At 27.8% G+C, this 72,089-nt stretch overlaps 1 protein-coding gene across 1 annotated transcript; it reads left to right on the top strand.

Moving 5' to 3' along the window:
• The first annotated feature begins 21,330 nt into the window (after positions 1 to 21,330).
• On the top strand, positions 21,331 to 47,495 carry LOC145834053 (uncharacterized). Its single transcript, XM_082941380.1, has 23 exons — positions 21,331 to 21,574; positions 21,985 to 22,085; positions 25,973 to 26,036; positions 27,327 to 27,541; positions 28,340 to 28,589; positions 32,424 to 32,603; positions 34,990 to 35,275; positions 36,434 to 36,625; positions 38,643 to 38,792; positions 39,122 to 39,286; positions 40,279 to 40,461; positions 40,682 to 40,762; positions 41,020 to 41,422; positions 42,166 to 42,341; positions 43,589 to 43,691; positions 43,999 to 44,291; positions 44,468 to 44,689; positions 44,957 to 45,179; positions 45,369 to 46,051; positions 46,203 to 46,289; positions 46,413 to 46,464; positions 46,879 to 46,932; positions 47,143 to 47,495. The coding sequence occupies exons 1-23, from the start codon at positions 21,414 to 21,416 to the stop codon at positions 47,253 to 47,255; spliced, it is 4,437 nt and encodes a 1,478-aa protein (XP_082797506.1). The 5' UTR covers positions 21,331 to 21,413; the 3' UTR covers positions 47,256 to 47,495.
• The last annotated feature ends 24,594 nt before the right edge of the window (positions 47,496 to 72,089 follow it).

Below are 72,089 nucleotides of genomic sequence, written 5' to 3'. Positions count from 1 at the left end.
ATTAAAGTACTATATTTAAAAATGCTTATTTTTATTGATAGAGGTTGGTACCACATTGCTGTTAAATCAAGCTACACACAAAATAAATACATTATAATTAAATCAATGTATTTAAACATGAGTAAACTATATTTTTCCTAAAACACTATAATGGCATAAAATTAGTGCATTTTAACAAAATTAAAAATAAAGTTCATCTACTAAAACACTGAAGAAATGAAACAACTTAAAAGTTAAACTAAAAAGTACAAAGTAGTTGTATCAAGTCAGTCAATTGAGCTACAAACACAACATTCAAGTATTATGTATGACAGCATTTTATATTGCATCATACAAATACTTCATTCGGTCTGACTCACTTAAGTTGTCATGCTTTCAATGAGGTTTTTCAGTTACTATCATTTCAACTGTTGAAGATTATTCTTACTTACAGCTGTAAAATTAACGGATATTAACTTTCAAAATTAATTAATTTGCTATTACTTTAGAAGTATTAATGAGTTTTAAACTTTTTTTAATGTTGTTCTGATTAGTTTAAAAAGATTTAAACTAAAAATCAAAACTAATGTTTTACTAACTTAATATCGAAATTATATATTGTGTGTTAAAACATTTGATGTTTTAAATATTAGCATATGTAAAACATCTTCAAAACAAATCGATAATATAAAAAGTCAACATAACACAAAATATTCATTTTCTTTCTCAATATACAATTGATAATATTAATTCTTAAGTCAAAAGTTATGTAATCTGCTAAATACGATCAAAATACATTCAAGGAATTTGAAATTTTCAAATACTGCTGTAAAAGACTTTGTAAAATACAACTTGAAAGTTTTGGCTTCTCAAATATTTTGTTATTAAAACAGACATGACAATGTTTTCAGGTACTTTAGTCTGTTATGTAAATTAATCACACACTGTCTAACCCTGGAGCTAAAATCAAGCAGTAAAACTTCTTAATAGGAAGTCGAACTAGCCATCAACATAAGTTGCTATAAGTACAGACTTTAAAACGATAACAAATAGAATTTGAAACTAAAAGCTTTGCTTGACGAATTTTAACTAAACCTGTTTAGTTAATCTTTAAAGTATTAAAACTAAATAATTGGAAAGCAGCAATAATAAATAATGATAAAAAGAGTTGCTTACTTTTTTGTAAAAGGGTATATGTAATTTCTTATTAGAAAAAAAATACATATTTATATTTTAGTTGTTTGCTTAAATGGTTTATAAGGAGTTTTATAATATTTTTTGTAAGACAAAAATAAAAAAACACGCCCAATAATTTTTTTAACTTCATAGTCCGTTAAACTTTTCAATTTTTTTTTGTTATGTAAATCCGTAATAAATAAAAAACTAATATGTACTTATTTTTTTAAGTATTGATAAATAAGTTTAATATTTGTATCAAGTTTGAACTTTTAATTTCAAACGTTGCTTTACTATGCATAGGTGAAAATATTAAAAACAGATACACATAAAATATTTAACCATTTCTACTAATATGTATTACTCTCATTTTTTTAATAAGTTTTCACTGTAATACACACGTCTTTTTTCAAATTTAAATTTTTGCCACCTGTGTCTAGCATCTGTGCTATTTACAGAAAAGTTGCTCACTCTAACATATGTGTAATTTATCTACTTCATTGACCTTTTCATTCCATATAAATGTACAAAATTGTGTTTTTTTTTTAATTACATTGTATTTAGAACAATCACTTTTCAAGTTTTATGATAATTATCAATATTTTTAAATCTCTTTTATTTTAAGTTTCAAGTGTTTAACATTCTAATTACGTGCATTTTAAGTACTAGAATAGGAACGTTTGTTGCAAAAAAAAATCACATTTAGCAAAAAAAGTTTACACAGTTTATCATAGACTTTGAAACTCTTTTTCTATCCTATAATGTTGTGTTTTTTTTAACTAAAAAAATTTAACATCAGTAAAAGTTTTAATTAAATTTTTTTTTTAAACGTATTGTTACTCAAGCTATTAAAGTTAACTTTATTTATGTAACATTAGTAGACGCTTTATGATTTAAGTACATTTTATACTATTTTGTATAGCTTAGTTTTATACCTTCTATTTTGTATTTTTATACTCAACTTTTGAATATCGCAACAAATATAAATAGTATGTATGTAAAAAATGTTTGTTAAATATAATTTATTTTTAATATTTTGGGGATTGTGGTTTTTAACAGCTTAGAAAAAAGCAAACAAAATATGTACAATAAAATACCCTGTTAAAATCATCTTTAAAAAAAATACAATTCTCTATTTGTTGTATCAGCTACTGGTGACAACCACAAACAGACAACAGAACAAACAATTCTTCACTTATCCGCAAACAACTCACCATCCGTCAATCAGCATCCGAATTAATCCGATTCAACCAATGGCTCCCACAAAACCGTTGTCATGGCAACCGATTACCTGCGAAATGATTATTGGCTCGTTGCTACGCACAAGTTGGTAAGAAAATATAGAAAATCTCATTTCCGCTATCGAGACTCGTTAGTGACGTCATAATTGACGGTAATTATGCGGATTGATGAGAAAACGTTTTTTGTTGGTTTTTGAGCGTGCCGGAGTCTGGATAATGGGCTGGCTGTTAAAGTTAATGATTCTTTTAACGAGCAAAATATACTAGATTGGTTTGAAACTTTTAAAAGGTCCAATAAATGGTTTAAAGTGTTGCTAATTGTATATATGCAAGCTTTAAGCTATTAAACGGTCTTTGAATTTTATTACCACTGTATAGTTTAAGTGATTTTTTTTTCTAAGCGTAGAAACTCAAGAACAATAATAAAACTATATTTTTCAGAAATTAGTAAAATATAGTTGTCTCAAAAAGTTTGAAACATGAAGTTCTCTTAAATTGTGAAAATGTTACATTTCAAAATTGATTAAAACTTGCATACTTTAAGTTACTTTTTCATATGTAAATACTCGAGTCTGTTGAAACTTGAAACTTATGTAATAACGTGAAATTAAACTTTTTCAAATTAATTTAAACGTGAAATTATATTATAACGTGAAAACTGCAATTTTTAGAAATTACTTGCATTCTTGAAATTATTTTATTGGCACTACACAAGATTGAGCCTCAAAACACATAAAAAGTTCGTTTTTCACGCAACAAAGTTTTGATGGATGTTTGTTTATTTAAACTTTGTTAAAATTCTTTCAAATATTAGCGTACCCCGTGTGATACCCACCAAAGTGATCCAATTACCTCAAAGAAAGACGGGAGTCGAGTTACTCATGTTTGTTGGGCAAAAACAGAAAACAATCGGCTTCAAATCAATCAATCAGCAACAAGAAGCTCCATTACGTCCGTTCAAATAAACACATAAAAATCCGATTTGAAACAGAGATAAAAACGAGAAACGGTAAAAAAAGCGCCGAGTTTGAACATTTAAAGTGCGATGAAATCAGTCAAGCGTGTCGGCTACCTCTTTTTCAAGTTCGGATGACTTCGTGCAGACCTTCGGCACATTGAAGCGAGAGAGGAAAAGGAAAAAAATTAAAAAGTTAAAGTGTGGGCATATAATATTCAGTACACAAGAGTTGTATAAAAAGTGACAAATTTCTAAGAAAATTTGAATGTAAACTGACCTATTTTAATATGTGGTAAATATCTAAACTTCTAAACTTAATATTAGACAGGCTATACGCCAAAAGAATACTTTGAACTGAAAACAGTTTAAGATAATACTTTGCACTTTAATTTTGTATGTTATTAAATTTTTTAATATCCCATTTCATAAAAATTATAATATTTACTGTATTACTGAAATAAATCTTTATACTTTATTATTTTTCTTTAAATAGTTTAAGCAAAGTTTAAATAAACTCACTTTGTACAACTTTTGTTAAAACTAAATGTCGAAAAAAAAATAAAAATATATTTTAAAGTGATGGCGAGGTATATTTTAAGATTAGTTTGATTTACACATTTGCTGAGTCGGCAAACTATTTTAAGTTATTTTAGTTTGTTTATATTTATAACCTTATCCCTAACCCACTTTACCAATACATTTTAGAAATTAATCAAAAGAGACTACCAGTAAAGTTCAAATTTTTTATAGTTTAAAAAATGCAAAAAAATCTTTACGTAAAAAGTTTACTTTTTACTAAAATCAACTGTAAAAGATTAATTACTGATGGTTTTACATATGCTAAAAATATCACTTTTAAGTATTTAGTAAGACATTATTTTAATTCTTGATTATTCAAGATTAACATAACTTGTTTACTTTATATCATATATATTTTCTTGTTAAAAGTTTAGACAAACTCAGTTTGGTATTTTGAACTAAACTAAATTAACTTTTTGTTTTACATAAAATACTATTAACATATTTTTGATATTGGATAAACCTTAAGTTAATATCATATTAAAAGCTTTTGGTTATAGTTCCTTTTTGCTTTCCCACAATCTTCATTAAAAATGTATTTAAAATACGTTTTTCCTCAAAAGCAAACTCTTGCAAATGAACTCAATTATAAACTTTTTGGGTTATTCAAAGAAAACAATCTAAATTTTCTATCTTTAAAGTTTGCTATTTACAATCTTTTATTTTCTGTTTAAAATAGTTGTTAGAAACTTAATAACAAAACTATAAAGTGAATATTTACAAATCAAGAAAATTAAAAAATCATATATTAATTTACAAAGATAATTTTCTTACCAACTCAAAACGTTTTGAAATGTAAATGCATGTAAATACAAACTATATCTAGTTTGTAAACAGTTTGAATAACTTTTGGTAAAAAAGCTGACAATTAATTTGTTGTTGTTGTTGTTGATATTCAGTATCGCTACTTGAAGTTATTTATTTTAAAGCAGTAATTTTGACTCATTAGTGTCGAATATCATAGTACTAGACAGATTTTCTGCTGCATCTACTTCATATAAAGCTTAATAATTAGTTTGTCATTAGACTTACTAAAATAAATGATGTTTACCAAAGGTGTTAAATGTACTTGTTTTGATGTTTTAGTATTCTAACGGATTTTGATAAAACACTTACGGCTTTATACATATTACGACACCATTTATGAAACCCATAAAAACTAAAAATCTAAAAGCTTACTTTTAAAACTTAGTTTTTTTTCTTACTTTTTTTACCAAAATAAACATATAAGCTCGTAATTTTCACTACAATATAAGTATTTAAACGTTCTTTATTTATATAATGTACAAAAAGTTACTGAATAACCCTTAAACAAATAGCAAATGCTTTCATCAAAGTTATTTATCAAAATCTCTCAATTAAATCTAGTTTTAGAATATTTTCCAAAACTGAATGCTCAAGCTTTTAACTTAAGAATATTATAAAAACAATTCAGTTAAAACCTGTTAAAATATAACTTAATAAACTAGTTTATTAATTACTAATCTAAAACAGAGTTCTTACTAAATATCAGTAAAGTTATTCTAAATGGCAACACCATAGGATAATAATCACTTATTATTCTTAAAAACAAAGGCAGTTAATCTTTTTATATGATTAAAAAGGTGGATTGTTGAGCATAGGAAAACTTTTTAAGATTTTTTTTTCTTTACGTAATATTTAAACAATCCAAATCGTTGTACATTAAGTGTAAATTAACTTAAATAGCTTACAACAGTTTATTGTTTAATCATAATCTTTAATAAATGTTTAAAAAATCCTAATGTTTAGTTAATCTGGTAGTTTTCGTATATATAAATTATTAAAACCACTTTCTTGTTTGGCTTTGAAAATCTGCAGTTTTATACAAATGCATTTATCTGATAAATTCAATGAGTCATGACAAAGTCTTACAATCAACGGTTATTCACAAAAAATTTAACGTATTAGAATATAGATTTAAATATACTAAGAATCTTATCTATCATACTAATTTATGTACTAACACGAATAATAAACCGGAAGCTAAGCAGACAAAGGTTAAAAAGTTAATTAGTAAACAAATTAAACCTAATACTTAATAATTGATCGGATTAATCAGCTAACCACTAAAAGAAAGTTATTAAGCAATTAATATCAGACTGCCTTGCGAAAAAACAGGTTTTAAATTATTAGAAAATTTTTTATCTGTTAACCGCATATACAACAGAAATTTAAGTTCTTCTACAAAAACCATTGGGCTATATTTAATAGCTATCATTTTTTAATACGTTTTTGGATTTTATGCTTGACTTATTTTGAAATGGTTGAAATTTTAAGTACAGTTAAAACAAAAAAAAATTAAAAAAATTTTCTACCTTTAATTAAACGTTTCTAGAATTAAAAACATGAACAGTGTATTCTACACTTAATTAAAATATAGCTAGTAAAATATTTATTTATTAACATATGATCTTTTTGATCTTAAAATTGATTAAAAATTTTCTTTTAGCCAAGTTAAAAAGGTATTTTACATTGAGTATGCTGTGCTACAAATCTTTTGAAAAATTAAATTTATTAATCTGTTTATTTTTATTCAATCTAAAAAAAATATACAGTACTAAACTAATTATTTAGTTTAAGTTTATATGATACTAAACGAACATTTTCTTATATACTTACTTTTTTAAACTAAACTTTTAAAGAAAATGCAAATTATTAGTGAACCAAAAAAAAAATTGTTTGGACTTAAAGTCTTACTTACATACAATTTCTTTTTTTTAATTGATATTTAAATCTAAGATTAAAAACTTTATGTAGACTTGTCTGGGAACAAAATTAAGAACACTAGATAATTTAATTTAAGCAAGCTTATGTTCAATTAATGAAAACTATTTATCTGTTAACAGTATTTAACTGTAGTTTTATTCACCTTTTTTATTGTTAAAAAAGCAATACAACATTTTTAATTTAATAAATTACTTCAAATGTTGAATACTTTTTTATTCTTTTATTTTGCAGCTAACTTTTAGCATTGTTTTTTATTTTTAGTTTTTTGAGGGCATTTTAAAATTGCTAAAAATAATTTAAGGTTGGAACAAAGAAAAATTGTTTGAATATGTTATTAATAGGTTTTTAATTATAAAAAAAAATTTAATTGTTTTATAAGCAATAAAACATTCAAAAAAACTCATTTATGTATACAACAAATACGTAAAACTTGTTAACAAAATCTATTAAAACATGTTTTAATTCTACTTTAAGTATATTCGACATCTTAAACAATTTTACACTTACAAATGATTTTTATGTTTGTACTAAATATACCCAAATAAAAATTCTACGAATGTTTTAGTTCGATTAAATATCCTAATTTTTGGTGTATAATATAGAAAACGTATTAAAAGCAAAGTTTTTAGAAAAAAGAACTATTACTTAATTTTTAATTTACAAAGTTGTTTTATCACACATCACTATTTTCATAATCGTTTTTGAAAATCTAAAATAAGAAATTTTTAAAGTCTATTTTAAATTCTTACAAAATATGAATATGGTGGTTGAAATACAGTACTAATTGATATATATAGTGTAAATTGACAATTAAGTATTTTTTGATATAGAACTCTAAAAACAAACCTAAGGTTAAAAGTTTAATAAAAATGAAAAAAATCTAAAACAGATTTTTTATTAAAATACTACTGTATTTTATTTCATTTTTGAAAACTATTTTTAACTTAAGTTAAAATTAACTTAAATTCTAAAAGAATAAAAGTATTAAATAACATCTATTTTAGTCTAAGAGTTTAGATAAACTCATTCTAGTTAAACAAAACATAATAACTGTAAAAAATGTAAAACTACCTTATTATGATACTTAAAAATCGCATACATCTTCCACAAAAGTTAAGCTTAAGAATTTAAATAAACCTCCAAAGTTTTATCAATTACTTAGTGCTTAATACAAAACAGTTTTTTTTAACTTTAAAAAATTTAGTAGCTTAACTCAACTTAGCACACAAAAATTAATTTACTATTAAAAAAAATGTTTATAATTATTGCTTTACTATTCGTATTACCATTTATTCAAATATTTAAACTATAAAATTAATAAAATAATTTGTCAATAACATACTTTATATGATGATAAAGTGGAATTTTAATTACTTTTTAAAGTTTGTTTGATATTTCAAAATACTTTTAACTTTACCTTACTTGTGCCCGCTTCAGCTAAAATTTATTAACACTAATTTTAATACGCATTTAAAGAAATTTTAATCAGGATAAAAACTTTGGTTTAGTTGTACTTATTTAGTGTGATAGAACACACAAAAAAAAAGGCAGTACTAAAAATCACCAAAAGAATATATTTTACTTAAAAGTTGGTACTATACTACTAAAATATGTTACTAATCAAGTTTTTAAGAATAGTTTGAGTAAAGTAGCATATTTTAAAAGTAAAGTTATAAATTTCTAAAAATACTGACATCATAAATACTAGTTTGTTATTGTTTATGCTTGATATCGCTACTCGAAATTATTCTTTACAAAGCAGTAATTTTGAATCATTAGTGTCGAATATCATGTTATTATACTGATATGCTGCTGCATTTACTTCAGCTAAATCTTAATAAGTAGCTTAATAAAAAACTTGATAGAGTAAAAGCTTTTATAGTTAGACACATAGAATGCAATTTAAATTATAGTAAATAAAAATATTTAAAGAAAAAAAAGTGTTAAATATAGGTAAATTAGTTTGTATTTATTCACAGGGTATTTTTTACCTGCTTAGTCTTTAGTTTTTTTGGCCTAATAGTTATTCAAACACTTATACCTAAGAACCAGTCATTAAAAACACCAACTAAGCATTATTTTAGATGTGCTTAAAATTAAATATTTATAATGCTTGATATTGATATTTCGTCAAAATAACTTTTGGTAATACGTCATAATTTTTTAATTAGAAAATAATTTCTAAAACTATTTTTATGTATAAAAAGTCTAAATCACTAAGAAAAATCAATTAAGTTAAAAAAAACTGAACCGACAAACTGAAATAAAACATTTTAGATATAAATTATAATAATTATCATTTGTTTAATTTAATTAACATCGTTTACAATGTAGAGTTTTTTATATAACGACTCAATGAAAATCTCTTTATTTGTTATTATTTATTGATCAGTTTAAGTAATATAAAAACATTCGTAAGACCGGATATGAATAAATTACTTATGTTTTGAAAGTTTTACTAAAAATATTAAGAAATTTAAAAGTTACTATTGATTGATTTCAAACTATAAACATAATTAAGTTTAAAAGTAAATAGCTATTAATCAAAGCAACTTTATTGCAAAAAACTGCTGTAGTTTAACTGTTTATAATGCACTAAGTTTATATATCGAAAAAGTGTATGAAGCTCCTAATTTGAAAAAAACTATATCGAACAGAATTTCTTTGTTTTAGGTAAAGTTAACTGTAAAACGACCCTAGCTGATTTTAATCATATATCTGTATATATCTGTATGTACACTAAATCTATGAAATTTTTTATTATGCATCTAAAAATTTGGGCTAGTTTTACATAATTAAATTTTTCGATAATTACAAATATGCTTAAAGTATTTTATACATTTAAAACATTTATTTAAATATTGTTTTGCTAAAAATGTATATATTCACCTAGATAAATTGTAATTAGTGTAAAAATGTTAAACCATTCTGACAAGTTTCAATTAAAAGGAAATTCATAAGTATATCCTATTGCTTATTTTTGATGAAAAAGTTGTTAAGACTTACCATCAGTCTTTAGTTTTACTTTTTTTTTAACTAAGAGAATTTTTACATTAAAAAAAATAAAGTAGTTCAACATTTTTGTAGCACTAATAAATACTAACGACTGAAAAAAAGAGTCAAACTGTTTTAAAATATTGTTTTTTTTCTGGTATTTACTTTGTTCGTTTTTAAAATTTTAATTTACTTATATTTATACTGAAGGCAAGTGTTTATTATATTGAATTTCTGCTTAAAAGCTTACTAATTTGTAGTGATGTACCGGACTCACTATCCGGGTCCGGGTCCGGCCGGATATTGCCATTTTTGTCTGATATCCGGATCCGGCCGGACTCTAATTTGAAAAAAAAGTCCGGATCCGGTTCCGGCCGGATTCTAATTTAAAAAAATAGTCCGGGCCCGGTTCCGGCCGGATTCTATTTTAAAAAAAAAGTCCGGATTCGGGTCCGGCCGGATCCTAATAGAGATCCGGCCGGACCCGAATCTAGTTAGTAAAAAAGAGCATATTGAAAAATATTTTTTTAAAAACAAACCCTGTGTTAATTAATAAGAGTCATTTTCGTCACTTAAAATTAAACACCCACCCCGATTGGCTCATTTCGTGCACGTGACTAATTTACACTTGTTTACATTTAAACTATGAAATAAACATTTAAGAAATGCAACTCTTTACAAATGTTGTAAAATTGAAAACTTTGGAATGAATACTTGCATTATTTGTTGTTTAAAGTTGAGTTCAGAGAATATTTAGAGTTAATACGGTTGAATGTACGAGCCAATGAGAATCATATGACGAAATGTTTCAAACTAAATACTGATGCAACAAAACATCAGAACATGACAGGTAGTTTATATGTAAGCAGTTAGTTAGTTAGTTTGGTGAGCAGCTTGAAGCAACAAAATATCTTGAACTTTTTGTGAATGCTTATTGTAAGTAGTGTTTTGTTTTAAAAGTGAATATTTCAACTGGTGTTTAATTGTTTAAACATTAAGCCAGGTTTATAGTTTAATAGTTTATGAAAAATTTTACAGTTTCTTGTTTACTAAAAGTTTTATTTAATTTTTAGTATATTGTTTTAAGTCTTTTGAAATAGATTTAAATAGTTTCCAGTTTATAAAGTGTTACCAAAGTAATTAACAATTTTGAATATGCTAGTATTTCTTGTTGTGTTTTATGTAAAAGATTCATCACTCAAAACTGTCGTGTCTGATTGTAGAAAGTAGTCTCAGATTGAATTTACTATTTGTTAGATATTAATTATATACGGTAGGATTTAATTATGATGGGTACTACTAAAAAGTTAAGTGTACCACAATCAGTCCACAACTTTACTACCAAATTGTCAACCTTTGCTAGCTGTTATCTGATTATTAAATTAAAGTAATTTTAAAAACTTCATTCTGACTCAGGCTTGTTTATACTCACTCTAGCTAGTTTTATTGACTTAAACAGTGGCAACCCTGCTAGTTTGAAAATTTTTGGGAATTTTAGAAAATCTTGGACTGCCTGCCTCAAGCTAGTTTAGTTTTTTGTAAAAACTCAAGCTAGTTTTTTTTTAGATTTTGAATGAGTTTGAGCTGATCCAGTTTTCAATATTTTGTAATTTTCTAGTGTATTTTGTTCATGAACTTGGTTTCAGATTTTTAATTGTAAATAACACCTAAATTTGTAAACCTTGTAGCTAGCTGTTCTACTTATTATTAGATTAAAGTTATTTTTTTAGTTTTTAAAAACCTCATTGTGACTTAGGCTAGTTTATACTAATGATGTACCGTACTCACTATCCGGGTCCGGGTCCGGCCGGATATTTCCATTTTTGTCTGATATCCGGATCCGGCCGGACTCTAATTTAAAAAAAAAGTCCGGATCCGGTTCCGGCCGGATTCTAATTTGAAAAAAAATTCCGGTTCCGGCCGGATTCTAATTTGAAAAAAAAGTCCGGATCCGGTTCCGGCCGGATTCTGATTTGAAAAAAAAGTCCGGATCCGGGTCCGGTACATCACTACATTTGTTAATCCTTGCTAAGTTGACCTCAGCTGTTAGACTTTGCAGACAAATATTCTCAGCTACTTCACAAAAAATTGATATGAGTATTTGATAAACAACGATAAAATTAAAAAGTTTAATATTATGTATCATTTAAAATCTGTTTAAGTTAAAACTCAAATTTTTATCTGTAAAAAAATGATTTGTACAGGTTCTCTGAAATTTAAAGTTAGCATCTTTAATTGTTTCATTTAACGTTAGCTATGTTTGTTTTTGTTTGATTGAATTTAATTACTGCTTAAGAAAAAAGAAGTATAATTTCGATTTTCAATGTAAATAGTCTTAAAAATTTTTTAAGTATTAAAATTTGGGTAACAGTTTTAAAGAAGTAAGAACTTATTATGTTTTTAAATACGAAAAAATGTAGTATAATACAGTAAAGACGTCATTTAAATTAGTAAAGTTTTTAGGAATATTTTTGACATTTTCGCGTCGAAATATAAGCCAATTAGTTTAAATGTTTAGCAAAGTTCTGAATTTCTTATTTAGCCATTTAAAACACCAGTTTAATTGTAACACATAACATAATATTTATTTTTATATGTATTATGAAACCTATATACATATGTCTATAACTAAGTAAACTGGTAAAACTGTACTTTAAAAAAAATAACTAATACGTTATATAAAGTAAACAAGTCACCACAAATGAGTTAAACTTAATGCAATATTTTCTTACAAGTTCATTAGAGGTAAAATAAACTTTTTGATATTTGTTTTGCACGAGTATTATACAGATTTCATGCAAATTAGGTGGTTATTCCGTTCGTTTGTGAGATACTTAATTTTGTTTGTTGGGAATTTTAAGTATTTTTTCCGCATGAAAAGTTTTTAGGTGTCACAAGGACGTTATTATCGTGACAAAAACGTCGATTACTTTTAAATATAATTTCTAAGATAAGGACAAGTTTTTACACAGGCTTAAGCATTCTTTTATACCGCTCTGAATTGAAGGAAACGTAAAGAAATGTAAATTTTTAGCTATTTGTTAAACTTGTCATTTTCTTTTAAGGGAAAAGTAGCAACTTTTTACTAAAGACAAGCTGATAAAATTGTATAAACAAAGTTTTACACAGTTAAATAGCTTATAAACCTCATAAAGTTAAAAAACATCACATATTTAAAACTTAAAAACTGTTATTTGAGAAAAATCTTTAAAAATTCCTCATAAATCACCAGTAAAATAAATTGAGCACAAATTTGTAGAATGCAATTCATCACCCATTTAGCATTAACGAGAATGTTAATAAGTCTATTAATAAAATTATCTGTAAGTTGTACTATAAATTACTTTAAAACAGCCTTGTGACAAGTATCAAAATAATTAACTATTCAATTATTTATGGTTCACTACCAGTTTAAAACTTAAAATAAAACAGTTCTGTAAACAGATTTAATTAAACTTAAAAGTGATGAGATTTCAGGCTAATAGTAACAGTATAAAAATTTAAGAAAATTTATTTTAGGAGGAAGTTAAAAACATTAGATTTACTTGCCCTCTCAATAAGCCTCATTAAGCAGACATAAAGTTTACAAGTTGAAATTTATGAATGAAAAACGTTGACTGATCTTTCAGGAATTTTCAAACACCTGGACTTTTTCTCAAATTAAGAAAATATTCAGGTCTTAATTAATGATTAAACGTCTAACGAATTTTACAAGACAGGTATTTTTATCAGACTAGCTGCTTAAATATTTATAATTGAAGTTTAAATTATATATTGAGAACTTTCAAAATTACAAATAGTTTAAATTACTGAGTGATAAAAAAATAGTTAAATTTCAAACAGTTAAGCAAAACAATAGTAAAATAATGTACACCCTAAAAAGTAATCAGCTTTATATAAATTATAATATTTTTTTTCTAAAACACTATATGCAAGAATAAAAAGTAAAGTGTATACACATATATATATTAAACTATTATGTTTAAATCATTAAACTAACAAGATCAGCATATTTTCAAACTCAATTAGCTGTACAAAACTTTCATTAATACTACGTCATGTACTCAGGAAATTTTCAAACTCTAAAATTCTTTTAAACATTGTTAATAAATTTTAGCTTTACTTAGGAGTATATGAGGTAATATAGTACATAAACGAAACGGTCGTATAAACCTTTATATTTTTATATAAACAAAAAAGAAATAAATAAATATATAAACATATTCAGTAACTACAAATTAACTTTAAATGACAATTTTTGCATAGAATATGTATAATTTCATGCCAAATCAGCAAGTGCCAAACAAAGGTGAAAATTCATTATTTTATTGGTTCTTATATAATTTCATGCAAATAAACAAAAAGTACCACGCAGTAAAATATGACTCATTACTGCAAAATCTTCTTATCATATAAACAACCCTACGGAATGAAAATTTTATCATCAGATGTTTTAGTTTCAGTATCAAGTAGATAAAAGCCCACGTTGGTTTTTTTATGTTTTAATAGAAAATGTTATTTATATTTAAAATAGATACAATCTTTTTTCAAAACAACAAAATACAACTTTTGTTTTAACATAAAAAGAATTATTTTATATTTGTTGTTTGTATAGTTTTATATTAATTTAAATTTAAACAAGACAACAACAGTTAGTTTTCTTTAAGAACTAATAAATTGTTGCTGCACAATTTTATTTCTAAAAAAGTTATTTTAACTTTGGTTCTCTAGCTTAATATACCATTTTGAAAAGCTATCTTTCATAAAAGCTTAGTTTACTTTTCAATTAATATGTTTCCCAAACCATTTTATAATTTTTTCAGACAACCAACAAGGATTTTATAAATAATTGCGACAATCAATATATAATTTATCTTCAAAAAAGACGTCACAAATTTGAAATGTAAAACTTGAGGATTTTAAAACAACTTATATAAATTCATTCAGCAATAATATTTAATTTTTAAAAAGTTGAAAAGTAAACAAGTTTACATATAAAAGTTTATCTTCTTAAACATTACTAAAATATGTTTATTTTACTTCGAAGATACGTTTTAGTCTTTTATTCGAAAACAGCTTTGCTAATTACCATCCAGTAGTACCATCCAGTTGAAAGAAACAACCAATAAATTAAGGGCTAAAAATTATATCAAATTAAATCAATGCCAAAGAAAATTATATGGGAGCCGTTTTTTGTTACCAAGCTGTAAAAAGTCCATTAAGACCTCGGGACTGGTAGACCGTAAAAAGACGTAAACATCAAAAACGCATTTATAAATAAAAAAAAGAGAAACTGTTCCAGAGAGAATAAGAAAACGAGAGAACAGCTTCCGAATGTGAGAGAGGCGCGTAATTCTGCTGTCCGTCAACATGAAACTGTTCTCATGGAAATAAATGTTTGTTATTTTACTGATACTGATAGCTGTGTGTGCTCAAATATGTTGTGTCGACAAATCTTTGGCTACTTATAATGTTACAACTAAATTACTTTTTGGTTTTTCCCAATTCTGCTTGTTTTCACTACCAACCGTTGAATCGGTAAGCAAAATAGTCCGAACAAATCACATCAGCATGCAAATTAATAAAGCCGTGTTAGTGAAGTCTCGCCAATAAAGTTGAGAAAAGTTTTAGTGTCGAAATGCTCCGCTTAACTTGTAAGCCGAACTGTAGGGTCATCGATCAGATTAGGTGACCTTTTTGTAAATTAGCTGAAAAACTGAAAAGTGTGAATAAATTGAATGAGAAAAAGCTAATTTTTTATGAATTGTTGTTTTTACTTCTTTCTACCTATTACTTTATATTTGAATGTAAAAAACTGGAAGTTAATTAAAGTATGTTGGCTTTTTCATCGTTAATAGTAATTTTAATTACTTCTTAAAATTTTTTAAATTTTGTAGCTTGTTTATTAAACAGAGAACAAATAGTCAAGTTTATTAAAGCCAACGAAAGCTTAATACGAAACGTAAAGAATCCAGTTAATTCTCAAAGGTTTTAAAACTAAAACAAAATCTCAGAGTATAACTAGGTACTGTAAAAGTTCAACATAATACTGTACAGTTTTACAAGACAGTTAGAAACGGATCAAATTTCAAACTTATTGTTATAATCACAACTTTTAAACTGCTTCACTGTTTGTAATAACAACAATTTGTTACCAGTTATTAGTTATGCCTTCCATTCTGGTAACTTGTTGTAAATTTTAAACCTCAGCAAAAATACAAGATAAACTGACAAGCATAATTAATAAAAAAGCATGAACTTAAGTGTTGTTGATTTATCAGTTTGTGATACATCATTGTAAAGTTTACTAACTGTCAGATATGGTTAAACTGACAAGTATGGTTTTAACGTAATATAAAACTTAACCAAGTTATAATGTATACGGTTCATACAAGTATGTAAAGTTTTGAAAATATAAAATCAAATTGTTTTTGAAAACATATCCTTTAAAAAAGATCCTTTTAGTAAATGGTAATAGATAATAACTTTTTTTATGTTAAAACTTTTCATTTTTAGTTTTTGACAAACAAATAAATTTGTTGTTTTAGGTAATCTTAATATCAAACTAAATCTGCATAAAATATCATGAAACTTTTGAAGTTTGGATTATTCAAACAGTTTTATTGTATTTTGTTGATTTATGTTTTGGCTGTCACTTGAAGCCGAACATAAAAGTTGCAACAGATGTAAGCAATTAATTGTAACTGATATAAAATTCTGATAATTTGTTTATGTCAGCAACATTCTTAAGCATCTACTGCGTGTAATAATGTAGTACTTTTTAGATTATTATAATTTTATTAATGACATTTAAGTAATTAAAAAAAAAGATATTGTTAATAATAAAAGATAAACTGTTCCAACTTTATTTACACGTATAAATTAATATTTTATTTTAAATTAAATAATCAACTAGCTGCAACAATAAAACAGTAAATTTAAATATTTTTTTTTATTAAATCTATATTTTAGAATTTGTGACTTAAGATTTATATATATGAATTTAAAGTGTATAAATATAAAGATAGTAGAACCAACCAATATTTTTGTTTTCAATCAAAGTACTTTATTTAAAAGTGCTTATTTTCATTTATAAAGGGTAATACCATATTGCTGTTAAAACAAGCTACACATAAAACAAGTATATTATATTTTAATCATTGTATTAAAACATTGTTTAACTATATTTGTCCTAAAACCCTTTAACGGCATAAACTTTGTGCATTATAACGAAATAGAAAATAATAACTCAACTACTAAAACTCAGAAAAATTGAAACAACTTAAAAGTTAAACTAAAAAGTACAAAGTAATTGTATCAAGTCAGTCAATTGAGCTACAAACACAACATTCAAGTATTGTGTATGACAGCATTTTATATTGCATCATAAAACACTTCATTCGGTTTGACTCACAAAAGTTGTCATGCTTTCAATGATTTTTTTCAGTTACTATCAGTTCAACTGTTGAAAGTTATTCTAAGTTACAGTTGTAAAACTAACAAATAACTAACTTTCAAAATAAAAATATTTGCTATTACTTTAGAAGTGTAAAAAGAACTTTATTTTTTTTTTTTCAAGTTTTTTTAATTAGCTGAAAAAGAATAAAACTAATAACTAAAACTAACGTTTTACTACCCTATTAGCGAGCTTATATATAGAGTGTTTAAAAGTTTGATTTTTTTTAAACTAGAATATGTAAAACATCTTAAAAACAATAAGAAATTATAAAAAGTCAACGAATAACAAAATATTCATGTTCTTTCTTAATACACAATTGATAACATTAATTCAAAAGTCAAAAGTTATGTAAACTGCTAAATACAATCAAAAATACATTCAACGAATTTGAAATGTTCAAATACTGCTGTAAAAGACTTTGTAAAACTAAACTTGAACGTTTTGGCTTCTTAAATATTTTTGTTATTACAACAGACATGACAATGTTTTCAGGTACTTTAGTCTGTTATGTAAAATAATCACACACTGTCTAACCCTCGAGCTAAAATCAAGCAGTAAAGCTTAATAGGAAGTCGAACTACCTATCAACATAAGTTGCTATAAGTAAAAAACAGACTTTAAAACGATAATGAATAGAATTCGAAACTGAAAAACTTAATTAAACCTGATTGGTTAATCTTTAAAGTATTAAAACTAAATAATGGAAAGCAACAATAATAAATAATGATAAAAGTAGTCGCTTACTTTTTTGTAAAATATGTATGTAACTTCTTTTTTAGAATTAAAATACATTGTTATTTTTTAGTTGTTTGCGTAACTGGTTTATAACGAGTTTTATAATATTTTTTGTCAAACAAAAATTAAAAATGTGCTTAATAACTTTTTAAACTTCATAGTCCGTTAACCTTTTCAAACTTTTGTAAAGTATATACGTAATAAATAAAATAGTAATATGTACTTATTTTTAAAGTATTGATAAATAAGTTAAACATTTATATCAAGGTTGACTTTTTGATTTCAAACGTTGCTATACTATAGATAGATGAAAATATCAAAAACAGATACACATGAAACATTTAAAAACTTCTACTAATATAAATTACTCACATTTTTTTATTAAGATTTCACTGTAATACACCGTCTTTTTTCAAATTTAAATTTTTGCCACCTGTGTTTAGCATCTGTGCTATTTACAGTAAAGTTGCTCACTCTAACAAACGTGTGACTTTTCTATTTCATTGACCTTTACATTCCATATAAAAGTGCAAAATTGTGTTAGTATTTAATTACATTGTATTTAGAACAATCACTTTTCAAGTTTTATGATGTTTATCAATATTTTAAAATCTTTTTTACTTTAAGTTTCAAGTGTTTAACATTCTAATTACGTGCATTTTAAGTACTAGAATAGGAACGTTTGTTGCAAAAAAAATATCAATTTTAGCAGAAAAAAGTTTACACAGTTTATCATAGACTTTGAAATTCTATTTTTAATCCTATAATGTTGTATTTTTTAACCTAAAAAACTTAAATATCTGAAAAAGTTTTTATTGAAAAGTTTATTAAACTTTTTGTTACTCAAGCTAATAATTTTAAAATTATTTTATTATTATTAGATTCTATATAATTTAAGTATTTTTATATTATATTGTATAATTTTTAGTTTTAAACTTTCTGTTTTGTATTTATATATTAAACTTTTGAATATTGCAACAAGTATTAATAGTATGTATGTAGAAAATGATACAATTATTACAAAAGTTAAATTGTTAAAAAGTTTATTACTTAACAATTGTCTTACGCTAGTGCGATGATCACAAGTAAAAGTAAACAAAACAAAATGTAGAAAATGATTGTTGAATATAACTTATTTTCAATATTTTTACGATTGTGGTTTTTAACACCTTAGAAAAAAGTAAACAAAATATGTACATTAAAATACCCTGTTAAAAATCATCCTTGAAAAAAAAAAACAGTTTGCTGTTTTGTTGTATCAGTTACAAGTGACAACCGCAAACAGGCAACAGAACAAACAATTCTTCAGTTATCCGCCAACAACTAACCATCCGCAATCAGCATCCGAACTAATCCGATTCAACCACTGGCTCCCACAAAACCGTTGTCATGGCAACCGATTACCTGCGATGCGATTATTGGCTCGTTGCTACGCACAAGTTGGTAAAAAAATATCGAAAATCTCATTTCCGCTATTGAGTCTCGTTAGTGACGTCATAATTGACGGTAATTATGCGGATTGATGAGAAAATATTTTTTGTTGGTTTTGGAGCGTGCAGGAATCTGCATAATGGGCTGGCTGTTAAAGTTAATAATTCTTTTAACGAGCATAATATACTAAATTGGTTTGAAACTTTTAAAAGGCTAATAAATGCTTTAAAGTGTTGCTAAATGTATATATATACAAGCTTTAAGCTATTAAACGGTCTTTAAACTTTATTACCATTGTATATTTTAAGTGATTTTTTTCTAAGCGTAGAAACTCGAAAACAATAATAAAACTATATTATTTGAAATATGTAGAATTGACTAAAACAGACTGAAAGGTGAAGTTCTTTTAAATTGTGAAAGTGTTATATTTCAAAATTGATTGAAACTTGTTTACTTTAAGTTACTTTTCATACTTAAATACTTGAGTCTGTTGAAACTTTGAAACTTATGTAATAACGTGAAATTAAACTTATTCAAAATAATTTAAAGGTGAAATTATATTATAACGTGAAAACTACAATTTTTAGAAATTACTTGCATTCTTGAAATTATTTTTTCGGCACTAAACAAAGATTGAGCCTCAAAACACATAAAAAGTTTGTTTTTCACGCACCAAAGTTTTGATGGATGTTTGTTTATTTAAACTTTGTTAAAATTCTTTCAAATATTAGCGTACCCCGTGTGATACCCACCAAAGTGATCCAATTACCTCAAAGAAAGACGGGAGTCGAGGTACTTCTGTTTGTTGGGAAAAACAGAAAACAATCGGCTTCAAATCAATCAATCAGCAACAAGAAGCTTCATTGCACCCGTTCAAAGAAACACAAAATTATTTCGATTTGAAACAGAAAACAAAAAAGAGAAGCGATGAAAAAAGCACCGAGTTTGAACGTTTAAAGTGCGATGAAACCATTCAATCGTGTCGACTTGTTGCGGCTTCCTCTTCTTTCACGCTCGGATGACTTCATCAAGCCCGAGGCAGATCGGAGCGAGAGAGGAGAAGAAATGAAATTGAAAAGTTAAAATGTGAGCATATCATATCAGTAGACAAGAGCTGTTTAAAAAGTTGAAACTTTTACAACTTGTTAGTCTTAATTTTAATTTAATTTATTTTTTGTTTGATCAGTCGGAATGTGGTTTGTTTGATTTTTACTTTACTAGAATGATTTGTTTGGATTAGGAAAGTTTTAAATGTTCAAGAGCACTCATGTTTGCTCAACAGTTGCTCAAGTCCCCTTTTAATGTAAATAATGTCAACTTGATATTGTTTGAAGGCCTGTTGAGCTGTTTGCTAATTGTTACGTCATAATAACCGAGGCACGTGTCGCTAAATAAATTGTTGTGTTAATCTACATTCAAGCAGCTTAAGTTATTCAAACTTAATTATTAATAATTTAGACAGGTTGGCTTTAAAGTAATTGTCTTTTAAAAGTTATGACTTTTTCAAGTAAAGTAGTTAATGAAAAGTAAAATTAAATGGAGTTAATAAAAAAGTTTGTTTGTTTGTAAAATAATCAAGCTACGATTCATTATTACACATCAACTGTACAACATTTTGAAATGTTGCAGGCCTCATCAAAAGCTGATAAGCAAGTTAGCAATATTTAACTGCTGAGTCTGCAACATAAACAAGATAAGTATTATTCCTTTTTAAAGTATATCTGCTGTTTTTAAATGAGTATACATTGACAAAATATTCTTTTCTTTTTAGAAACTCATCACGTATTTTAAGTTTTGTAAATAATAAAATAAAAGTATGCCAAAGCTTTTCAATGTAAACAAAGCTTTTAAAAAATAAAACTTACATGGTTACATAATTAACTAAACATATACTAGTAACATATGTATTTGGTAATAAATAAACACAGTTGTTAACAAACATTGTAACTTGTAATAAATGTTAACAACTGCAAGCAAACCGCATCAACAGCAGTTAATCTTGCTAATTGTTCAACAGATTATCACAAATTAATTATATTAACATCAGCATTAAGTTAGCATGCTTCAATAAGTCGTCCCTGCTTGTAAAAAAATATATTACAAAACGACCAAAATGGACCCGAACCACAAGACGATGGACGTCTCGCCCAAGCACGTTACCATGGCAACCATGGGTCAGGACGCCCAGGAAAATAAGGTGTCCTCGACCACCGATTACCAGGGGGCCCAGTCCCAGTTACTAAGCAACAGCGCAAGAATGCAAGACAGAAGCAAGTTAGTTGTTGAAAAATAAAACTACAATTATATAACTTTAAACTTCTAACATGGAACCTTGTAAAACTTTTTTTTATAAGTGTGCTTTTTATTTGAAAACGTATATGACGAAGTATTAAATAATTTTTAATGTAATGAACAAGTTATATAAAAGTTTTCAAAAAATGTTTTTCAAGATAACTTTATTTTAAAACACGTTTCTCAATTCAAAAGCCACTTTGAGTATAACTACTTCCAAGAGAAATAAGTTGGAAAATTTTTACCTTCTAATATTTTTACAGCGTTTTTTAAACACTGAAGTCAAACCTAATTTAAATATAACTATTCCCAAAATAACTAAGTTGAAAAAATTAAAAACTTTTAATTTTTACGGCGATATTTATCAAAACTCATTATAATATTATTTCTAGTTGGAAAATGCAGCCAGGTGGAAGAAAGAGGGCACCTGCCAACAATCAACTGTTACGTCATAATACCACCACTGACGCGTCATCAAAAAATCTGCGACCAGGTAAATAAAACTTTTCAAAACATTTAATATAATAACAGAAAACTACTGAAAGGCGTTAGGATAGTAGCCTTCAGCGAACAGTTCTTACAAGTGTCAGATTTTCTTTTCATTTGTTGAAACTTCTATTAAAAGTTGGTAGCTCAATTCAACTCGATACTCTTCACCACAAAACGCATCTCAAAGCTCGTTGTTACGTCACAATCTCGATCTTTCAACGCGTCTTTGTCACGCACGAACGAGCAGAAAAGTAAAAATGAGCCACTTTGGTCGGTTGTTATGACAACGGGCCGTGTCATGCCAAGAAGAGATACTGTCAAGATTTTCATTCAGAATTGAGGTTAATTTTAACAGAGGTTTTATGAGATATAACAACCCTTTTATTAAAGTCAGCAGTTATTAAGTGTTTGATAAGCTTCGTTCTGTGAAACAGTGTTAGTTTTAAAATTATAATTATTTTATATTTTTAATAATGAGTTTCATCAGTCAAAATAAAAAAAGTAAGTCTATTTTTAGTTGAAATATGTTTAAACTTACCTTTTTTGTTTTACAAAATTTATGAAATACGTTTACTGAAATACTGAAAATACTTTTAAGTTATTTGAAACTAAGCAAAAGAAATGCTATCATTTTAGGTCTATATATAGTTCAAAAATCAGTAAGTTTATCTTTTTCGCCGGTTCAAACTAAATACCCTTCATTAAACTTAAATTTAACTTCAAACTTTTGAAGTATACTTTACAAAGTTTGAACTAAGGTTATTTTCTACATTTCCAAACAGTTATGTAGACATTAAATGTTATAAAAATTTCTCTGCCAAGCTATCTTTATGAATTTTTCAAATTAAGCTTTATGTTTTTATCTCATTTTACCATCAAAACATCAACAAACGCAGATTTCGATCTACGAGCTGAAACTTTTTCAGGACAGTTGTTTGTAAACAAAGCATAAAGACAACAAAAAACAACGTAGTAAACACAAAATAGCAAACCCTTTCGCTTCACGGCACACAGAGCATATTAAAAGTTGCTTGGCAACTCTGAAAATCCCTGTTGCTATGAAATTATCTGTTGCCAGGCAACGTTGCTAGGTAGCAGCCAAATGACGAATCGCGCAGTGATTATGACAAATTGGCTTCAACCTTCGTGAGCTGAGCCGTAAATTTTCGTGAAATTTTCTAATCAGGCGCCTCTAAGTCGCATCGTCAGCCACTTTTCAGTGAGAAACTCGATTTGCTTCGGCTTCGATTTCACGACGAATAACTTGATCGCTGTTTGAGATGTCGGTCGCGATAAAAATCTCAAGTTTCTTTTGTTTCTGAAACTTCGGATTGCTACGATCGAAAGCTCAAAATATCGTTAAACTGTTTGCACTTGATACAACTTTCGAACCATCTGATGCTAATTGCTGAGGTTGACTTCCGCCTGTTTATTTGCACACAAGCGAGATAAATCTCCTTCAGAAAAAAAATAATTCGAAACCGTAACTAATCTGGATCTTTTCATCTCAGAAACGAGCAGATTAAGTTTGCCGTCGGCTCGCTTTAATGAGGAAGTCAAGTTCTAAACTTTTACATAAAAATGCTTAGCAACTCAGATCGTCGCAACGACCCATCAGTTATCTCTGATACCTTCTGAGCTGCCCTCTAATCTGATTTGATAACATCTGAGCGTCGTCGTTGTCATGGCAACCGTCGGCGACTGGCACTCGTTAGCAACCCGCCTAATCGTTACCAACCAAGGTCATCATGATCTCCGTTTGAAATCTCTCGCGATTGTTTCACTAATGGGTAGATTGTTAGCAGAAATATTCTGAAAAATAAAAACTGAATCTTATACACTTGAACAACAAGTTTAAGTATAATTTATGTTAAAAGGATTATCTGGCCAAAAAAGTGTTACATTGAAGCTCTTAAGTCGAAAGGTCTTGTCTTCACCGGATTAAAAGATAACAAAACCCCGTCAACGAGACCACAAGTATCAAGTCCGGATTAGCTTTTTTAAAATGAGGACAAGTTGACTCGGAAGGGCTTAAGCCTGCGGTAAGAAGCTCTTAAAACTTTGCTACAAAACTTTTTGCAGTATTTCGATTGCGCGGCGAGTTATGAGGCGAGCAAGTAGATGCGTGTGACCCGTGGCGTGACCCCCGGGTTAAACCGAGCATCTGTCATTTTGATTTATATTAAATTTGTTTATTTTATTTGTTGTATGTTTATTGCGCGCCACATACGGATTTAAACGCACGCTTGAAGTTTTTAAATTGAATTTACGTCGATAATGTAAATGTTGCTCGAATATTTGTTTTAAAGTTTTTTATCTGTCTTTATAAACTAGGTAGTTTGTTATGAGTAGTGTTTTTTAATCTAAACTGTCAAAACAAACATTGTAGAAATTGTAGCGTGCTTAACAAGGATAATTATTAAGCTTGTCAGCATTATACGTTTTTCAATGATCAGTCGATTTATACTTAATCCTAGCATAATAAACAGTCTAGTAAGATAAGCATTTTTATAAGTTCAGTAAACACAAAAATATTTAAGAAAATTTATTTAAAAATTTACTAACTCCAGTACAAATACTGCATTTAAAATATGTTAAACATGAACAGACAACACAATTTAATTATACTGTAACTAATAAGAGACAGATTTAATACTATTGTATAATATAATTCAGATAAGCATTTGGATAAGTTCAGTAAACTCATAAAACTAAAAGTCTATATTAAATTCAGTTACTGTTTAAAAATAATACTTTAAACTTTTATTAAACTTTAAAAACATAGAAAACTCAGTTTAATTTTATCTTAGCTTATAACAGACAATTTATAATATTAAATTTTCTCCTTAAAGGAAAGCAAACTTTATTTTCTTAAAAAGATAACGTAATTAAAAGTTACAAACAGTTTTATTCAAAAACTTTTCTTTGAAATAAAAAAAAAAACCTTATAAGCCACCCGTTTTGAATGAGTTGAAGCTAGTACCAGGTGTTGACAAAAAGGTATTTACAACAACTCGACCTCAGAGAGCAATTACAAAAAGAATTTATGGAGCGGAATTTCTGTCAAATGACTGTGAATGAGTAGTGTTGTTGTCGTTGAAATGTTTTGTTATAATATAAAACAAGTTTTTATGATATTGAATTGGTATTTTTGCGAGCCAACGGTCTGTGCTAAGTACAATACAGTGATCTTTTAAAGCTATAAAGTTGTGCAACTAAGAGAAAACGTAAACAGATTACAAAATTTAATAGTTTCTTTTTATTTAGTAACATAGTCAATTTATTAAACATTGAGTTAAATATCAATGCATTAAGGTAACGTACTTAAAGAATTCTTAAAATTCTTTAAACAGTAATAAAAATCTTTAATTTTTGCTCTCAAACAAAAACGATACTTTTTCACAAACAAGCGTCAAAACAAGCAATGAAGTGAAATAAACCGCAAAGTTCCCACAACCAAAAGAAATTTCTCGTAAATATTTCCCTTCAAAACTTCTCTATTTCAATTCGGATGAATCATTTCTCTGCAGGCGTCAATTTCATCGACTGTCACACGAAAAAAAAATAAGAAAAAAAAGCAAAATAAAAATCTAACCAACAACACCTTTTGTTTCGACGCGACCTTTTCATTATTTTGATGCTGTCGTGGCAACGCTTTGATGCGGGCCCCGTTGCTTTCGCATTAGCGACCCCATCAAATAGCCATCACGATTACACGCGAGTAAATTTGTCGTATGAAGAGTGTCTTGTTTCAACTTTGAAGTTGAAACATCAATAGGCGTAATTGGGTAGCCAAGCGGTTTTTTGTTTTGAAAGTGTTACTGTTTACAAACAATTACCATTTGTCTTTCTTCATGTTTTGTTTTTAAATTTTTGTTTTTATTATAACAGGAGGCCTTTCGCAACAAATGACTTCGAATATGCAGGACTGTCAAGAAGACAATTCTATGGACGTGTTAGTACTTGTTTAAAACTGTATTTTATAACATTTTATTACTACTTTGTTTTCGAATACAAATTTTATAGTGACATCAAAGAAAAAATATTAAATTGTTAATTTGCTACTAATACTTGATAAAACATATACAATTTTTAATTAACCTTATTGTGAAATTCACTATAAAAATACACAAAATTAAAACTTTAAAGTGTAAAAATTGCTCGACATGTATTTAAGTCGCACTCACGATAATTGCCAAGTCTAATTTATTCAAACTTTACAAGACTATTTTTGACAATTTTAAGAGATGTCACATAGAGCTTAAGTGGCTGAATGCGGCACTCTTGTCTTTAAATTACCCTAAATCGACGTAATCGCGTTTTGCGGGCATCAAAAACCTTTTGTAAAATCTACTATTAACTTTGAACTAAGTACAAATCGTCGTAATTCATTGTAAAGTTACAATTTAAACGGGTGCTAACTTGATATGACCCTGTCTTAATGTCGTACCTTTGTGTTGTCGCAAACTATTCGATTGAAGCAGTAATTTAAATTCCGTTGGTCGCGTAATAAGCGGGTAATTCGTGGATTGTGGATTGCGTTTGTTCTTTTTGAAAAAAAGTTTTGTGGTTTACAATGAGTTCGTGCAAGTTCGGAGCACTCTAGTAGATTTTGTTGAAAATTTTTAACGTAAACATTTATTTTGCGGCAGAAGCGAGATTTACTTGTTTATCAGAAAATAATTCTCGTGGGAGAAATTTAACGAGTGCTTTGTTGCAATGTTTAATGTTTTCGAAAATCATAAATAAACCTTAATTGTTTTTTATAAAATAAAGCTATAAGTATGATTTCAAACTAGTAGTTACAAAGGTAAAACTATAATTGTTTTTAAATTGCCTTTTTTTAATACTGTGTAAATGATAAGTTTATAGTTAATTAAGTAATACTTAAGAAGTTTATATGATATCAATTATACTTGCGGTATGTATAATGTATGTTGCTCACCTGAGAATACAAAATAATACTATAAAAAACTTTATGTTGTTAAACCACTTAAGATTGATTAAACTACAAGTTTTCTGGCAAGTACTTAAATACTTTGAATCATTTTTTCAAACTTCACAAACGCTTAGAATTTTTTGCTTTTAAGTTAAATAAAGCATACTCTTATTAAATTTTGTATTTAAATGAACTTAATTGTTAAACTATTTGAGAAAGTGTTAATAAGAAAGTGAAAATATTAAATACTTGAATATTAACAACATTATCTTTGAGTTAATAAACCAAACAAATTTTTTCCAACAGTGACCCACCAGCGACGTCATTCAGACAGCAACCCTCAACCCAGCAACCAAACCCCTTCGCAACAAAACTCCATGGCAACCAGCAACAGGGAAACCCCCCAAATCCTGTGTTCCCCGTCAACCCTTTCAGCGTGTCCCCAGTCGACATGTACAATGGGGCTGCCACTGCTGCGCTACTTCAACAAACACGCAAGCTCAGCCCAATTCTACAAAACGGTCAGTTTAGATTATTTCAGTCGTCATGTCTAACTTCAGGCTATCAAAAAGTCGCCCTCTTTGACAACAACTTTTTAAATGTAATTTTCCTTTAGAAAGATGTCGCCTCTTTTTTAATTACTAACTTACTTTTTTGCTTTTTTTATAGTTATTGCCCCGAATAGCCTAAGTCGTTCCTAAAGGGTAGGTATAGATCATCTTTGTATAAGAAAAAGTCCCTAACTAAAAATTTTGCGGTGCAGTGACATTCTGTGTTTTCCAAAGTGCAAAGTGGTTTGTGACGCGGTAAACAAAAAAACAAACAATTTGCTTACTTAGACAACTATATTGGTTCGACAGGCAAAATAGAATTGCTGTTTATTCTTTGGTTGTAAACAAAATCTTAAAAACAGAAAGTTTTATATAGTTAATATTTAGATTCTAAATGTTTGTATCTACCTTTGTAAAACCAGTTTTATGTAAAAAATGTTTCTAAAGTTAGACTTAACAGTCATCTTGTACAGAAAAAAATACGGTCTTACAGTAAAAAAATGCTTAAGCTTTGTTTGTAAACAAAACCCAAAGGAAAACGTTTTTAATTAATTTTTTAGGGTTTTCTTGTTTTTATCTAACTTCGTAATGTTTGATTTATTTTCAAGATTGTTGTAAAATTATATCTTTAATTCGTAGTATAAGATCATAAAACCAACATTGTAATGTTAAGAATCTATACAGAAAATTCTGACACCTTTAATTATGCATCTAAAAAGAAACAATCTCTTTTCAAACAGCAAACTTTAAATAACACTTTTTGCACAGATTTGGAGCGCCTGGGTCAGTACTATTACCAGGGAGGTGCGAACCCGCTTGGGGTGAATCCCCTCGCCAACCCTGCAGCGGCACTAGCGGCCAACCAGGCAGCGATCGCACAGGCCAACTTCGCAGCGGCAACCTACCAAATGATGCAGCAACAGCAGGGGAGCAGGGCGGGATCCAACCCCATGTTCAACCAGGGGGGAGGGGACCCTTTCAGCCCCCTGGTCACTCAGGAAGACCTCAACAACGCACAGTCAGTGTTTTGTATTTTTTATTTGAAGTATTAAATATAGACACTTTTATCTAATAAAATATTTTGCTATTTAAAATAGAATTACCAAAGCTTCGTTTGATTTTAGACCTTAAATTCATAACTAATTTTACACAATAGAAACTTTCGAAACTGTGATTTTTCATGGTACTTCGAAATACTGTCAAGCTATTTCTTTAAAGTTCAGCATTTGAGTTTAGACCATGAAAAAGAAATTAGTAATAAGTTTACAAAAGACTGAGAGCTCAGACAAGTTTACAACTAGAGTTCAACGGTAAGTAGCAAGCATAATTATATAAATATAAAACATCAACCGTTGCCAATAAGCTTATTTCAAACTTTCAAAAACTTACAACGCACGCGGCTTAGCAAGTTTAAAGATTGCCACTTGGCCTCTGCTAATACTTTCGTGATAGATTAAGCAGCTTTAGACAGCAGAGTGTGTTTGATAAATGACCTGCTAACAAACAAGACAACACGTTGCACGGAGAGCGTATACTGTTGTTATCAACTACAAAAAGTTCGAGGAGAGTTTGCAGCGTGAAAATCAGCCGACTTGCTACATTTTGTGTTGCCTCGGGGGGTTTAAAACTCGCTTCAGTGTCTTTAAATTGCTCAGCTTTGTGAGTCTATCGCCTGACGATTATAAAGTTTTTACAGGCTCAGCTAAATTAACTACAAAAAAAATACGCGAAAATGGTTTTATAAAAAGTCTTCAAAAAATACAAAACCTTATTTGCTTAAAAATAATGATATATAAAGTAAACCTGAAGAAAGTTTCAAGGTTATATACACATAAAAAGAAAAGCTTAAACGTATAAGCCTGTAAACAGTAAAAATAAAAAGTCTGTATTTTAATTTTATTAAATGCACTTAATACCGTTTGGCTGAGAGTCTGCTCACCTCTGACAGCTTACTCCTTACACCCATGAATAACGAAGCTATTAATCAAAGAAAAATTCTCACGTCTTAAACGCTTCTTAGCACCTGCGTGAGCTGTTTTACACTGAAACAGCTTTCAGCATTAAGCCCATTCAAAGCCGGCTAAAGAATGTTTTAGAAAGTTTGCAGACAATCTCATGAGCTCTTGGTAGTATTAAGGACTTAACTCAGAAACAATGGGCCTTTGCATCTGCGGCTTTCACTGCACTGAGAGAAACCGGTGTAGAAGTACGTTGAAGGTCGTAATTTTTCAATTTCGCTGCTTATGGGGGATTATTTTCGGGGGATTAGCCGCAATTTCAGAAGCCCGACATCAGAAGGTATTGAGTGACGTGCGAACAGCTTTGATGCGAAAATTTTCGGCCAGCTAGTTTACGTGCGCTGATGACCGTGCAAAGGGGATTAATTACCAAGTAGCGAGGAAGCTGTCATTACCTAGCAACGGTTGTCAGTGGAAACTCAGGAAGCTCTACTTGAAAACGACCAATTTCTCTTTCATCTGCCGGTAGTCGTTTGGCGCAATTACAAAGCGCGCACGTGCAATTTCGCTGTCCGTCAAAAACGGCGTTTTGTCAAATTGGCCCGCTAAACACAAAGGAGGGACAAAAGCGAACGAGTTGATGTGGCACTTTAGATGAGTTGATAGGCATCTAACAGTCTTAATCTTGCCTGCCCTTTGTCAAATTGCAACACCATTCTAAATTGCTACTCTTTTTTTATCGCGATAGTGAAATGAGATTGTTGTAGCCATGATGCGTTTTTGATGGGAGTAATTTTGAGTCATTTAGTTTACAGCAGTTAACAGTTGTAACAAGTTTCAGAAAGTAAAAACGAAAAAAAACTGCGTTGTTTTAACAAGAACAGAGACCTCTATTACCAGCCTTCAATCAAGCTACATCAATGCGCTTCAATTAAAAAATTGTTGTAAAATGTTAAAAGTTGATTTAGTCGTTAAATTTTGATTTTAAATCTGGCAGGTGTCGACGGGCCGATTAGTTCTATGTTTGTTGCGAAAAGAAACAAAGTTTTAAAAGTTTATAGAAAGCATTCACGAGTCTTCAGTCAAGACGGCGGTCAACCGTCGCCCGTGGCTCACTTTTAATCGGTATTGTGACGTCATAAGTGTGTGTTGATATCCAGTCGAAGTATTCAGATTGAAAAAAAAAATGTTTCTTTTATGTTGGAAATAAAAAATATTGTGTTGGGTATCGTACTTTCTTATATCAGTATTATAATGTCAAAAAGTCTGCGTTGACATGATATCCGGTCCAAATATTCAGATAAACATACAATTGTTTTCATTATCTAAACACTAAATGCAAACAAGTTAGGTATGTAGTAAAACTAAAGTTTTCTGTTCAGTTTGCATTGGTAACGTATATATTGTTTATAATGTTTAACAAAAGTAGTTTTAGTACAAAGAAGTTTAACAGACATCTTAGCACAGTTCTCAGTTGGAATTTCAAGCAGAAAACAAAAGTGCTCATCAAGTTTGCCTAAACTTTCCGTCAATCCGCAAATCTTCTAAACAAACCTTCAACAGATAAGATTACAAGTAGCTAAGTAGGAAGCTACAAGATGGCATGCGAGAGTTCTCATCAATAATTAGCAATCACACAAACATATATTTGTTGTGCACACGAGCTAAGACGCAAACCGACTCAATCGAGCTGATTAAATATTGATCTCGTGGAAGAGAGTTTTTGTTCAAAACTTGGAATGCGCCTTGCCTGGCATCTGTTGCTTGAAAGTAGTCTGTTGCTAGAAATTAGTCTGTTGCTCGCAAGCAGTTCATTGGAAAGACGATTAAGTACAGTTACAATGGTTTTGTTACACTAGCTTGTTATGAATTTAAGTATTTAGAAGTTTCAAGATGAACTGTGTGTACTATGTTATTCTTTAAATTTTAACATACAAGATTAAAGTTAATACTGTTTACCGGTAGTTTTAAAACATTGGCATTTAGCACTTAATTTTTAAAGCACTCAATCACTTAATTTCTCTAAAAGTCTGCCCTACTTTTCAACCAGAGCTCACAGCAAAAATTAATTAGCAAGCCGATGATAGAATAATCTAATTATTTCGGGCCAGCCCAATCAAACAAAATATTAATACCGTATAGCGCGGTTACGTTTTTACTAAGGATGATTTCTTCTAATTACCAGCAGCTAATCCGCAGCGCAAACCTCCTCGTAATTAGCAACAACCGGAAGTGAAAGATACTAAATCAAAAGTTCAAAGTTCACAAAAAGCTCACACACCGATCTTTATTAATTTTTGTTGGTTGTTTCAAACATTTCTGAACGTTTTGTTCGTCTGACCGCAGCGGATTAAATCTTTTAATTGCTCCGACCACCAAAGCAACCTGCAAATTCTCTCACCTTGGAAGTGATTTGTACTTTTTGTTTAGGGAAGTCACCGCTGATATTACCGATGTCACGTATGTAACCATCAAAAAGGTGCCGCTAATGAGTGCGTCAGACAAGGAAGTAAAAGTTTTATTTGTAATTGAAGTTTTGATAATGATGTGATTGTTTGAAATTAAAAGTCAGGTGCAGAATAATATGAGCCTTAAATTAAATTCAAGTTCATAATTAATTATTCAGTATTATGTTTAAAATTGTAAAACAGTTATCAAACACCTTTGAAAAATAGAAAAAAAGTATTAAAACATAATTTAAATACTTTTTTATACTAACTCAAGAACCAACCCCCTTATATTTCTAATAACCGCGGTAACCGAGTAAAAAGCATCCCCTACTAAGATCTCCCTGTTTCAGTTTAGTCAACAAAAATATCAAAATGAATACATATGCGTATTAAGATAAAATATGTACTTGTATATTTGTTTCATGATCAATTTAATTTCTACAGCAACCGAGCGAAGAAGCGTCCCCTTTCAATTTCTCCCTGTTTTAGTGACATCGACTTGGAATCCCTGATCAGAAATTCCCCGACGTTCTATCCCCTATTAAGCCAATCAGCGTTGAGTAATTCGGGAGGATCCGTGGGAAGCAACGGGAGCTACAGTAGACTATTGGCGTCTGCTATCAGGTAAAAATAAAAAAAAAACACTTTTAACTACTATGAGATGTGATTCACAGCAATATTTGTATTAAAACTATATAACTTTAACATAAGTTTTATTATTGTGTTTACTAAAAACTTCTTTGAAGACTCTTCTTTATAAGTAGAATAAAATAGGTGATGGTTGGCTCATGAATAAAAATTATACAAATTTGCATGTACGATATCCAAAAATTTGTAAATAAAACTTTGAATTACCAATTTTTTTTCTTTAACTCGTGCTTCTACTTTATGAGTAAAAAGCTATATAAAATAGGCTAAATAAATTATTTAAATTAATAGTCATAGTAATACACTTATAAGTTTAGTATCAAGTTTATTTTATAAAAAAATTAGTTTTTCTAAACTTATTTTAAACTTTTTCTCAGTATTTAGTTATTAAAATCTTTAGTTTTTTTTATTATTTGTTAATAAAACATATTACCTTTTTTGTAAAGGCTAAAGCTTTTGATACGACAATTTTAGTTAAGGTTCTGAGTATACTGTCACCATTTAAAAAAAAGTTTCTACAAAAAACTCAACCATTACATTTTAAATGAACAGCATATCAGAGCTTCAAAATTTAAGATTAAAACAAAATCAGTGAGTCATGACACTGATTCATTGCTGAGACGCTAAAAAATTTTAACTTTTTGTTTACGACAACAAACAGCAGTCAGCAAAACGTAAACACAAAAATATTTTTAGCAAAACTTGTAACTAAACACTGCTATTTTCATAAATTTACCGAGAGGGCAAAATGTTTTCAACCAAGGTTTAAGAGGCGTATCAAATTTTTAATTTTTTTCCATCTAAGGCCGCTTAAAAGGATTTCGGTGTAAATCTGACGCACCTGTCTAAATAGAAGCCTGAAATTTACAGCAAAAAAGAAAGAAAAAAACATAAAAACTAAAAAAATTTTTCTAAAACTTCATGTGTATCATGTTTCTTTGAAATGTTTTATGTTTTTTTTTTCAAATTTTTATACTCGTAACGCCTCTACAGATTTGGCGTAATCTTCATGGCTTCAAAAAAACGTGAGTTGGGCCCGAAGAAACACTAAATTCTTTTTTTTTTAAACTAATCTGGCCTTAAAGCACACTGCTAGTTTTAAGCAGAGAAAACTGTTTTTATTTCAATTCAAGTTCAGAAGAATGTTTTTCGGTTGAGGTGACTTGCTTGAACTAGCGATCAATCAACCAAATTTCTCATGCAAAGAGGAAGAAAAAAACATTAAAATATTGAGCGCATTTCACCGTAAAACGCTTTATTTGAGCTGATTTGCTCAAAATTTTGCACTTAAATTAATTCTTCTGCCCAAAACCAGTGGGTTTTAAAGGTAAATTGGCTCAGGACAATGGCTCAGGGCTATGTACACAATTGAAGCCTACTACCAGAGTTTGTAGGTTTATTTAAATGGAATAATTAAGTGTTTAGCTGTATCTTGATTAGTTTGTTTATGCATGGACTTTAATCCGGCAATTTGTTTATTACTTGAGTCACCAACAAAACACCGTTTAATGCTTTTTAATTTAATCACCGCGGATTTGAGTTTCAATTAAGTGATTTGCAAGACCCTTCGGCGCCAACAAAAAAAAAAGACAATTTTTTTTTCTTCGTTTTATTCTTACATAATTGTCCATATCATTGGCTAAATGAGCAGCAATAAAAGTTTAATCTTTTTTCAAAGCAAACTTTCCATTAGCAAAAACATTCAACCGCAGTAATTTCTTATCGATGCTGCTATTAAAATTACGGATGGATTATTAGCTTTTGTAATAAATTCTGCAAAACGCACACTGAAACGCCACATTGAAAAAGATAACAAGAAAGTTTCTCAAAAGCGTTGAAAGCAGATAAAAAGGTTTCTAAATTTCTGGCAACTATGCACAAAAAAGTACTTGAACTTGTATTCTAAAGTTTGTAAAAAAAAAAGGAGATTTACATAGAAAAACTGCTTGAGATTAAAAAGGATATGAAGTAAAGCGTAAAAAATATGCAACGCATATTTGTATTGATAAAAACTAAAAGTTCTAGTAAATCTGAACTACATACTTGTTTCTTACTTTTTTCTATTTGTACCAACAAACGGTTTTTTTAGTACGGTAGTTGGCTTAAGCTTAAACAACGTTTTCTCAGATTGTGATTTCCTGGTAAGTCTTACTACCGACTAAATTAAATTTGAGATACAAGCATACTTATAATATCTTTGTTTTGTCCTGTACCATTTTCTTTTTAACTTTCCACTATCTGAGCCAATTGAAAATTTTACTTTACCACTGAATCTTTGTAGCTGTTCTTTTAAACTTATGAACATATTTATACCTCACTGTAGCTATATTGTATCTTGCTTAAACTGATCTAATTTTTTCAGCCCCGTCATGGCTCAGTACACACCACCTCTGATGAGATCCCCTCAGCAACTCCAACTGTTACGTCACATGAACCCGTTCCAGCAGCAAGCAGCCAACATGCAGCAGCAGCTGATGCAGCAGGCCCAGCAGCAGCAGGAGTTCAACCAATCAGGAGCAGGATTCAACCAACAGCAGTACGAGCAGCACATGATGAAGCATCTCAATCAGCAGAACAAACTGCAGCAGAGTCAGCAGCAGCAGCAGAATGTCAAGAGGGCGATGAACACCACCGTTCCAAAGCCTGAGGTTTGATTAACTGATATTCAATATATACTAGTAAGTTATAAAGTAACTATACTAATTCAGAGGTTTTATATCTAAACAAAGTCTCGTTTCCTTTTTTTAAGTATTAAGAGGGCCATGAACACCACATTTTCTAAAACTAAACCTGATTTTTGTTTTAAAGAACTGTTTTTATGACTTTTTGAGACTCAAAAAATTTTCAACTGTTGCTTTCATTTTATAAAATTTTTAGGCTTATTTGTAGATAAACTACAAAAGCTGTTTTTACTTTTTTTAACGTTTTGTTTACTTAAAGAGATTAAAACAACATTGTGTCACCTAAAATGATGTAAAAAAAATTATGATTTAAAGTGAGTTTAAGTTCATACCGAAAATTAGTTATTAAAAATCACATATTGATTCAAAACATTGAATTTTTCAAAATGTATATAAATTTCTAGTTTTCTACAAACTCTTAAAGTTCACAAATCAAGTCCCGTCAGTATATAAAAATCAAGTGTTTAACTTTTCATAAACACAAAATATATACAGCATAAATTTTAAAGAAAGAGAACGAGAGAGTCGGTATCGGGGCCTTTAATCTTAGTTGAGAGTTTAGCATCACGCTAATCTAATTGCCAAACAACATTAGAGAGAAACGTCTTGCAATTTGCACTCAAATGGGGCTTGTAATTGGCAGTCTTGTGTTGCTTGTTTACAAACAAAATATTGAGAGTTATTGTTTTAACGGACTTTGTTGTGTTTTATGTGTTTCCTGCACAGTTTAGCTCTTTTAAAAAGCAAATTACTCAATTATTTGGATATTGAAATTTTTTTCTAAAACTAGTATGCATAGTTGTCCCATTATTTAATCAATTTGTGCGTATGAACAAAAGTAATTGGTGATAGATCAAACACAGGCTTGTATATTATTCTTTTGTTCGTTTTTTCATAGTTAGAAGTTCAAATTTTAATAATACCTTTTTAACGCTTAAAACTTTATTTAAAGTGTAGTATTTACAAAATACTCAAAGTACTTGATGATCAAACTTTTATATAAATAAGATGATTAAACTAGAAATCTAGGAAAATAACAGGTTGCCGAATTTTTCAAATCGACAAACAAAAAGTTTTAATTTTTTAGTTTTAAAATTTGTTTTTAAATAAAAACAATTTAAACAGCCAAGAGTGCAACGTCAGAAGCAGCATCGTCAGCGACACGTGACAAAGATGGTGATGTCACCGGAATCAAACGGATCCCCTGGTAACCAGGTTGCCAATGACAACCAGGCAGGAGGGGAGGAGACGTATGAGACGAGGTGTCAGTGGGAGGGGTGCAGTAAGGAGTTTGACACCCAGGAGCAACTTGTTCAGGTATGTAGTTTGATACCCAGGAGCAACTTGTTCAGGTATGTAGTTTGATACCCAGGAGCAGCTTGTTCAGGTATGTAGTTTGATACCCAGGAGCAACTTGTTCAGGTATGTAGTTTGATACCCAGGAGCAAATTGTTCAGGTGTGTAGTTTGATACCCAGGAGCAACTTGTTCAGGTATGTAGTTTGACACCCAGGAGCAACTTGTTCAGGTATGTAGTTTGATACCCAGGAGCAGCTTGTTCAGGTATGTAGTTTGATACCCAGGAGCAACTTGTTCAGGTAGTTTGATACCCAGGAGCAACTTGTTCAGGTATATAGTTTGTTTAAAAATTTTTCTTCTGAATACATTGTTTGATATACTATACTGATTAAAATTTTCATAATAGTTGTATAGATAACTTGTAAAGGTTTAAAAACATTAAAAAATAAATTCAAACACAAAAGCTAATAAGTGGGAGGGTTGCTCCAAGAGTTTGATACCCAGGAACACATTATACTTGTTTAAACATTTGAAAAATCATTTATAAAAAAATTGTTTAATGAATTTTGATGAAAAAAGTGTTTATAAAAGATTTTGTGTTGACTTAGTAATATTGTATTTTTAGCTTATTTCGTTGTAGCTTTTAGAAACTAGGCGTCGAGATTATTTTGTGAGTAGTTGTATTTAGAATGCTAATTTAGTATTAATAAAGAGTTGTTAAAAGATATGCATTCTTTTATATAAAACCATAGAAACTAGGCTAACAGTTTTTCAGTATAACTAGTAAAGCTGTTTAAAACACAAGAGCGCCAGTGTATAAACTACTGCACTAACTTCAAGCTTCTTAACTGTTATTAAGGCAACAGCGAAACGTGTAAACCTTATTTGTTTGCAACACAGGCAAGCCTTGTTCAACACCATCTAATTATTTGTTTACCGTTTTAATTACCACACCGCCTACAGAAAACTACAAAACATTAATCAACAGAAAACTCGATTATCAAATCACTGTAACGCCTTGTTGGCTACTACGCTTGCTGCTATGATGAGTAATGTAGTTGAAGCAAAGCAGGATTGATTGCTGGTATCTCTTATCTGATTGGACGCCTGACTGCTGATCTGTTAGCTGATTGGCTGTAGATAATCGCTAGAAGTCTTGATTCCATCAAACAACGGAGATCGAAGCGATTTTGAGCTTTAAACTCTTCAACTCTGATTTTTGGCTTTGCTTTGCTGGTTTTTTATCGCAGATAAGAAAATCATTAGTCTAGTTTTACAAAGCAAAACTGAGCAGTAAACAACATTTTTGAGAGTAAAGTTTCTTCAAACTTTCGAGATGTTTGAAAACAGTTATAACTGTTACAAGTTATATGTGTATTGTAAATCAAAACATGTTTTTAAAACGTTGATAACAATTTTTTTGCAGATTTTTTAGACCAAATAATTTTTTTGGCATTAAAAAAACAAAACAAAAAGAAAAACAACAGTTTAACTTAGATAAACAAATAATTAGTGCAAGCTAGCTTTTTTTGAAAATAAAAGTGTACAATTGTACTGAAAATTATGTATTTTGTTTTGTTTTTAATGAAGTTTCTTAGCAATTTAAAATATACTTTGATAGCAAATTTGTTTCTTCATTTTTTGTTTAGGGATACTTTTTTGTTTACCTTTTTTGACTTTAACTTTCTAGATAACAAAGGTTACTAGTCTTAAAATTATATTGTTTTGTTTTAGTTAAGTACAATACTATCAGTTCTAAGTTGAATTTGTTTTCTTAATTTTTTGCAGGTGCAAACATACATTCATAAAAGTGCTTTATGAGTCTAAAATGTTATATCTTTTAAACAAACTAGTAGTATAAAACTTTAGGATACCTACTATGAAGTATATTTAAGTAGTTTTGTTCAATATTAGGTCTGATTTGAAACTACATAATTGTTTGAACAAACAGATATTAGTCAAGTTATATATTTTTGTGTAATTTAAATGCACATATAAAGATGGATAGAAATTTTTAAGCACAATATTTTTTGCAGCACATCAACAACATTCACATCCACGGGGACAGAAAAGAGTTTGTGTGCAGATGGAAGGATTGTGCCAGGGATCTGCGACCTTTCAAAGCACAATACATGTTGGTCGTACATATGAGGAGACACACTGGCGAGAAACCACACAAGTGCACTGTTAGTTGTAAAAATATAATATTAACATACAAAATGTTAACATTTCATATTTAAAAGTATACTAAATATCTAATGCTATAAAATTTATAAGTTGTATTTTATGTGAAAAATATTTTAGACACTGTAATTTACAACTATTGTGAATCTATCTCTGAGTTTATTACTATTTTTTTGCATATACGCTCGTTAAAAGGTAATGAATAGTCGTTTAAACATTTAGTTTTTTAGTAAACAACTAAGTTTCTTTTAAGCAAACAAGTTTATATATATCTACAAAAATTAAAACCGGTTAATAGAAGTAAAACAAAAATTACATACTCATTTTTTAGTTCGAGGGATGTACGAAGGCGTACTCGCGTTTGGAGAATCTCAAAACCCATCTGAGGAGTCACACGGGAGAAAAGCCTTACGTTTGTGAGTTCGAAGGATGCACAAAAGCGTTCAGCAATGCGTCCGATCGCGCTAAACACCAGAATCGAACCCACTCTAATGAGGTGATTTATATTCACAGTTATTTTTAAATATACATTTCATAAAAGATAAATTGACGTGTTTAATTACTACTTTTTGTAATTATGACTAATTTAAAAATATTCGATTCGTTAGAGTTTTGTTAAATTAGTTTTTTTATGTGTACTTACACAAAAAATCCAGTTTATGGGAAAAAAATGGCTGTTTAGTTTTAAATAAAACTACGCAGAATCTCTAAAATGTAAACAAAATCATTATATACTGGTTTCACGCAACTTTTATCGGCAAGCAGAGCTTAAATCTCCGGCACAAAATGATCCCATACATTAAAGTTACTTTGCATACACGCACAACATTAAAGCTACTTTCTGTTGCCTTGTGTGAGATAAGGCTGCAATTACAGTTGAAATTACGGTCGCATTACCCAGCGCTCTTTTGCTGTATTGTCAACAAAAACAACGGTAGCAATTTTAAACTGATAACGGGCTCCTTAGAGGGCTGAGCTTTTTCTTATCTCACAAGTAAACAGAGATGGGTTCAGATCGAGAAGGTTTTAGTTCGGCAACGTCGGTCACGCGTGAAATCCTCAAGTAGCTCAAACTTGTTTGTTTTCTGAGTTTTCTGGTAAACTTGTTTTTAAAGGGGTTTAGTTGAGATTACGCTGCTTGTTTAGAACTTTAAGAGTTACTTTCAAACACAGTTGTAGTTTTTGCAGTCTGCTTTACCAAAAAAATATGGTGTCTATATGTTTGACGATTAAGAAGGTATCTATAACTTTAAATATTTATTATACGTTATGTTAGTCTAAAACCTTATCATATAATTATCATCAAGTAAAAATTAAATAAAAAAACTGATACAAAATCTATATGACATCACTTAAAGTTTTTTAAAAGCATAATTTTTTACTATCGAGAAACTTATAATAAACTTATTTTATCATTGAAACCATACAAGATACACAATTGTACATAAATGAACAAACGGTAAGTAAATAATAATTCTTTAATCGCAGAAACCTTACGCGTGCAAGATCCCTGGATGCACGAAGAGGTACACTGACCCGTCATCCCTGAGGAAACACGTGAAGACGGTTCACGGGCCGGAAGCTCACGTCACGAAGCGGATGAAGGCGGAAAGAGACCGGCAGCTGAGGAACAGCCAGCAGGCTAAAATAGAAGTCAAGCAGTTGAAGAAGGTTGGAGATAATGTTTTATTTTTTATTAAACTGGATATTATGTTATAACCAAACAAGTACTAAAAACAAAATCAATATGTTTAAAAATTGTGCAATTCTGACTTGATCATCTAATTTATTTACCTTTGTTTACATAATATTGCTCTAATTACTAGACCACCAAATACACAAACATGACAACAGATATTCAAAATTTAAAGACTAATTAAATTATTCATAGGAAAACGAAGAGGACGACAAACGAAAATTCGGTTGCAACCCGCTTCGACCCAACAACGAAAGTTCCAATACTAACCACCAAGTTAGTGTTTATTGGAATTTAATTAGTTAACTGATAGTTCGTGTTTAAAATTACTCATATAGCTATAATCTATTTTAAATGCGAAAACCAAAGAAGGTATTAAGATTTAGATTCTTTTTCAAAATGCAAAAAAATTATAAGCTTAGTTTATAGTTTTGGTTATACAAATACGTGACTTCTAAAGGAATGAAAACATTATGACCACAAAAAATAAATTAAATTTAAACCTTTAACAAAAACAAACACTTTCCAAACAGAACGGAAACGGTAACCACGGTAACTCTAACTTCCGCCACGGTAACTCGTCGTCAAGTGACGTCACACCACACGACTCGCCCGGGGGGAACCACCTCACTTCCATGGTAACCTCGCCCAACAATGGAGATTCAGGTGTTGAAGTGGGTAATTCCCGGAACCAGGACCACGGGGCAGATTCGGATAACGACATCGTGGTCGACCACTTCCATGGCAACCAGCTACGTCATCAACATGGTAACCAGGTTCAGGTTGCCACGCAACCGAGGGTGCAACACGAGAGAAGGACGAGGAACTTGTTCAGGAGCAAGTTGGAGAGGTTGTCGCTGGAAAATTTTTCAGGAGGGGATTTTCAGGGATACCAGCTGGAGCATAACAATGGAAGAAGAAGCAGATCCATATACGGTTAATAATTTTTTCTTTATGGATTTTGTTTTTCATTCATTTTGTATAATATATAAAACTTCTTTGAAAAACTTTTATGTCTTTGAAAAAATTACACTACAATATATATTTTTAAACCGATGTTATATATTATAACTCACTTTTACTATCTAAACAAAAAGTAACTTTATTTTTAAAACTTTAGTTAAACAGCTACTATTTTTTTTAAAGTACGCTTTACAGCGTACATATAAAAACTTTTTAAAAGATACTACTAACTCAAAAAAACGAATTATTTACTTTTTTAGCCAAAATTTAATTTGTTTTTCCTTGTTTTCTAGAAACTCAAACAAATTAAAATAGTTTCCAGCTGTCATTTTCACGTTTGAGTGATGGCTCTTTAATTTAATATTTTATATCGCACGACAATAAACACGTCTATGACGTCACAAACGCATTTCGACGCGTCGCTGTGTGACGTAACAACACATTAAGAGGTCGGAGGTCGGCTCGTCTGACAAAAATGTTTAATTTGAACATTTCAAAGTGTTAACTTAACAGCTTTCTGACGAATCTGCTACTGTATGTTATAAGACTAAAATTGAATAGAGTTACACTTTTTTTAAGGAAATAAAAAAAAAGTTCTCATAAATTATATGTAAATTTATTTTTACTTCTTGGTGTACTAATCTTTTTTTAATAGTTAGCTGTTTTTAATACTAACAATTAGTTATCTTTTTAAATTCTTACAACATTATATACAGAAATCGGTGAAAAGCTGGCTCCTTACTCGAAAACTCCTCAAGTCAACGGTGACGTCATCACGCGCAGGAACGTTCAGCATTCGACTCATGTTGTGACGTCATCAAGGAGGGACAGCGGGTCGTTGAGTGACGTCAGCAGAAAATCCTCCACCGCCTCCAACAACGGAAGTAATAATGTAAGTTTAATAAGTTATTTGGAAATATTGTGATATAAAATCTGAAAACTTGTTGTTTTTTGTAAATGCTAAGTTTTAAAATTAGATTGTTGACCGATGAGTTATGGGTTTTACACGCATTACGTAAGTTCAATCAAAACTAATTTTTTAAATATTTTTCTCCAAGTTATGTTAAATTATGAAATATTTTACAATACTTTTTGTATCACAAACAATCTACGTTATCCAATGTTATTAAAAAGTGATTTATCTTAAACAAAATTCACATAATACTTACCCTTTTTTAATCCTGTCAGCGCTTTAAAATATTAAAAAGCGTACTATGCTTTTCTGTTTATTTTGTACAATAATATACATTGTTAATCACATAGTAAGCACGTGTGTACAATTTCCATATTTACATCTTGCTTGTGGTTATTTTCCAATTAGTAGGTGTTTGCCTTTGGAAAATGTGAAAATTTGGGATTTTCGCTTAATTTGTTGAGTTTGACTGTGTCAAGCGAGTTAAGTTCAAAGTACACGCATTATCATATGTAAACTTTTTAAAAATTGAAAATTTGTATAAATATTTCTCTAATAAACTAAATTAAGAGAGTAAACTTATAAAGTTTGGAAGTAATAAAGCCATATTAAAAAAAATTACTTGAGATACAATAAAACCTTGATATATCATTTTAATTAAATTAATGGTTCATTTTATGGGAAAAATTGATGGTTGTTTTAATTAAAATTTTATTATGTTTTAAAATGAAAAAAATCAGATATTTCCGAGAAAGCTAATGGTTATTTTAATCAAAGTTTTATTGTGGTTTTTAAATTAAGAAAGACTTTTAAATTTCCGAGAAAAACAGCAAAACTTATGTGTTCGCAGATTGATGGGTTTCCATTATAAAAAGGGGGGCAAGATATAAAATTTCAACACAATGTTACACGCTTTGATTTTTGTTTTTTAAAACGTCCGTTATAGTTCACTTATCGGCAATGAAATAGATTGATGAGGGTTAATTAAAGAGCTTTTTTCAATGTGAACAGAAAAGTACAGCCTTTACAAAACTTTTAATCTTTTTCTTATGAGATAACTTTAACAAATATTTTCAACAAATATAAATTGTAACCTCTTTTACTACTTGAAATTGTTTTAATGATTTCTTGGTGTTGAATTGTTTATTTTGATTAAGTCTTTTTGCTCAAAATAATTAATTATACAGCATTTTATACATTACTAGTATCAACTAATTTTTTTGCAGGTCAAAAAATCCTCAATAACTTTAACGAGGGCAAATGTGCACAATCCTTACGACCCAACATCAACAGAATCTTCTGTAAGGAGAATTAGCAACAACAGTCAAAGTATGGAGTTAAACTTCATTTTGTTTTGCAAATAAATTAAAACACACTCTTTTGTTTCAACAAAATAAGATTAACAAGAAACAAGTTATCTTTATTAAGTTTTATTCGTAATAATTTCTAAAGGTCTGCTGTTAAACAACTAAACTTTATTACTGCTTGTTCAAATACATTCAGTTTGAAATGCAAAACAAAGACACAATTATTTTCACAACACTACATTAAACTATACATTTTTTTTCAACAGGGCACACATTTGTATTAAACATTGTAATCAATAATTTTTATCAAACTACAAAAATTACAACAGGGCACCCATCGGCTTGCTCGGGTCAGATAATAAACGCCCAGCAGCTCCACGACCTCAGGTCGATCCACAGCGAGCAGACATGCCAGCCCCCTCCCACCCCCATCCCCCTCAAAACCCATGACAACCACCAGGTTGCCAAGCAACAGAGGGGATCGGTGCATAGCGACCAGGGTTACGGTTCGTTCGCTTCCCAACAGGGCCAGCAACCAATCAGATTCGATAACCGCAATCTTCATCAGACCAGTAGTAGGAGGGCGAGCGACCCGGCTCATCCAATCGCTAACAGTCTGAGGGTTAGTTTTATATATATATATATATATAATACATTTTTAAACTTCATTGCATATCTAACTTAACAATAACTTTTAAATTATACTTATTGTTTTAATTTTTAAATACTACCTTAATGTTTTACATATTAAACTTTAATCCTTGAACTTACATCCATTAACATTACATATCTCAACAGACGGACTCGCGTAAGATGCCTTCAGTGCAGAGGCACAACAGTTGGAACAACATGACACCCCTTCCAGAAGTAACAAGCAGGAATCAGAGCAGGGTTCAGAGCAGGTGTCAGAGTAGAAGCACGACTCAGCAAGCAGTGAAGCAAGCCAAGCAGACAGAAGAAGAAAAACCGAAGGAGGAACAGTCGAGGCAGGAGAACAACTCGCAAACGTTTATGAGAGAGGTGATTACTTGTTATTAGTTTTTACTAATTAGAAAAATATATTTTTACTTCATACCTAAGGTTCTAACCTCTGAATTTTTTATGATGATATAAACCTCTTAAGCCTTAGCCAATAGCATTAATATCATCAAAAAAAATACGTTCAAAATACTTTATAACAGCTTAAAAAAGTATCAATTCTGAAATGGTAACAATAGAATACCCTTTTAAAAACTTTATGTGTGTTTTATATGAAAAATATATACAATAAATTATTTTTTTACAAAGATGCCTCCCCCACGCCACCTGACGCGATCGGCATCGTCCGGTCACATCAACCAATCAGCATCGAGGGACCAGGGACCCCTCGACCCCCCATCAGTGAATACTTGCGAAACACAGCAACAGCAAAGGTACAACAACTTCAACCAGTGGCAGTTTTACAACAATCAGCAGTTTTATAACACTGAAGCTCCTGCTTCGATGTACAACCAACAGCACATGTATTACAGTGAGTTTCAATTCTATATGTAAATATCAACTAGTTGTTATAAAACAGTATCAACTTACTATTAGATATACTAAAAGAACTTTGTTGAAAATAACGATTAATTGTTGTCATGAATTTACTATTTCAAAATTTCAACTGAATCATCTCATAAATATTTTTTTTATCAAAAAATATTTCTAACCACTACAGACGGGCAACACAACAACATGCAAATGATGAATTACAACCAGCAGCAAAACTACCAGCAAAATTACAACCACCAGATGGCCATGTACCCTAGCAACCAATACTTCAACCACAACCAGGCCGTTATGACGTCACAAAACCACCAGAGGCACCAGAGCTTCAGCGGGTACGGGCAGCAGTACCCTGGTTACCAACAGCAACAACAAGGCAGTTACCATGACCAGTTTCACCATGTCAACCAACAGCAAATGCATGGTAACCACCAACAGATGGTTGGTAACCAAGTGAACATGCAGAATGGTAACCAGCACAATCGGCAAGTAAATATGACGCATGGCAACGTGCCCCATAGTAATAATATCTCACAATGCACCAACCAAGTCTCCCATAGTAATAACATTCCCCAAAGAAACAACGTCTCACATAGAAATAATATGTCCAATAACAACCAAGTCCCGCATAGAAACATGACTCCCCGACCAGCTAGCCAACAACCTAGAAGGGTTCGTCACCACACAGCCCAACTCCCAACAAGTCAGTCAAACATTCACCCTTCAAATCAACATCCAACAACCCAGTCAAACATTCACACTTCAAATCAAAATCCAACAACCCAGTCGAATATTCACCCTTCAGTCCAAACACAGCAGATTCACAACAACAGTAGTGAAGCGTCACCGCTTGCAGTGAGTTTATAATAAATTAAATGTTGCATAGTTCAAGCACTTAAATTAACATACATAAACCTTTTTTCCTTCTTTTATTACTTAGCTTACCGAAATGCTATAATTTTAGAAGTTAAAGTTTTTATTTGTATTAACATATTCCTTTTTACAGGTACTAAACAACGAGTTACTACAATCTGCAAACGACATAATAAGCTCACCATTCGATCAGTTTGAAAACAACAACTTTGTGAGCGAAGTAAGCCACACTTTTTGTCGATTCATAGATTTTGACGTTTTATTCACCAAGTTGTTACTAAGTAACTAAACCTAAGCTTGATTGTAGTATATTTTTCTTGAGACTAATTTTTATTTTGTTCAGAGTAACACAGTGAAAATGGCTGCAGATAGCACGACTGGACCGGATGTTGATTGTAAGTATTTATTATTTATCATATAAGTTTTCATTTGTTTTTTATATAACTTAGTTGCCACTCGTTCAGGTAACTCAGGATAGTTTGATATATAATAAAGGTTGTTATTAAAACTCAAGCTAATTTTAATGAGGTTTCTTTAGTTCTCTTGTATATTAAGTCCTTCAATAACCTTTTTTTACAATATTCTAAGCTTGTTTATCTGTATATGTATTCAATTTTTGAATTTTACTGAGTTTTTGCCGCTTTGATACACACATGCTTACTTCATGTATCTTAGACTGGTTAATGTAACTTATATTGGATAATCTAAATTAAAGAGTGGCAACTCTGTTTTTTTGTTTCTCATAAGTTATTGTTACTTTACTATAAAACTACATAACAACAGACAGTTTAACAAATAATTATTTACAGCATTTGTAGACGGGAGTGCAGAGTTGATGTTGCCACCAATAAATAACAGAGACGGTTAGTTTGTTTGTTAATATCATACGAATAGTTAAACAAAAAAAAATATTTAATTTCTTTATCACAACGACTTGTATTTAGTTGTTAACTTCACAAAACAAAATTTTTTTTAATGATCTTTTTCAATAAATGTGCACTGAAAGAACATCTCGTTATCAAAAAACACCAATAAGTTTACAACTCATCATTAAAAAATATCTAATACTACAGAGTTGCTTCAGAGGCCTGTATCCAACACGGACACTATAAACATCGATCGCCTCAGTTCCATGTTGGAAGCCTTGGAACCAGATATCAACCACATCATGGCCAACAATCACTAATGTGACGTCATAATACGTTATGGCCTACAATCACTCGTAAATAAAATAACTGTGACGTCGTAAGTAAAAAGTTTGGCGATGGGAAAGAGGAAGTAGTTTGTAACAAAAGTTAAAATGTTTTATTATTATTTTTTACGTCTTTTATAAATAACACAGTGAGAGGAATAGTTTTTAAAAGTTTTTAAATTGATAATTGTTTTTTTAATAGAACTTAACATTATTTTTAATTTGATTTACGAGGCAAGTGACTTATTTAGATTATTTAATTTCTTAGAATATTTTGAAATCTGTTGTATCATATCCTTCTTTTAAATTATACTTTTGTGTTTTTCATTGTTTTTTCCTACTTTATATTCAACATTCTTTCACTAATAAATTGATTTGTTTTGCTATTTGAATTTTTTTATTTTTTAAATTCTGCTCAAAATACAAAGTTGAAAGCATTAGAAAAAAAAAATACTAATAATAAAACGTTTGTAAGTATTAATTAAAGGTTTTTAATATTTTCTAAGACACTACAAGGTATTTCTAGATAACTTATCACCAAAACCATAATTTTTTTAAGTATTTATAATACCAGAACTTGTTGGTTTTATCCAAAGGAATTTAAAATAAGAAATATTTCTTTTCAAAAAACATCTAAAAGTTTCATTTTTTTACTGAAACTAATTCTATAGTAAAAAAAACAATTACAAAATTTTATAGTGAACTTATTTTTCAGTTCAAGCTTGAATTAGTTTAAACATAACCTTGGAATAAAAAGCTTTTATGTTATCTTAAAACAATTTAAAAATAGAGCGCGGTTTAAGATAACAAAGAACTTTATTAACAATTTAATCTACTGATAGCAGTTTAGCATTTATAATAGCAATAAACGATTTAATTTACATTGAGTTAATTGTTTTTGATCATATCTATATAATAAACATGTATAACCACTGTTAAAATTGTTTTTGTTTTTTTCGAAGTTATATTCATGAAATTATTTCAAAAAGTTAAAACTTTCGAATCACGGTTCATTTTAAATAAAAAACACACGATTAAAGATTTTTCATATTTTTAACTACAAGTTTTAAACCTTAACTAAAATTTTCAGTTTTAAGTGCATTTATTTTGCTTACGGGAAACTGGAATGCCATTATAATTGTCAGTCTATTCAAAAGCACTAGGTGTGAAGGAAATTCCAGACGAAAAGTCTGAACTAAACTAAATATTCCCAGCTTCTGTGCAAAAAACGAGACTAAATGCTTGAATATTTTCCCTCCATTTATAAGGTGTTTAGAAATAGGTCCGGAAAAAGAGGATTGACTTTTTTGTGAAACAGACACTTTTATCCAATTAAGTGTTATTAGCCTGACAACTGTTAAGTAATTGACAACTTTTTGCTTGCAATTGTTTAATGGAATTTGTTTTTGGGCTACTGAACACTTTTATGGTTTGTAAAAATTAAGGAAAATATTTTTTAGTTTCATCTTAGATTTTCATTTGAGGGCCGAATTTACTATGAAAATTAATTGCAGTAATTAATAAATTTAAATCCTAAGACTTTTATATACAATGCGCTATTAATAAAATAAACACTGCTGTATAGCTGAAAATTAAATATAAACACTTTATTAAGTTTTAGTTAAATCTTAAATATTTGAAAAGAATTATTTTCAAACCACAAAATTCGTAGTGGGCTAATTACTCCGCTGGCAAGCCGTACGTTGTTTACTTATTATTTAAATAAATATGGGGTGTTTTAAATATTTCATTTTTGTTATGTATGAAAAGCATTATACTAAATTTTCTAATCTATTTTTTCTAAATTTTCAAGAAAACTAGTAGACTAGAAAAAATCACATATTTTCTTTATTATTCAGCTGTTTAAAAATATTAAATTTTTTAAGAAAAAATAGCTAATATTTTTGAATAATTACAATAAAATATTAAACTAATTAAAAATGTTTGTTGCAGTAGCAAACTAAAGTTTTACTCTATTTTTAGTCTACAGCAGCAATTCTTAACCTGGAGTAAATTTACCTCTGGAGATAAATTTGCTTGTTTTAGGGGGTAAATTAACTTTTTTGTAAGTTTTGTAAATTAATTTGCACTAATAGTCTTTAAATTTATAAGTTAACATTTAACAGTACATTTTTTAAGTTATATAAACTCTTTAAGTTTCACAACTTTTTACACTATATAAACTTAAAGTTCTTTTTTTTTTCTCAAAATTAAACACTACTTCGTATATTGAGGGTATATTTGGTAAAAACCTTCCAAAAAGAGTAAATTTGGTAATTACTTTCCAAAAGGGGGAACATATAAAAAAAAATTAAGATTAACAACCACTGGTCTAAAGTTACCTTATTGTATTTTGTTGATAATTAAAAAAAAAATGTTTAAAGTAGTTTAAAAAGATATAGAGTAAGCTGTTCATGGATAATAATAAAAATTTAGTAAAGTCTGTGAAGTACTGTTAATTTTTTAATTGAAACATGTTTTCATTTTGCATTTATTTTTTTTTTGAGAGTTTTTATTTTTACACAAATTTGTTCAAATAATAGCTAACAGTGTAATAAACAAATAGTTCGACTATAAAACCCATACTAAAACCTTAAATATATCAAGCATAAAAATATAGTCAGCTGAATTAAAGGTGTTTAACGCAGATTAAGTACAAGTTTAAAATACATTTTTGCTTGTTCTTCATGTTAATTTGAAGCGTTATTGCATTAACATATAGGCAACAACGGTCTATTAAGCTTTGAAATTATGTTATGTACTATTTTGTAATATTTTTTCTAAAAGTTTATTTATTCTTTAAGGACTTTACATATTAACAAGCCTTTTCAAAGTGTTTTAATGCTATTGACTAGAAATAGTAAGATGATATGTATTTTATTTTTATTTTAAAACAGTTTTAAAATCTCAAAAATTTTAAGTCTATCACGTGTATGGGTTGCTAGAACTTAAAATTATAACGTGCATATAAATAAAACAAGTATTCCAAGTTTACATCTATTTTAATCCAATATCTTCTAAGACATAAAATCTAATTTTTCAAAAATAAATACCGAATTTCTTTAATGGGCTTTTATTAATCTAAAGATATAAATCGAGGTTGAAAATTTCTATACATCTGCATTAAAGTAAATTATATAAAAAACATCGAAGACACAAAATTATTTTAAATTTCAAAAAGTCATTACAGAACTTAATTTAAAAACCAATTTATTCACAAGACTTTCAGTTTTTACTTTTTAGTAAACACACACTTAAAAAACAGTGTTTTTAAGTTGTACTATAAAAATTTTGTTCTAAATTTTAGTTATAGTTTTCTTATATAGATCAATGTTAATTTTTATCTGTAAATCTACGTTTTATATATGTTCTATTGTTAGAATAAAATTGACAATGGATACTAAAATAAAGAATACTAACAAAAAATCATTAACATAATTCAGAGTTATTTTTGTTACTAAACTTAGTTTAATTCAGAACAACACCTTTACTACTATAATCATAAACATATTGGTTTATTGAACGACAAAAAATGCGCTTAAAAAGTTTGGTCTAAGAATCTGGTGTACAAAAAACTTTTTGGTTATCGAGTCGTACACCACGGATACAGTTTTATGTCTTGTTTATGACGGTTATTGCGTATTATTGTGTTGAAACCAAGTTTTGTGTAATTAAATCAAATACAAAAACTGAAACTGAAGTTATCACACTAAAAGCTAAACAGGTAATAATTGCAATAAAATAAAGTCTTATTACTTCATCTACAACTTTTAACCTTTCTTCCAGTTCAGTTTTAATGTAACATTTCTCAAAATTGTTCAAGTCTTCTATTGTTTTTATTAAATTGCATCTAAATAGTTTTTTTGAAATTGTTTATTACTTGAACTTAACGAATATTATAACAGTTTATATAACAGAAATATTATAACAGTTCGTTTCAATATAAAATTCAAAAACCAATTTTGACCCCTTGCTTAAATACAATGTTATCACTCTTTAAGATAAAAAAAAACTCTGAATGACCTTAAACTGTCCTGAATCATCCTGAAATTTTTTTTCGATCTTAAAAAAAGTTTTTTGCCTATATTGCAATTTACTTACACCTCATTATTAATTTAGTTTTCTTTATAACTTAAAAGAAGGTTTTATTTGAATTCTTCTGCATTAGATATTTACTAAACTTATTTGAAATTATTATTTAGATAATTAAAAAACACTGATATTTTCTCATTTTTATCAGTTTTATTAAAAAAAGGTATTTATAAATCTTAAAAAACAACTTCGTCTAAGACTTAAGTAAGTATAAAATAATAACATCCACTTAACTATATAAGTAACTTAAACTCTTAAATATATTAAATGTTTTTAATGCATAGTTGAACTTTTATATCTCTTAACTGTTTTTGTTTAACAAAACCTCAAATCATGATAGACATAAGTTTTGGATTTTAAGCAAAAACTACAATATTATTTCTAAGAAAAATGAAGAGCTAGCTGCAATGCTAAAATTTTCTAAACGAGCATATAAAATCAATAACAACCTTGTTTTTGAACAAAATTAGGTGTATAAAATAATAGTATATTCAAACTGGTTTAACTAAATTTAATTTTATATCTAAAAAATTCTGTCGTGGGATTTTTAAGATTTTTTAAATATCCTGAGATGTTGAACTGTCCTGAGTCATTCTGGTTGAAATAAATAAAACACTCTGAGTTATTTTGAGTAAGTGGAAACCCTGTAAATGGTTAAAATCAAAGGTTTTAATAGCTTTACCAGTTTGTCAATTAGTATTAGTATAAACCTAATATATTTTTTGAAACTTAAAAGTATAAGCAAAGTCATTTTGGTGTGTATTCTAGTATTTCTTTTTTAAACAGTTAACTAACTAAGCTGCTATAAGATTAATTCAAAAGTCTCACCTTTTCCGAGTCAAAATATAAAACTCCAAAAATAAAAGTATTGCAAGGATAACAGTAAAGATTAAGCTTAAAGCTAAACAGATTCTCTCTAACTCTCCACAGGGAACCTTTTTGAAGCTCCAAAATGTAATGAAATCTGTTTTGTTTGAAATGTTATGTTTTAATAAAATATATATAACAGTTCTTTACATAGTAAAAAATGTTTTTGGATAGCAAGCAATTTTTAATTATATTTGTTACCTGTAGTATGATTAGTATCCTTTGTTGATGTTTAGTTATATAAATTAAGTGTTTAAGCTGATTAACTTTCATTAGGCAGTGTTCTAAATGAGTTTTTATACTTTTAATACTATGACTGTAAAACTGTAAAATAAAACTTACCCTGAGCTGATTCATACTGGCTTATTTTCAAAACTTCAACTTGAAAAATTAAATATGTAAGTTTGTATTTTATACTTGATTTTTAAATGTATATAAGAGTCTATTATAAAATATTCATGATATTTACTCTGTTTAAACTATCTTTTTTATAATAATGACAAATTAATTAGTTTCTTAGTTGTTAAAAGTAATTGAAGTTTATATTTAGTTCATTTCTAGTCTTAAGTAAACAAGTAGTTTTAGTTTTACTTGACAAAATATATATACTACAATTTTAAAATAGGATTATTTTCATAGTCATTCTGAGAAATAAAATAGTTTAAAATTGTTTCAAAAAGTAATTAGGTTTAATTTAAAAAACTTAAATAAATAATATTTTATAGTCAAAATTCTTACCTAAGCTCAAGAGCCAAGACCTGTAAAAATTACTTTTCTTATATTTTGTACATTTATACTAAAATTTTAAACAGTAGGTAAACAAGAAGTAAAAATATATTTTGTTTAACATACACTAGTTTAAAATGAATTTAGGTATTAAAAAGAAAATAATTAAACTAACAAGCAAAACAAGAAGGTGTGTATTTTGTATTGAAGTACTTTGGTTTGTTTCATTTTAATAAAACCTCAAAAGTAAGTTATTATTATTAGACTTTTAGAAATTTAAACTATTATGATTAGAAAACCGTTTTGTCTTAAAAACTATGAGCAGTTAAAATATTGAAATGTATTAAGGAATATAATTACTTTTTATTATATATTAATATTTATTATATATTGATAACTTTTTAAAGTCGATTTTTAAATTTAAATTGTATCTTTTAAAAACCAAGTTATTGAATTGGATAATTCTTACTTTGAACTTAGTAAGAAGTTTATCATAAAAATAGCATAATAAAATCATATGATATTTTTAAAGAACCACTTTTTGATTTAAACTAGTGATTTAGTCCCATTCTAGTCCGATTCTACAAACCACTGCTGCTTATAGCCCACTTTGAGAAACTCTGTCCTAGAAGGATGTTATAAACAACTTGGCCCCACATAAAATAACTTTAATTTTTTACATAGGTATTAAAACCTCGCATCCCCACCAAGACACCATAAACTTAGCCATGAAATAAGTGTCAAAACTTAAAGTTCAACACATTAAGTAAATAAATAATTTATACCTAAGTATCAGCATAAAAGTACAGACAGGGTTACAAAAGACTTATGATAACTCAGGATATTTTGAACTTTATGTTTGATCTCAGGTTGACTTCGGATAGGTTTGTTTTTTTATTTATAAAACCTAAGGATAGTTATAGGTCTTTTAATATTCTCAGAACAGATGTTTTCTTGATTTTTAATAAGATTTAATTGATTTAGTTTCAGTATTTAGCTATTTAAAAAAAAAATTGTTAAACAACATGACTTTATTAATTTTGAATAGTTAAAAAACATTTTAATGATTTGAAAAAACTCAGGATGACTTTGGAGTTTTTTTAGTCACTCAGGAAAATAGTTTTTGATTTAAGGAGTGGCAACCCTACCAAGAGTTAAAAACTTTTTATTATACTTCAACTATTCAAAACAAAATACTTGTTAAGATTTAATTTTTTATGTTTTTACAAAAAATTCGCCTTAATAAAATTCAAATGAAGATCTAGTTTTTAAATGCAAAAAAAAGGCTTTCCAAAAAAGAAATGTTAGCAAGTTAAATCTTTAAACTTGGAAAAGTATTAACTCCTTCAATATAAGCAAAAGACCTTCACTACTGAATTTGAAAAAAAAATTGTGATGGTTGCTGAAAATAACCTTAACTAAACATAAAAATAGTTCAAAAACTAATGTGGTTACAAACTACATTTTCCAACTCAAAAACCACTATAATTTTGCATTAACGTATATGTCAAAACTTAAAAACTAAAAATTTTAACCCAAAATGACAAAAACATTAGTTTTGACCAATATCAAAATATTTTAATTTTAATTTGAATCAAAAATTACCAATCTGACAGTTAGATACTGAAAACTGTAAAAAAACAACTAGAAAAAATTATACATTTATTTTTAGTTTTATGATTTTATTATTTGTCAAAAATTACAAAATAAACAAAATAAGCTCAGTGGACTTTGTTAAAAAGTAGATGCCGTTAGACATGATTTTTTAGATATTGTTTTGAGCTAAACTTAAATTACTTGCTAAAATAAAGTAAATTAAATTACTTACAGTGATATTTGTCTGGAAAATTCTCTTGGAAGAAAAGCCAAAATGTTAATTGAACCGAAAAAGGTTGAAGAGCAAAGACACAAAAACTGTAGTGTGAGATGAAAAGGTGAGAATGATTTTCAAAATTCATATTAAACGACTCAATTAAATACCTAATTTTATTTGAGAGTCTAAGAAATTTAATTTATTGCATTTAAACTTAGCTTTTAAAAGATCGAAACTTAGTTTGTAAAATAAAGTGTTGAATGAATAAATTCATCAATTGTCCTCTAGTTGTTGAGATCTCATTTTTTGTCTTCTCAAAATCAAAACATATAATATTATTACAATTATATAATAAAGTTTTGAATCTACATAAAACATATACTGGTTAATTTGGGAACAGGTCAAAATTTCACAAAGACAAATTTGAACTAGTTACATTTTTGCACGAGATTAAAAAAGCAGAAAAAAAAACTAAAAGATGAATTAATAAAAATACAGAAAGGAAATTAAAATTACTGACTGAGGGTAAGAGTTAGGGGTAACATTGATATTAAGAATAGAAATAAAACTAATGAAATGTAAAATTAAAAAAGTTAAAATAAAAACAGACCGAGGATAAGGGTTAGGGGTAACAGTGATAGAAAAAAAAGAATTTAAATTTAAAAAACTAAACAACAAAAATTAAATCCGTGCAAAAATGTCTCGGTGCAAAATTGTCTGCTCGTGCAAAAGTGAACCTGCGTGAAAGTCTATCCCTTCGTGCAAAAGTGTTTTTATGCAAAAGTATCTTCTTGTAATTTTGTGTACTCGTGCAATTTTGTGTACTTGTAAAATTTTCTCACCTCGTGAAATGTTGTACGATCGTGCAAATTTGACAGCTACCCTTTAAATTTTATCATTTTTTTGATCATATCAATTTGAGAAAATGATTTTGTTTCGTTTATTCTATTTAAGAAAATATTATAAAAATTTTAACTTTTAAACTGTAAAATTAACTTATTGAATTATTTACTTGTTTATTTACAGTATTTTATTAGATTATAAAATTAGTAGCTGCAATTTTTCAACCTGTATTTTATAGCCTGAGTTACTACAAACTATTTAAAATAGCCTATTTAAACTAGCCTGAGTTACTCTTACTTTGTTTAAAAATTAATAAACAACATTTAAAAGAATTTAAAATAGTTTCTAAAATTTTCTTTTAACTTATTTAAAAAAGGAGAGGTACGATTAATAACAACAAGGTTCAACAAGTAAACACAAAAACTAATTGAAAATGAGAAAATGATTTGTAGAAGCTAGCCTGAAATTTAAAAAACAGTATCAGCCTGAAATTATATAAGATAATTTTATATAAGCCAAAAAAAGTATAAAGATTTCTCGGTTCAGCTTGATTATAGTGAATATTCATAGTTATAGCAAAAAAATACTAAAAAGTTTAAAAGTTGTAAAAACTAACCTGAGATTTATAGCGAAAGTCTGTGTTGACATGACTAGAGTTAAACTGAGTTTATTTAAAACTTATCAGACTATATAAAGTTAGCCTAAATAGCCTTAGTAGTTAAAATGACTACCAATACTAATATTGGAAGTTTTTTTCCTAAATTTATAACAGTTTTTTTTAATTTTTGTTTTAATCTTTTACTTTTTAACCTTTTTTGACTTTAAATAAATAATTTGGATATTAATTTTTTCAGAAAAACTTTCAATCCTATGCACGTCAGTCACTATACAATTAAAAATAAAAGCCAGCAACCCCTTGATTATTGCTAAAAATAACTTTAACCAAAAATCAAAACACTTTAATAATTATATGGTTATTACAAACTAGACATCCGCGTAAAAAAACAATATTAATTTAGCCGTAACGCATATGTCTCAACTTAAATTTAAATTGTGAACTCAAAATGACAAAATTAATATATTATCATAAATATCAATGTATTTCAAATTTAAATTTAAACCAAAACTATGAATCTGATAGTTAAATATTAAAAATCTAATAAAAACAGCCAGAAAAAAAGATCTTTTTAATTCTAAAAATAGACCCTGTCAAAAATGATGAAATTAGCAAAATAAGTATAGTAGACTTGATTAGAAAAAAAATCCTGATAAGGCCTGAGTTTTTATTTTAAGCTAAACTAAGATAACCTCAGAGTGACATAATTCATATTAAAATAGACTCTTACAAAGATGTTTATCTTGCAAATTCTTGTATAAAAAAAAGCACAAATGTTGTTTTAACGGAAACAAGCTCACAAGCAAAGAACAAAATTTTAGTGGTAAACTATTGACACGAATAATTAGAATGGTGATGCAGAATAAGGTTTAGCACAACAATTAAGTACCTCGATAATATTAATGAGTCTGTAACAGGATATCAAGTTTCACTTGATTACTGTTTAGATTTGGTTGGAAGTTTTGAGCTAAAAGTTCATCCAAGCGTTAAGAGAAAGCTCGCAAGGTCAAGTTTTATACTGATGCAAGTTTAATACAGTTGTAAAAAGGAGAAAATAAAGTGCAGACAAGAAACCCTGATGCAACATTGAGTTAGGGAATGTTATATATAAGCTGATACAACAGACAGATAGGGAGATTCTAGCCACAGCCTGCTGCAGTAAACGTGATAATGAAGAATAGTCATTTATATTGTTTTCTTGTTTTATATAAAGTGTTTTTTGATTAGTATTATTTTTATAAGTATTCCTTATTTACATTCTAATTAGTTAAATTGTATTTTGTTTCATACATTCTTAAAGTATATTCTTGCTAGATTAAATCTTGTGTAAAGGTTTTGACCACATTTAAAGTATTTTCTAAATTTGATGTTCTTTATGTATTTGTTAGTGTTTGCAATAGTTCTTTATATAAAATATGTTAACTCATGTCATGCCTAGTTTTATATAGAGTAGCCTAAGTATTATTATTATCATTATTTAGTATAAGTTAAGTTTAGTATTAAAGGTACTTACATCTACAGATTACAAGTCTAAATAGTTAACTTACAACGTGTTTAATACATAAAACAATAAAAGTCTTAACCGATAAAAAAGTTAAAGTGCTAAAACAGATTTGTATTACTAATTTTTGAAACTACATAAGTTTTTCAATTTTTTTTTTCATATGATTCTATATGCATTATTATTTAAAAAAATTATTTAAATACAATTAACTTTAAAGCAGTAAAATACAAATTTCTACTTGTTTGTGGTTTTTGTTTGCTGTAAATAAAATATTATATTAATACTTAAGTACTCATTAACTTTCTAATGTCGTTATATTTAGACTGATATATTATAATTTTATATGTTTATGCTTTCTTACAGTATAGTTCACTAGGTGATGTGCAAGATTCCAAGAATTTCTCGAGCGTGACATTTCAATTTAATCAAATAGTAAATAATGAACTGTATGACCATAAATAACAGCATCGGAGATTACTTACGACCGGTTTTGTACTTATTAGGACTCGCCGGACAGGTGTAGTCGCGAGAAACTGCTGTTGAAGTCTAACTAAGCACAATAAAGTACAAATTACTGAAGCTACGGTGTAAAACTAAAAAAAAATATTAATATGTTAACTCTATAGTTTAATTATGTACTAAATTGCGTTTATTAATGATAATTCCGTTTATGACATAAACTTAGTAGGCTTTACTTTACCAATTAAAAAATAGATATTTGCGTTACTCGATAAAATTAACTATTTTATATCTGAACCAAATTGTATACAGGATTGGTGGTTCTTCATAAAATTCAAACAGTCAGTTAAGTTTAAGAATATTTTTCTTTTGAGTTTGTATAAAATATCGTATCATTTGATAGAGTTGAAAAATATAAAATTAAAATGAAATTTATCTTTGAAGTTTATTATACTCATTTACATCAGAACAAAGTTTACTCATGTGTACAAGATTTAGTAGATTTGTTTTTTAATTTGTGTCATGTAATAAATGAAAAGACATTTAATAAAATATTTTTAATGTAAACTTAACGTATACGTATTTTTTGTTTCTGCTTGTTTTCGTCTCAAGAAAAAAAATAGAAAACAACGACTCGATAATGTGAAAAAAAAATTATGTCAAATACTATTGGAAAAACTTACGACTTAAAAATATTAAGATTCTTACTATTCTAAGCTGACAACATAACTGTTTATATCAAAATTTCAAAAATGTTTAAAGCTAAAAAAAAAGGTTTTGTTTCAGTTTTAGCTAAATTTTATACATTAGTTTTTCGCTACTATAGCTTTTGCACTTTAATTAAATGCAGATACTCTTAGTTTTAAATTTTAGTTTTCTGAGGCATTTATCTAACTAAATGAAAAATATTATTGATGATTAAAGAATTTTAAGTTTCATAAAATAAATATTTTAGAAATTTTTCAAGCCATCTATACACGAAACTATTTTAAAAACTTTTAATATGTACATTCAGTAGTCAACGTCTTTTTTTATATTAAAATTTGTTTTTGTTTTAACTTTAACTTTTTAAAAAACTGCTTGATATGCATCAGGATTAACGCTTAGATTTAGCTAAGTATCTTTGATAGATTAATTTAATTTTGTGCTGACTAAAAATAGCTGCAATAAGTATAGATATTCTGAAAAAAACAAACTATAACATGCAAAAGTAACTAGACTTCAATAACGTTTTATTTTCATTGGTTAATATTATTTTTCTTAGATATGGTATGTTACATTATTACATGCTATACTTTATAAGATTTTGTGGTAAATGCAACGTATAAAAAGTTTTTTTTGTATGTTAAGTATACTCGAAACTAATTAGCTGAGGTAACTCAAGTCAACATTATGTTTAGTTCATCTTTTGTAAAAGTTAATAGAGTCAAACATTTTTACTTTATTGGTTAACATTACTTCATTAATAAAGGCAAACACTTTGTCTCACAAAGATTTTATTACTAATAGAACGCTCAATAAACTTCTAATCAATGATATTGTTGTAGAATAATTTTATTAGTATATGTGATTTAAAACTATACCATACTTCATAATCAGTTAAACATTGAGAGATAGATTAATTCAAATATGCGGGTAAAATAACAAACTATCACTTATCTTATGAATTTATTTTAGCGATTTAATTCCTAACCTATAAATTCTTGTGCAGTAATAAATAGATGCGTTCTCAATTTTTTCATTAATAGTACGTTTAATGCATCTTTAATTACCTTGTACATCATAAGACTGATTAATTTTTAACTTAAAAAGAGCATGTTTAGAGCTATTAGTGAATTTTCATATTCAAAATATTTAATTTTTATTTTTAATTATTAATATTTTAAAAGTCTATTAGGACTAGGTAAGAATTAAATATACATTATATTATATTACAATATAAAATATGCAGTTAAAAACACAATAATCTTACAAAAAAATGGTGAAATTTTAGTGTATAAAAGTTTATTGTGTTTACAACGCTCAATTTAACAACAATAAATCATTATAAAAACAGTTCAAAATAAAATATTATATCTTAAATCAAAGTTTATACTTTATTTAGTTTATAAATTGATATAATAATAAGTTATCTTATAATTCTCTTTTGTGGTGTGTCAAATACTGGGGGTCCTTTTGCGATAAACTTTATTAACTCTTCAGTTATCATTTGAGGCTGTTTATTTTGTTCAAGTTCGATTTTATTTAAATGTTCTTCCGTAATCAAAGTTTCATCTTCAAAGTCTTCATACAATTCGGGAAACCACCAACTTATTTCGTTTTCAGAATCAACAATTTCACTTTTAATTGTTTCTTCTTTCACAGTTATCTTTTTACTACTTTTACAATGAGCGTTCAATAGGTCAATTAATTTATGCAAACTATTCAATCTTGGCTTCTTTTCGGTTGTTTCAGTGTAACTGGATTCTTTTTGAAGAGTTCGCTTTCTAGTTTCATTTTTCTTAATAGTAGTTTGGTGTCTGTAATTTATTTTTTCTTTTAAAATTCAAACAGTTTTTTAACAATTCTAATCTACAAAATAAAATTGTAAAAAAGTGAGTAGTCCTTTTACGAAACTTTTGCACTATATTGGCAAAAGATACAAATTACTTTGTATGATGTTAAGTTAAAAAGACATTTCAGTTTTTAAATCATCAACACAGATACGACTACTTAATATTTAAATCTAATGAATATGATTTCAAAAAACTAGATATAAAAATTTAATAAATAAAAGTAGACATTGTATAGCGTAAACTGTCAATACCTTAGGCGTCCCCTTTTGCCTATGCTTTTTTTGACATCATGTTTTAATGACACTTTAACAGGTTTCTTACAAACTGTTCCATATCCAGTCAATATCTTTTTTGATTTTAATTCTTCTTCTGTTTTCCTCATACTTTCTTTCTGTTCTTTTATTTGCCTTATTCTTTCTTGTTCTAATTTTAATTTTCTTTTTTCATGATAGACATTAACTGTGGTTAAATTATTTAGTTTTATATCGCTGACGAAACATTGAAAAGTTTTAAATTAATCATTAACAATAACAGTTTAAAATACTTCTAAACTTTAATATAGTTTTGTCTTTTATATATTTTATTCAAACTTATTGAACTATTTTTTTGACAAATTTGTTCTTTCTTAAAAAACATTTTGAATAAGTTGTAGAAACAAACAAAAATTGTTTTACTGATTCACCAATACATTATCGCTGAGTATTATTTAAGAAATGTACATTGTCTAAATTATTAAAACGACTTTAAAGTAAATTAAAAACTACTAACCTCTTTCACCAACAATAATTTCAAAATATCTAATTTCTTCAAGGTTTTCAGACCAATGTACTTTTTTTGCAGTCCTCTCTCGCTTGAAAATATTTTTTAAGATACCCATTTTTATTACTTTAATTAATAACTAAGTTTCTGTTAAAAGTATTTATTATTAGACGAAAATATTATCTAATATCTAACGTTTTAATTATTTCAATAAGTGACGTTTATATAAATCTTACGATATAAAATTAAACTAAAATTAAATTTATTAATTTAATATACCAATGACTGTTAGATAATTGTTTTATAAATAGAGTTAAATATACCAATTTTCTTTTGACCTGAACTATTTAGAAAATAGGTTAAAATAGTATGTGACGTATATTTTAATGCAATTTTACTATATAACTTTATAATTTACATTAATTGGATAATTTTTTACGTAAATTTACTACATAACTAAACTTTTAATACAAATACTCGTTGGTAATAAAAATACGCAGTTGAAATTGAAAATCTATGAAATAGTTAACGATTCTCTTAACACAAGATAACGATAAAGATATAGAGCACAGAAAAGAAAAACAAATATTGTTTATATTAGTACGATTAGAATATAGATAAAATAAATTTAAAGCCCTTAAAAAGTTGGCTAAAGACCTAATGTACGATTTTTTTTGTTTATCGAGTCGTACACTACTTGGATGCAGTTTAATGTCCCGCCCAGGACTATCCCTGTCAAAAACTAATATCAAGTGTTACAAATACAAAAATTAGGAAGATGGTTAATCAATTATTAGGCTTTATTATGACGTCATTATAGGGGTTTTATTTATAGCTTAATGCAGGTCATGTATCACCTTACTTTTCACTATTACAATGTTACATTTAGTATAACACGCATATTTGTTTGATGACGTAAATGAGCTGTTGTGCAATGTTTTACCTGTGGTTTTCGAGAAGATACTAATAATAGAACTTCAATCATTTCTGGATTGCAATTCTGAGTGTATACCGAAATTTTACATTAATATAAATATTCAGATTAAAGTTGAGAACAAAAAAATGTTGAATACGTAATCAATCCCTGATGCAACTAAGTTAAAAGAGTTTGTGAATTATGAAGGTAATTCTTCTTGCAAAAAAGCGACACCTGTATTTAGTTAAACTAATTTTTTTAAAGTAAGGAGACGTTACTAGTTACCAGACTAATAACTAAAGCTATTACGAGAGAAATTTTTATTTGTATAAGAATATTTACGGGACTGTTGTTGATTTTTACATGGTGAAGCAAGCACTATTAATTAGTGCTAGTAACTGTACGGTGCAGTAGTTAACGGCAGAATTTTATTTCATTTCTAACAATACTATAAAATAGTAATAGTTCGTAATTAGTTGATGGAAATTTTTTGTTCGCTTCTTTAAATTATCTTGTATCCTCGAACAGATTTTTTTTTTCTTACGATAATTTGAAAAAAACATTGTCTTCAATCAGTTTAAAAAGAAAAAGAGCTGATATGTAGCTAGAATAAGAGAAAATTCAGTAAAAAAAGTAAATAAAGTCTTCAAAACTAACAATACAATTTTTTTTTAAACTGAATTATAATTTTGCTAAATTTGGTTAACTAATAATAACTATACGGTAGTAAAGGCACAATGTTATTTTATGTTAAACTGAATGATAATTAACAATAATAAAATTTCGTAATAAATTGATAAATAATTTTTCTTTATTTTTAGAAATTCTTCTACACTAGGGTCGGCAAACTTTTGTAACTCGCGGGCCAGTTCTCCTGGAAAAAACTGCTCGCGGGCCGCACTGTTTAGAAAAAAGTCTTCGATGGCCGCAATTGTTTAAAAAAAGTTATAAAAATTAGTAGAAAAAATACAATTTCGAACCATTCATAAAAAAAAAAGCAGTAAAATTGCACCTTTAAATAGTATTAAATAAACTAAAGGCATAGTTGTAAATCTTTATTGCAAAGTGTTTTATTTTAATCTTTTTATAAAAGTATTTTTTTAGCTAAAAAGTACCTCACAGGCCGCAGATTTTGTCTTTGAGGGCCACGTTTGGCCCGCGGGCAGCAGTTTCCCGACCCCTTTTCTAGAAAATCTTCAAGCAGATTTTTTTTTATATTCATGTTTTTAAAACTTTATCAATAACAGGTTTTGAGAAACTGACCCAGTATAAAAGTTAGAAAACAAAGGTATGCATAAAAGCAAAATTCGTTCAAAGCCATTCATATAAATACTTTTTAACGTTATTATACCTTGCTGAGTTTTATTTAGTAACGGACTTTAGTAAAAACTTTTTAAGTTGCATTGAACATTACTTGTAGATTTTATTTCACTATATAAAGATTAAGATTTGGCCGTTTTCGAGCCTTTACCCGTGGCTTTCGAACGTCTCGTTTCCGACCGACCGCGCCGACGAGATGCAACATGTTTCCGCAATTGAGACGACCCGTAAACCGACTAAGGTGGCACTCGGCTTCGCTGAGCGCCCCAAGACACCTCTCATGGCATTAAGAGGCGACCTGACACTAGGCCCAAGACGGCTGAGAAGGACTGATCTTCAAACCTCTTCAAGTTCGTCTTTTCAGATCAGGTGCTTCCAACGAGTGCTGAATTTCTTCTTCCACGTCAGTAGCGATGATGTAGTCCATTTCTTAAAGACATTCCAAGGTAGGACTTCGGTAGAAAGCGTCTTCACAACTGGCACATTAAAAGTGTTTTTAAACTAGTAAATTGTAGTGTCTTTTATTAAATGTAAGTAAGTTGTAAACATAACTAAGCATCACTATTTTCGCTTGTTTTGCCAGGTTCTATTTTAAACTAAAGACAATTAAAATAAATCAGAGCATTTAAACGGATTTCAACAACTCAATGTGTAAATGTGTATATAAAGCATTTTGTTCGCATATGTTTATTCATGAAAAAAGAAATACTAGTACTTTAAAAGAATGACAAAAACTCATAGTTAACGAACTACTTAAGTAAATTTTTAATGACATGAGGGCATAGTTTTATAAACTTATATACAATTTAGAATAAATTATAGTTATGTCAATTGGTGGACAATGTGATATTTTGAAAAATTCAATTTTGTAAGATATTTAAACTAACTTTTTAAAACAGTAAGTTTGAAAGATCAAATTAAAAACTCTAACTTTAGATTTTTTTTTTGTTTATTTGTGAAATTTTCGAAACTATGTCTAAATTGTTACAGTTTGTAAGATAAACTTATTTATTTTCGTGCTCACCTATGCAGGTTTGAGGGTATTTTAAACTACTTGTACTTTGTATTAGCTTATACTATGGCATGATATAAACTATCTCATATTATCTTTGGATGCAAAATTTAAACTCGCTTTATTTTTATCATATGATTATTACCTAACACTTTTTATTAAAATTGCCATGATGAATTTAATCGTCGTTGTTTTAGAACACTTTTGTTCAAGTTGTCAGAACTTGATTGTATTTTAGAAAAGCTGATGCAAAATTATTTCTTTAGTGCTAATTAGATTTTTGATATTTTTTAGGTAGGTGGCTACTTTTGTTTCTATGTAAATTCTCGTTTATTAGCATTGACATACTTAAGATAAAAAGTTTAAATGTTATTGTTTTCTACTTACAAACCTTTATAAACTATTTAATTGTATTACCATTACAATATATTAATTATTAATCAAATTTGTGAACATTAATCTTGAATTTACAAATAATAAACATTGACATGACTATAAATTTTAGCAAATATATAAATCGATAAGTTAAAAATTTAATAATCAGTTTACAGTTGTATTTTGTTAGACTAATAGTAATTGATGGGATATCTGAAAAAAATTTGAATTTAGTAAGTATAGTTGGTTATAAAAATTTTAACTTGTGGTATAGTTTTAATAAGTTTTCATGTTTTAGGATTCATATTTTTAATATGCATCGCTCAATACTTCTAGTATATATGTTTATACTTTACAATTTTAAACACTAAAAGTATAGGTAAAAGCTTAATGGCATATTCTTCCACACGATCCATTCGTCACACTGGTGCAACTCAACATAATACGCAGTCTTACCAAAACTTAGTAGGTATAACTGGCCAATACTACAATTTTGTTAAATCTTCATTTAGTAATATTTTAGATTTGTATGTAATATGAACATATTTTAAATACTCTATCTTACATATATAAGCTAAGAAATTACTTATTATAAGAAAATCAAAAGTAATTCTAAGGTTAAGGGCAAATATGAGCATTTTTAAACTAAATAAAACGATAGTTTTTGAAGAATTGACAACAGTTTTGTAATTCTTTTCTTCTATCATTCATTCCATCTACTGTAATATTAAAATAAACATTTTTATCAATTAAAAAACTATACGAAAAATGTATTTTTTTAAGCTGAATTTTTTTTAAGTTTTCATAAACATATAACTATTACATAAATTAAAAAATTTAAGGCATGTAATTATTCTTAATCTAATTTTATTAAACAAAAAATTTATGTACTTTGGATACCACTCATTCATTCATTTCGTATGTACTCATTCATTAAAAACCAAGAGCACGAATGTATCTACGACAATTCGTTCTTTTTTATATTTAAAATAACAACTTTAATCAATACAGTTTAGTTTATAAAAGTTTTATCTAGTAGTATTAATATTTTATACAAATTTAAACAATAACTAACCAACATTGAATAAAATCTTAGGAAAAAGAAATAGGTTTTGATCATATGTTAAGAAACTTTGTTAAAAATATAAACTAAAATATAGTAATAGTACATACAACAGAAAATATTAATCAAATTAATAAACAAAATCAACTGGTGTTCTGATTATTTGATACAATAATCTTCCTTCAAACATCTTTCTTGAGTATGCAACTGAGGTTGAGCAAACCTTTTTAGCAAAAAATTTTACTTAAAATGCAATTTTATTTTACTCCAACTTAACATAGGACAACTCAAGCAATTAAAATTAATTATAGTCATCTAGGGATGTGATCAAAATATTTAATAACTCTTTTTCAGGTATAAATAGTTAACAAAGTGAATAAGTCTTCTTTTAAGACATGGTTTCCAAAAGTGGCTGGTACCACTTCCCTGAGGCGATAAGAAGATAAATAGTAAATTAGGAGGCAATTATTAGTAAAGGGGTACAAGGGGGCGATTTTATAATTTTAAAACTAGTACTAGATATTCTGGAGTTGCAGATGAAGAGCAAAACAATAAGATTTTAAGTGTATTAAGTTGAAGTCTTGTTGGAGGGGGCAATACCCTTTTTAATTTCTTCAAAGGGGGCAACTTAAAACTAAAAATGTGGGAACTAGTTTTAAAATAATAACAATTCTTAAAAATAAACCATCATTTTTGTTCAAAAAGTCTTATGTAATTTAAGTAATGAAAAAAATATTTTTAGCAGTAATTATTTTACAAATGCTATAAGTTATAAAAATAAAAAGATGTGATATTGAAACTATTTAAATACTATTAAGTAGTTTATTTCTTATCATTTATTATGGGCTTTCATTTTTTAACTGTTGTACACAGAATACTCTTATATTATTTAAAGTTTATCAACAGTACTAGGGCTTAAGAACATATTTATAAAAGAGTTAAAAAAATTTTTTGAGAATTTTTTTCAAAATTTTCTGAATTTTTTAAGGTTTTAAAAATTAAAGGTTTAAAACAACACTGAAAAGTTACTGTATAGCTGATTCGAATGCGTTATTTAGCAAAAAATATTCTATATAATAGATTTTTCGTGTCGAATTAAAATTTTACTACTTAAAATGTTAAAATTGTTAAAAATACCAAGTTTTTCCTGGCGTATGGTTTATTTGTAAAAATACATGTTTTTTACAAAATTTCTCAAATTTCTAATTTTTTAGGATTATTTTACTCTAAACTGTAAAGTTCCAGGTTACTAAAGATTTTGGCAATCCTATTGTAAGAAAAAAATGTAAATAAATAAAAAACCTTTACTAATTTTGTTGCTTTAATAAATTAAAAATAAATGTTATTTTAATTTACTTTCTTTGGTCAATAATATAAAAAACTTTTAATACACATTTTACTTTAGCCCAAGCAAAAGGTAAAACAATAAAATATTTATTAAACTGGTTTAAAACAAAATATTTCGTATGTTGCATTGTAGAGATGAAAATACTAAAAAAATTATCAATAATATAAATATTATACTAAATTATTTGCAGCATCTTCAACCAGTGTACAGAGTTGCCACAGATTGAATAATAAAACAAAATTCTGAGTTTTTGATCAAATTCTTAATCAAAACTGATTCAAAAATGCATAAACAAATACTTTAAGTTTTGTTAAGTTACAATCTTATATTTATACAGGTTAAAACAGCAACTATTTTGTTGTATTTAATCATGTAACTTGCATTGCACCATTTGAACTATCTGCGTATGGTCAATGTATGTGCTACAAACAGCTCTATAGGCATAATACTAGTATGTTTACAGCATTTCAAAACACAGGTGAGATCATAGAAAGATTTATTTATTCAAAAAACTCAATTAGAACCTGAAAACAAATTATTTTTTTGTAAGTTTATAGTAATAATGAACTTTATTATTAAGAGTATCTTTAAATCAAGTTTCCTGACATTTTTTTTAAACTCCATATTTTCTGAATTTGATCATTTTTTCTTACTCTTCCAAATTTTTCTCATTTTGTGGCAACCCTGAGTATAAAGCATGTGCACTTGTGGATTTTTTATTAAAACTGAAGAAAATTTTAAAAAAGTACTAATATGAAAAGAGTACTAAAAACAGAGTTGCCAATTTTTTTAACAAATTCTTTGAAGTTTCTGAACTTCCTCCAGGTTTAAAAAAGTTCACGTTTTTTTGTCTATTTTCAGTTCAAAGCTAAACTTAGGTTAAACATTAAATATCAACAATAAAAAAATACTGTAAAGCTACTTTTAATGTGATTTTATTAAATAAAATCTTAAAAAACAATATTTTTTCTATTTAAGTACTGTATGGTAGATTTTTGGTGTCAAATTGAAATTAAACTACTTAAATTTTATTTGCTTAAAATTTTAATTTTTAGATATTAGATAATGATTATTGTTGATTAAAGTTTCTAATATTCCTATTTCAAAGTTCATCAAGTTTAGTATAAGTTATTAACTTCCAGGTTTTAAAGGGTTCAAGGTTATTTTGCAACCCTATAAAAGTGATAATATTTGATCATCTAAACTAAACAACATACATAAACTTTATTTATATCTTTTTTTATAAATACTACAGTTTGTAAAAACATTTAAGTGCTGTATAACTATGTAAAACATTATTTATAGTCTTAATACAACTGATAAGACTTAACAACATGTATAAACATTAGATACTTGTAACTTATATTACTATAAATACTCAAAACTTTATTTTTTATTTTAGATTACTGGTGAACATGTAGTGAGGAAATACTATTGTCAAAATATATATTATTATAAAGCTGTTCATTGTATTTTTTTAAAGAAATTTAAAACAAAAAACAAAATTACAAAACTTAAACAAATATCTTGATTTAACTCTATTTATAATAGATAATTCAAATTAACGTTTTTATAAATTTTAACTAATCTTAAATATCATTGTGTTTTAGTAAGTTAAAAAAACATTATTGTTAAACTAAACTTCTTTTGTCCATATCTAAGAGATCTTATGTTGTAATAACACTGGAAAACAATATTACTTACTCATTTTACTTGAAGAGGAACAGTCTTCAAAGAACATGAAAACTACTATTTAATAATTTATATTAAAGATAGAAATTACTTTTTTGGCTTTTTAGTATAAATTTAAAGAATATTTTTATGAATTCAGGGGTGAAAATAAAAACTAACTGGTTCATTTGACAGAACATTTAGCTGGTATTTTTAGCTAATTTAAAAAAAATATATAATTGGTTTACTTATTCTGAGTTTTGAAAACAGTAGTTTATTTGTGTGTATTTTATTGAAAGGTATTACTGCTATTAATTAAGTTATAATAGAAGGAAATGGTTGTTTTTCTATATGTTATAAAATATTTACCATAAAACTTATTATCTTTTTCTTTAACTTAAAAAGGTTTCCTTTAGAACTCAATTCAATTTAATTGAAATCTTTCAATATTTGATGACCTGTGATCAAAATATTTGATAGCCTTCTTTCACGGGAAAATATCTAACAAACTACTTTTACTACAAATGTGCAATAATAATTGTTTGAAATATCATTTTAGAATGCTTTAAAATCTTAAAAAAATTGAAACTAATCAAAATTTTTTCTTTTTTAATTGGTACTCATCAGTTAAGAAACAAACATCAGGACAATTATAATAATTGATAATATTAAACTATGAACTATAAGTTTCTTTAAATATGTGTGGGAGCTTGCTTTGGTATATTATATTTTTTTTTTCTAATAATAATTTATAATTAATTTAAAAATTTTAATGATATATTATCTACTCTGTTTTAAAAGTTTTATGTAAGTAATGAATGAAATATTTTAGTTATAAATCTGTTCAATATTTTATATCTAGCAAACAGCATAAAATATTGAATAGATTTATAATAAGAATATTTTATATTGTGGCTAAAAAAAATGGGATTATAAAAATTTCTATTGTATTTATAAATAGATATAATATTAAGTTATTGGAAGCATTTTAAACCAGTACACAGGGTTGTCACAGATCAGACAGAATAAAATTTTCTGCCTTAATATTTTGAGTTTTCCTGACTTTTTTATCAAATTATTAAACTGATGCAAGGATATAACGTAGTGTAAAATCACACTAAAAACCATAATTCAATTAAATCTAAATATAATAATAAAAATTAATACACTAGGCTACCTTACAAAAAAATAAGACATGACATGAATAAACATATTGTATTAAAGAACCATGCAAACAAGAATAATTTAAAAACTTTAATTCAGAATGTTTTAAATAAATGGTGATATAATAAAATAAAATACCTATAAACACAGTTAAATTTTTGATTAGTACTTTAGCAAATGAACATAATTAAATATTACTACTTAGAATATATTTAAAAAAAAAGCTTGTAAAAAAAACTTTACATTACACAACAAAAAATAAGATGTCTACTTAAACAACATGTTACCACCATCAAGGCGGTCTTAAATGATCTTTTCTTTAACTGATCAGTGTTTATATATGGTTGTAGTATGCAAATATAAACTTGCATCAGTAAAAAGTTTGATCTTGCCAACTTTCTCTTAAACGCTTGGATGAACAAGGATTTTAACTAAAAACTTTTCATTGAATTTTTACTGTTATGATATTTTGTTACACTGATCCAAATAGACATAAACAAATACTTGAAAATGTAAAAATTTTCAATTTTAATTATGTAATTAACTACATTTTTACTTAAGCAATTTTTACTTTGAAAATTAACTACAAGAAAAAAAAAACTTCATACACCTTTTACTATTATTTTTGTTGTTATATTAATTTTGAAACATAACTAAAACTTAAATTTTACCATAAACTTAATGTTAATATAAAAATTTGTTCGTTTTTGTTTTTAAGTAAAAATTTTTTCTTTACTTAATTGTTTAGATGCTATTTTCCGTGACTGTTACATATCTATTTAGATTTATATAAATACTTACGAGGTCTTTGACCGAAACTTAGTTTGTAAAATAAGGTCTATAAAGAATAGATTAATTATTTATATTATGATTGAAACAACAGTTCTTTTGCTTTATTCAATCATGTAATTTAGTTAACCATTTAAACCATATATGTGTGAACAATGAACATGCAATATAAAGGTCTTAGGTTATACTTAAATAAAAAACTTAATTTAAACTAATTAAATTTTTCCACAATATTCCTGACTTTTGTCATTTTTATGATTTTCCTAATTATCCTGACTTTGTGGCAACCCAGAGTGTAAAGCAAGTCTACTTTAATTTTTTTTAAAACTAAAAGTAAAACACATTTATGGAAAGAGTAATCACTAAAATGATGTGTGATCATCTAATTTAAACAGCAACTAAATTTAATCATTTCTTTAGTTCGCTCATAAAAATTTACAAATTGTAAATCTTTAGATATTCTATAAAAGTGTTAGATATAGACTTGTACATACATATACACTTCAGATACAGCTATAGACTTATATTACTATTAATACTCAAATATTTAATTATTATTTTAGTTGACTTGCTTAACATGTTAAAGGTAATATTACTGTTCCAATTTAAACTATTAAAATCTTCTAATTGTATTTTTGTTTAACAAAACATAAAACAATAAACCACTTTACATAAAAAAGTAAAACAAACAACTAAATAAAACTTTATCTTAAAACAATTTTAGAAAGAATTGATAAGTAGTTATGGTAATACTACTTTAAAATAATATTACTTACTCCTTTTAGTGGACGAAGCACATGTTTAAAACCAAAAAATATAAGAAGTACTATTTAGTAACCCGAATGTTTAGACGAGTGTGAAGTTAGCTAAAATATATTTTCAAAAAATGTCCAAACTTTGGATCTAATTATTTTTCTTATCTTAATAGCTAATTAA

Source organism: Thalia democratica, chromosome 4 (assembly GCF_965202585.1).
Source record: "Thalia democratica chromosome 4, ktThaDemo2.hap1.1, whole genome shotgun sequence".
Lineage (NCBI taxonomy): Eukaryota > Metazoa > Chordata > Thaliacea > Salpida > Salpidae > Thalia > Thalia democratica.
This window is presented reverse-complemented; position numbering and strand designations above follow the sequence as displayed.

Coding starts and splice junctions, on each gene's coding strand:
- LOC145834053 (XM_082941380.1), top strand. CDS start 21,414: ATGGACCCGAACCACAAGACGATGGACGTCTCGCCCAAGCACGTTACC. Junction 46,290..46,412: donor ACAACAACTTTGTGAGCGAA/GTAAGCCACACT, acceptor TATTTTGTTCAG/AGTAACACAGTGAAAATGGC. Junction 46,465..46,878: donor GACTGGACCGGATGTTGATT/GTAAGTATTTAT, acceptor AATTATTTACAG/CATTTGTAGACGGGAGTGCA.